The sequence below is a fragment of the Spodoptera frugiperda genome, chromosome 29 (genome assembly GCF_023101765.2).
Source record: "Spodoptera frugiperda isolate SF20-4 chromosome 29, AGI-APGP_CSIRO_Sfru_2.0, whole genome shotgun sequence".
Taxonomy (NCBI): Eukaryota; Metazoa; Arthropoda; class Insecta; order Lepidoptera; family Noctuidae; genus Spodoptera; species Spodoptera frugiperda.
Window position 1 is genome coordinate 8,787,723 of NC_064240.1, and position 72,089 is coordinate 8,859,811.

At 33.6% G+C, this 72,089-nt stretch overlaps 2 protein-coding genes across 3 annotated transcripts; one reads left to right on the forward strand and one right to left on the reverse strand.

Moving 5' to 3' along the window:
• Window positions 1-25,221: 25,221 nt before the first annotated feature.
• On the reverse strand, window positions 25,222-39,278 carry LOC118268368 (serine protease nudel). 2 transcript variants are annotated; one of them, XM_035582828.2, is made up of 26 exons: window positions 39,117-39,278; window positions 37,685-37,763; window positions 37,444-37,569; window positions 36,958-37,365; window positions 36,590-36,659; window positions 36,382-36,495; window positions 35,684-35,928; window positions 35,253-35,410; window positions 34,470-34,597; window positions 34,206-34,386; window positions 33,578-33,906; window positions 33,003-33,301; window positions 32,628-32,743; window positions 32,257-32,416; window positions 30,771-32,175; window positions 30,525-30,694; window positions 30,208-30,321; window positions 29,896-30,076; window positions 29,349-29,786; window positions 29,078-29,266; window positions 28,751-28,898; window positions 28,469-28,637; window positions 28,040-28,240; window positions 26,637-26,868; window positions 26,145-26,270; window positions 25,222-25,635 (listed from the first exon to the last, which is right to left on the reverse strand). In XM_035582828.2, the coding sequence occupies exons 2-26, from the start codon at window positions 37,761-37,763 to the stop codon at window positions 25,317-25,319; spliced, it is 6,105 nt and encodes a 2,034-aa protein (XP_035438721.2). In that variant the 5' UTR covers window positions 39,117-39,278; the 3' UTR covers window positions 25,222-25,316. The 2 variants fall into 2 exon arrangements, with proteins under 2 accessions (XP_035438721.2, XP_035438720.2); XM_035582827.2 differs by having other exon boundaries at window positions 36,733-37,365.
• A 7,397-nt stretch (window positions 39,279-46,675) lies between these two features.
• Window positions 46,676-58,547, forward strand: LOC118268369 (uncharacterized). The gene is made up of 6 exons (XM_035582831.2): window positions 46,676-46,774; window positions 48,249-48,482; window positions 51,649-51,842; window positions 55,922-56,046; window positions 56,418-56,593; window positions 57,942-58,547. The coding sequence occupies exons 2-6, from the start codon at window positions 48,294-48,296 to the stop codon at window positions 58,392-58,394; spliced, it is 1,137 nt and encodes a 378-aa protein (XP_035438724.2). The 5' UTR covers window positions 46,676-46,774; window positions 48,249-48,293; the 3' UTR covers window positions 58,395-58,547.
• The last annotated feature ends 13,542 nt before the right edge of the window (window positions 58,548-72,089 follow it).

The following is a 72,089-nucleotide window of genomic DNA, read 5'->3' on the forward strand; positions in this document are numbered from 1 at the left end:
TTGCATTCGTAATTGCAAAATATAAATAGCGTAGCTCTTTCCGTATTAAAGAACTTCGGTCATTTTATGGATTGTTATTTGTAACGTAACAAAACTATTATTTTCTAATACCAACTGCAATGAAACGTCAATTTTATAATAGTTAATTGTTAATAGATATTCAACATTATTTTTTCTTAAAGATATAAAATTCAAACAGTTAAAAATACATACAAAGATAAACAGACACGGTTCTTCATCCGGCAATGCGGTGAAGCTGTGAACAAAGTGCTTAAATAACAAGCGACGCGAAGAATACCTATAATTTGAATTCTTCAAGCTTTTATAATTAGTCTTATCAAACATAGCGATTAAACAAAAATATGTGGTCGTTAAACACTTAGGAATGAACTATTAGAACAATATTATGTTAGTAAACCACTTTTATCTATTTGATCGTCTTCACTAACAAGTCTAAAGTACCTACTTGTGTTACTAAGGTGATTTCCATGGCTTGGTAACATCCACCGCTCATTTAGACGGTTTATAAGCTTGTAAATTAAAATTAATTGATTTGAGAGGAAGTGTGATGTAAAAGTTCTTACCTTCATCATTTATTTCGTAAAACTAGTTTATATTTTGAATTAGACTATTTCTTTGAGTTTGTCATTCATGGCTATCAATCGTGGTGTTTCATGTTAGATTTTTGAGTCGACTGATAATATCATATCACTGTGTTCGGGCAAGGCTCATACTCTGTGGGACTTCTAACTATCTAACTACGTTTTCTGCAAGAATAACGCTATAAAACAAATAAACTAGGGTGCTTTTCCACCAGAGATGTGCTGTGTAGCTATGCTACGAAGATGTTATAGCTAAGCTGTGAAACTATGTGACCATTTTCACCGATACTAAGCTATGTAGCTGTGTATTGTTACACGAGTTGTAACAATATTAGTATAAACAAAAAATACGAGCTGTTCTGAGATGTAGCACCACGTGGCTTTGCTAATTGAACCTCCATGCTTGCGTAGTTTATTTGTTTTTCAATTTTGCAGCGTGTAAACACAAACAGTACACGCCTTCGTAGAAAATCATTATTTGTTCAAACGTAAAGATACTGTCACTGGTTTTATCTACAAGCTCAAAAAACAGGAAAATTAGTATTTACTTAGTACAAAAATATAGGATGGGATACTAATGTTTATTTGTTTTATAACGCTATGTACGTCAATCTCAGGAATCTTACGACGAATTTGGTTTGTTGTTGAAATGTTCAAATATTTTGATCTGAGTGAGTGCGCATTTGACACTGAATAGAAATGTGCTGTGACGTACTTAGAACATTGAATGAGTGTGTAATAATAATATTTGCTTGTCACAAATAAAATTTGTATTCGCGTCACTTGTATGTGCGTCTATTTCGCATAGAATTTGTAATCAGTTATCAGAGTAAATATTTTGTTTTCAGTGGGCGTTTCTTGCTCGTTCTTCTCGAAGAAGCTACACTTTGGAACGAGCCCCTAGCTTCACTGACGGACAGACTGACAGAATATTATTTATTTTTTTATTGTTGACGTTTCAAAATTATCGAATTATTTATGGTTTAATTGGAGTAAATGATTTGACTTTGACTTTGGGTGAAAATGATATTTTTAAATGTTAATATTTTACATGGATTTTGAACTTCACTTTTTTTATTCTGTGTTTTGTTGTTAACAGAAATTGAGTTTATTTTAAAGAATTTTCAACATAAAGGATTGAACTTAAATTCAATGGTCTACTTTATCTAAAACAGTCCAATAGTATTATTTGTTTAAGTCCTACTACATAAGTACTTTATCACCGTAGCTTCATGATAGAAACATAGAGCCTGTATTGTGAAACTTAGTTAATATTTTTATTTGCTAATCTATAGATAAGTTTTATTCATTCATGACACACCAATCTTTGTATTTTATTGAATTAGCAGTAAAACTAACAATACCATTTTCGTTTAGTTAGGCATACAGGAACTAGTATTCCTAAGACCTACGCCTATTTGATATTACTAATGGCATTACATCAGAAATCTCACTTTAGTAACGTATTATCAACAGATACCTAAAGCGGGTGACCTTATGTGAACAAATAATAACATTACCAAAAGAATCGTTTATATATTTAAGTAATTATCTAATTGGTAGGTCAAGGTTTAGAGGAACTAATAGTTTCCTTGGAAAACAAATATGTCATTTGTTCTTAAATTTCAAGAATTAAACTTGTTTACATAATTCTCACGTTACTTTGATGTGAAATATTGTAATCTGACCATCTTCTCCTTTGTTGGTATAGGTTTCGCTGTTTGCAGAGCGGTCGTGATCACGTTGAGGCCGTATTTGTATTAGAGGTTTATGCTATTTCTCTTATCGTCTCTCGCCATATCTACCTGTTTGTGGACCGTCTGGCGCAGGCTGACATAGGTTTTCCTGTCAAATCGGCTGATTTGACTTGAACAGTCCAGCACATAGGTGATCTTGTTCCCTTTACTTTTCCCTACGCGACCGGCTTTCTAACCATAACCTAACACATTCTTTATTAAGTCGTACATGGCAGGAACTTAAAGTTTTAACAGTACTTAATTTTCAATAATACTAGTACGCAATGACGTATTGTTACTACGAAGCGAAATAGAATATGTTGTACCAAGTCATACTCTCAGATATTATTATATCAGTCATAAGATGACAACTACTGAACATAGGCCTCCCTAATTTGACTTTCAGATCGACCAAATGAAAGCGATCTGCAGTGCAGCAGTCTTCAGTGGCTTTTTGCTACTTGTAACAAGTTCGTATGTCCAGATATCCACATTGTGACTATGACTGTGATATCTATCGGTTGTACTTGCCAGTACCATCAAATAGAGGTTTCGCAAATCAATATATAATAATATCTAATGAGATTTTTGTGATTGATGGGTAACTTGTATCTGCTGTTTTAATAGTGATGCACTAAAATAATGAAAAATGCTGTATGTGTAATATGTTGCTATTGCCATTTTTGAAAGCATTAATCATATAATTTGTATACTAGACAATATTATTATTTTTATTTTACATTAAAATGGGTGTCATAAATAGTCAAAATATACCTACATACACGTGTCTGTATCATCAATGCCTATCTAAATTAGATTTAGTTATGTTTGAGAACAGTGTGTAGGAGTTAACAGTTTTATACTATGCTCGAATTATTAAAATTAATCTGGCATTATGTTACACCTGTTGTTTTTTGGGCACGTGGGCAGAGTTATATTTACAGTCTGGATTTATGTTTATTTATTTTTTATACTTCGGTGCTGGATTATGGGTCTCATCTACATTAGAGGGTTCGCCACGCTTAGGTTAAAGGATTTGTCAAAGAAAGCTGCTGTTTAGTCTTAGTGGGCTCTTACGACGCCCATGAAAAAAGGTGGTGGTGAAACAACGAATGTATTCTAAATTACTAAACATAATGGTTTAAACACGTAAATATATTTAAAAAAGCTCTACTAGTTTCGAGTCACAGAAGGACTGACTCTTTATCATGAGCAGCTTTCGCAGACGCGGCGACGTCGCGCAGCCCATTAAATGTATTCTAGACATACTTTCGAATCAGATAAAGACCATACAAGACTAAAGAAATAGGCCTAGTGTCTCCATAGCTACTAAACATTATAAATTTATACAAAAACTAGAAACGGCAAACAAATGTTCTGCCTTGCCGCCATAACCGTTAGCTAAACTGTGACAAAGCCATAAATTCAGAGATTTGCTTAATTTAGAAGGTCTTTCACCGTTCTCTCTGTAGCTAAAACTAGATAATTTGAATTCAGATTTTATTTTATATCGCGGATTATTATATGTCTATTGTATTTAATAGAAATTTCACCTTGAGCTTACATTGTAAAATTGGTTATTTCTCTTTCTATTTCTCCATTGATGTGTTGTAAGTATCACTAATCCGATATGAATGATGTTTTTCCTATTTTAGGTATGTTATTGTAGATTTCAACGGCAAATTAGAGGTTTATATAGTTGAAGATGATTGAAGCTTATGTTATTTTTCAAATAAAATGTATTATTGTATTTCATTTTACAAAATGTTGGAGCTCATTGGATTTTATTGCTTATGCCCAAGATAGTAGTAGTGACGGGGGAATAGTTTCGGGAATGCTTTATATAGAAAAAAAGTATTAAGGTAACACCTTCAGTTCATCTATTTCTAAAGGATCAGGCATTCGTTCATTATCTTTTATATTTAAAGGCGTAAGTAAACCTTTTTTTTGAGGGAGAAAATTATCTTTTCCCCCTTAGCGAAGCTAGAGGGAGTGTCAGACTCTTACTGATTAATAACAACCCCGTTCTCTACTTCTACTTCTCCTGCTTTTCGAGCCGCAGCCCCGATAACGCGCTAGGCAGTCCGCAGACATATTATGTAAACCTTAAGAATACCTGATCTAGTTCTTTATGTGATTAATAAAGTAATTTAAAACTTTATCTAAACGACTATAAAGTTCCAATTTCTTGCCAATCATTACCATAAAATTGTCATAGTTACTTTTTAATTCTTTGTGAACAGTTTATTGACCTTAACTCTATTAGAGCAAAATTTAGAAGTGGTCTCATTAATAACTTTTGAATAATAAATTAATAATGATCTTAAACTTTTTTCTTGATAACGAAAATCATAAAAGACACCTGAGACTCGCTTGATATACAATTTCCGGCGGATTTCTTCAATGGACCATTGATTTACTATTACATATTATGAATGAGTTAATTTATCTTCGTCTAAGATTAGCTTGACCTTTGGAAAGTTCATGTTCACTTAATTTTGTCTCCTAGTTTTCCTCGTGTGTATTATTACTCAGGGTCATAAACCTTTACATTTCGATACAATAAAAAATAATAATTAACCTTATCTAAATGGTAAACCAAATGTTTAATTAATTCAACTAAAAGTTTAGTTAATTTCTGTTGTTAAGCAGAAACCGACATTGGTTATTTTTAGATATGTGAAGTACCTACTTACTACTGTGTACCATGTGAAGAAGGACAAAATATATCACAAGTGACAAACGTCTCATTCATTTAAATGTGTTATGCTAAATAAAGGACATATGTCCTTTTGATTAAAATTCTTGCCCGCTACTTTGTCCGCGTAGAATAATGACAGAATTTAGGATTTTTTTACTTAAATAATGGTACATAAGCCAATAAAAGTTCCGTTAAAATCGGTCCAGCCATTTCAGAGATTAGTCAGAATAAACAGACAGACAGGCAGACAGAAAAAAATGGTAAAAAATGTGATGTGGATGTATGTACCGTACGTTTATTCATATGCATGTATTAAATAGCGGTTATTTAAATATTACAAACAGACACTCCAATTTTATTTATTAGTCTAGATATTAATCAAGTAAGCATTTCTGCTTCCAACTTGAACACTAACAAAGATTATCAATATTAAAATATAGCGAATCTTAATACAAATCGCCATTTCTACCCAATTTACAAGTTTTATACTAATTTCTATCCAATAATCTTACAATTTTATTAGTGACTTAGAAACCTGAGACAGTTTTTGTCATAAAATATTTTTATTAATTAGTAAACTATATCTTTAATTTTATTCAGAGAAATGTCTATGTATATAGTCTTTATGATAATTTCTGTGGTGCAGATGCACGGAGAGGTCATGTTGGGGTCATATACTCGTATTATTTGAATATAAACAGAAAACTTATAAAAATTAATGTCGTCAAATAAGGATGTGGTTTCGGTTAATTATTTGTATACGATTACGTAATGAACATTAAGCTTTGGGATCGTTCTCACGTTGTTTTTGACGTCTATATTAATGTAGAGTACATATTATAATAATAACAAGTGTTCTATTTATTTATTTATTCATTTATTGCATACATGGACGCATTACATACTACTAGTAAAATGAAAGTGTTTTAGGATGCAATTGCAGTATTTAGATTTTCCATAATTATATGTATAAACATTTAAGATAATTCGGCAATAATTCTGGAAATACTTTGAAGCTCATCTAAAGTATAACAGTATAAAACTTTTTCATAGGCTGCGTGTCTGTCAGTATATAATTGAATTAAACGCACCTACCTATAGGTAAGTACGGGTACATTGACAAAAACTAGTCTTACGTGCTTCCGTATCAATTATTTCCATTTTTCCTCATCGCTGCCAAAAATAATTCCTACTAAAAGGTAAATAAACTAAATTAGTATGTACATAAGACATACTATATGTAAACAGTCACGTAGACTCGGATTAAGTAATAAATTCACGAATAATAAAAACATTGTAAATGCTAAAAAGATGACATTAAACCGTTTTCGGTTTTGTTCGTGAGAGTGATATGGCTAATAAAAATAAGTTTATTTTTCTAAAAAACTATTAAGTATATAACATCGTCGGTCTAATTCTAAGAAATAGGTATGTTTTTGTGATAAAAAACGATACCGATTCCAAGATTTTTCTTTTATTTTCCGTCTACGTGACCAACAATGAGTTGTCAGTAAAATAAAACATTGATAAGATTAATCCAATTTTAGCTTTTAAAGCTCCGATTATAAGTTTTATGATCTTTTTATTAATGCTATATATATATATTTATAATTGATATATTTTTAGAATAACTATATAGATAAGTAATGTGTTGGGGGCCCGGAGGTTTAAGATACCAGTTTCTCAGGCTTGAGAGTGCGGTTTAATGTCACTTTTTCAGAGTTCTAAGACTATTTAGACACCACTGACAAACGGTGAAGGCAAACATCATGAGGAAGCCTTATAATTTCTAATTATAAATTTGATATCGTCAACCCGCATTGAGCAAACGTGGTGATTAATGCTCAAACCTTCTCTGCGTGACGGGAAGAGATAAGGCCTTTGGCAAGCAGTGACCCATTTATAAGCCGTTGATGTGGTGATGTAGATATGAAAGAATGGGATTATTACCGTTAGCCTGTAAGGGCCCACTATTGAAAAAGGGTCATTCCTCATCGTTCTAATTAAATAATCATAGTAAGATTTCATTGTAACTAGTACTTAGCAATGTGTGAATTCCATACCAACTAATTGTCAGTCAAGAAATTTCTAGAATTCAGTTTATCGTTCTCGGGCTTCCTGAATGTTTGACGTACTTGACGTCATAATTATGAGTGGGTAGACATTTTATTTTCTCAGAATGAGTAATTCCTTCTTGTAGACATAATTAACACAAATGTTTTGTTTTTCATCAAGTTTGTTTGGCTTATAGCCGGTAAACAAACAGACAGATTACCTGCTGGTGAGCAATTGCCGCCGCCCATGGACACTCGAAACACCAGAGGCGATACAAGGGCGTTGCTGGACTTTTGGGGGTTAGAAATTTAAATGGTTGTTGGGGAATCGGGGTTTGGGAAGATTAACTTCACTTACACAACGAAACACAACGCAAGCATTGTTTCATGTCGATTTTTTGGGAGGTATCACCCCGGTCGAGCCCACTCATTCCTGCCGAACCATAGCTCTGCCACACTTAAAATACCTGGTATAAAAACAATGTATTTTTTAAATCTTTTTACCATTCAGGTATCTCACGTACCGCAAGTGCTAAAGAAAGTCTTGCAAATAGATTAAAGCTTCTGATAAACTTGAAGTGAATAGGTAAGAATGCAGTTTCCATTGTGTGTAAATAAATTCCAGTAAAACATTATGACACATGATGTTTTATACAACACCAGCCTTTGTTCCCATTCTGATGGGCAACCGTGAAGTATGAATAACAAAATACATGTTAATTTAATGGTATATCAGTGCCAGGTTTTGGCTTCAGAATACGGGTGTATTTAGGTCGCCTAACATTTCCTATAGTGAGTCATATAATAATATTCTACTAAATTAATTAGTGCATTGGACAGATGACTGCTTGAGTATGAGGAAAAATGACCGTCTTTTACTCGATTAGTTCTAAGTAGTGAATCACTGTCAAATTAATTAGAATCTGCCGCTAGACGTGTTCTTGTAAACTGTAGGCACCTAAATAGGTCTGGCAGTGGTGTTAAGTCGACTCGTACTGTTTACTTTGTACTCTAGTTTGCCCCTTATTTTAACACATTATTTTTTCGAGATTATAAACAAATGCACAGAGTATTAAATATCTTGTGTCCTGTGTGAAAATTAACTAACAATGTTTTAATTCTGATAACATAAAACCAACGCGACTTAATAGTTATTTATTTTCCTGTACAAATGTTCATACAAAATTTCGACTTATAAATGAATCGACAGGTCAAAATGCATATAAGCTTGCTACCTCCCATATACCGTTCGATAAAGAAGTCAGAAGTCACTGGGTCGCTGTATAATGTGCACTGTAACAAATAGAAGCTAGCTAAAAAAGCTAGTCAGATCGTTTTTATACTGTGGTCAGATTTATATAATTAAACCATATTTCAACTTTATCTTTTATGACTATAATTTAGTGCATTGACATTTGCCTTTATAATATTTTAGGTAACTAATGAATCTATTTGTTTATGTTTTAGAACTCTAAGTTTAGATATATATATAAATTTGAGTAGATTTTTTACTGTTGCCATAATACCTAATGAGTTTTTGAGAGCTAATATTAATTAACTACTTTATTTAAACAAGGTGATCTATATTATGGTAAAGAAACTAAGTAGGTTAACATTATTTATTTAATTAATTGCAACAACAACAAAAATACAAATTGGGTTTAACATTCATCAGTTTCTTTGTTTAATTAGTAATTGTCTATAGAATTACTAAATAATTAATTCAGTATAAGTCATTCTGGAGCTGCGGACTGCCTAGCAGTTTACCGGGGCTCCGGCTCGAAAACCGGGAGTAAGAACGGGGTGGTCTTTAGTCAGTAACATTCTGACACTCCCTCTCGCCTCGCCCGAGGCGGAAGAAGTCATGATGATTTTCCCCCTGTAAAAAATGACATTCATTATGAATTAATGTTTTAGTTTATCAGGAATTGGCAACTAGTATCTTCTTAATAAAAAAAAGGTATATCCCCAAACTATTTCAAAGAAAATAATGATTTTAGAACACATTTTCCTATCACGTTCAGTCTTTCTAGAGCGGTATTTCCCAGCAAAACCACATCATCGTAGAATGGTTTGGTAATTATGTAATTTATAGTCTCAATTAAAACCCGATAACCTATGTTCTAATCAAGAATTAATAATTAGGATAAAAAATTGATTTACATTTTTATCTAAAAATCGGAAGGAGAAACTAGGGTCACGATTAGAACTTGTCTCTAATGTGAAATGATTTGAAAAATCTTTGTCGTTTAGTGAACTATTAGTTTGCTAATGAGCTGGTGTATGAGGATTGCCGTGGATAACGGTGCTACATTAAATTTGAGCTTTTTATCATTTCTTTTGAAGTATTATTTCTTGATTGTAAATCTAAATGTCTCAACTATATTGTGAGGAGTGAACTAGAAATTGTTGTATTCCAAAAAAGTGACATGGATATTGAATTGTAATTTGTTTTCTTGCCCTCAGGACGAATAGGTAGGTGGTCTTTTGGGTTTATAGATGAAACATTAAATTAAAATGTTTTTGTGAATTTATATTATATTTTTTGTAGATTGTATAAAACTTGTGATATAATATAGGTATCAAACTTTTTATTAATTAAGTTCGCTACAGTCAGCAACAAAACTTGATAAACAGGTTTGACTATATCAGCAGAATCATCTTTCTTTCATGACGCATGCCTAAAAAAACGCAGTATTTTCTAGAAAGGCCTTGAATGGGCTTATTATATGGCTTTATCTCGCAAGTTTGTCGACATTTAACACTACCTTTGACCCTTTAAGTAATAAAACGGCTATAATTCCATTGGTTTACGTTTTGATATTTATGTACAATGTAGGATTGATCATTATCAAGCCCGATAAGATCATTAATTAAACTCACTCAAATTAGGCCACATAACAGAGTAACTTAGCGAATATTATTTGTTAAAAAAACAATTAGTTTAATGGTACTTTCACCACTGTTTTATTTATTTGAGTTAATAAACAGATTGTTGACCTCTGAACGGGGCTAATTAATATTTCACGATTAATCGCGAAGATGGCGTGAAATAAATCTCTTTGGTGATTTTTATCTCACGATCTCGAGTTATAATGGTCAGGTGGCCATAGCGTTATGTTTCCTTTTTATTTTGTCATTGGAAATTTACGATTAATGTTAATGTGTCGGCGATCACGTTGTGGACACGGCACTTATGCAAATTTTTCGCCGAAGCTGTAGACAGAGTGGCAACATCGGGACTGTCTACACCACTCGTCACGTGCGCTTTTAGTATTTTTGGAGCTAATCTAATGTCTACTGTAGTTTTGGTTGTGTCTTGATGTAGGTGTTATTTTCATTATTATAAGTTTTGTGTTATTTTGCGCAGACATTTGGTATAATATTATACTTTATAATATTAGATTATCGTATAAGAGCACACTCCCTTTTTCATTTTATTTTTCCTTTCAAGACCTAACTCCCTGGTGAAGACCAGAAAGTAGGCTTTCCGCTAGTAAGCTGAAAGGTTGATCTATAGTATGATTTTCAGATACAATCTTAAGATTATAATAATATGACAACAAATCAACTATAAAGTTAACTGTAGTCCTAATTTACTTAGATATCTTAATGTTGTTTCTTCTGGTCTCGAAGTGACTAGATTGAACTTATTTAGATCTTGATAATAATATATTTGAGTGATCAAATTTGAGAGCCATTTCATCAACTATATTATTGGCCGTTTCGATGTCATCGATGAAGATATCATATTACATAGCAGTACATTAAAGAAGCTAAGCGTTGGTAACAAGATTCCTAATATGTGATAACAGTTTTTTTATTTAATTTTAAGAATGTAATTAATTATAACACTTATTCTTTTTCATTTTGTCCCGTATAAATAATTTAATTTTTTTCACAGTTGTGATGAAGATAATTCGTCTACAGAAAAATATATTGATTAATTTTTGATAATGATTTTATCTCATTAAAATTTTATCTAACTTGTATATTGCAGAAAGATTACGTAGTAGTTATTTTAAATACAAGTCTGATGTGAGTCTAGAATTTTATAGTATAGAAACGGTACACTTTCGAGAACTCAGAAGCAGAAAAAGTTCGACATTGGGTTCTTCATATTTTTTTAAAAACTCAACATAATTATAAAAAAACCTGTGTGAAATCTTTAGTATTTAAGTGATTTTTCCTCCAGATGGTAATGTCACAGGACACTCGATAAAGTCAATACCTAATTCTATATCTCATTCAAAATCGACGATCGATTTAAGCGGTTACACCCATAGAAATAAAGTACAAAATTGATAAACCATACCCAACTCATACATACTCATATAAACTTAAATACAAATTGTTTACCCATCAACCTTTCCATATTTTTCATTGCATTTGACAAGTTTAAAATTTTCGATCGTTAATTTTTTATGAGTGTTCGGAATAGCGTTTACTTTAGCACCTTGTTAGCCTTCGACATTTCTTGTCCAGTTATCTGTCGGACGGCACCTACCGCAGACATGCTTACGAATTATATACATATAAGAATATCTGTTTGGGTTGTATGTTTTATTTTATTGCTTTTTTTGGCAGGAGCACATTACAATTTTGTGATATCTGACTGTAAGTTAGGATATAGAGGAAATGTATTGAGATAATTAAGTTTCAAGTGTCTCAGAGACGTGAACAAACTCTTTTGAATTCTACTACGATATTTATCAGATATCATTTTAGTAGTAGAAAAAGCAGGATAATAATATGAATGAACACGTGAGTAGAAGTAGAAGGAAGTCTTTGTTTTGGATGTTTGGACATTTTTAAGTTGATTTGTGGTGTGCGATGGTACTTTTCCACCAGAGATGTGCTATGTAGCTATGCTACGAAGATGTCATAGCTAAACTGTGAAACTATGTGACCGTTTCCACTGATACTAAGCTATGTAGTTGTGTAAGTAAGATATGCTATGAAGATGCGCCGCCACAAAGTAGCTGTGTGCGGAAGATACGCAGCTCAAGTATGCGATGTATAGATAGTAGGCAATCTATAGCACGCATCTTTACATGCAAAAAAATCATAGCTTAGCTCGTTCGGTTTCCACCAGTGCTGAGCTATGTGTATCAACAGTAACGGAGCATAGCACACCTCTGGAGTCTGGTGGTAAAGCACTCTTACGGTATCTCATATCAAGAGGACTACAGATGTGTATGTATACATTATATCCAATGGGATAATAGGTACAAACATAACAATCAAAAAACTATTAAAGGCTTGCATAATTAAATCTTTACAGGTAGGTAATTAGAGTCTTACATGTCTCATTATGTGTATAAGAGAGTAAGATTACAATTATAACAAAGTGGGATTTATCATTTTATCTTTATTGAATATTACTTGCATTTTTAGTCATTTGTTAAATATTTTGGAACGTGCAAGATAATATTTAGCGCCATATTTGGCAGTTAGATGTTAATCTTTTGTTTTTTACACGTAATGTTATTATGACATTTTGCAATTGTGTGGATTATGATATTCAGCAATTGTTTAGGTTAACGTGTTTTGATGTTATAATATGAACATGATTATTTTTGGGGTGTTTTTCCAACAGAGATGTGCTACGCTATGTTGCTGTGGATGTTTGGCTTCCACCAATCATAATACTCATTGATGCACATGACTTAGTACTGGTGGAAAGGGACTCAGCTAAGCTGTGTTTTTATATGGAAAGATGAGTGTTATGAATAGCCTTCTCTGGACATATGCGATAAATGGGATCTCTGGTGGAAAAATACCCTCAGACTATGATAGTAAAATATGATAATGATACGAATATGTCTATCATAATCACATCTGCTACAAGAAGTCCATTGCTAAAGGTAGGCCTGTCCTTTTACTTTCAGACCTGCTTGATTGACCTACTTTTGGTACAGTAAACTCACGACTAATTAATTTGTAAATTACCATAATTCAAAGCAAAATTCAGGAATTCATTAGAGGCAGGAAAACGCAAAGAAATACTTTATACGATAAAAATGCAAGTAAAACTGCGTGTCACCGTTAAATTCCCTTGTAATATTCGGACATGACTTTACAAAATATCCCTACAGCGAAGTTACCGTGGAGGTAAATTAACTGTCCAGTTTTAACAGGTAAATTGGTGACCAAGCAAATTGCATTCATTTAGATATTGGGTGGCTTCATGAATCCCGCGGGACTTTGTTAATGAATCATTGTACAAAATGTGGGTTTTGTAGGAAATAATAGTTTAGTGCAACTTCCACAAACAATTAAATAGTAATTAATAAAATATATACTAGCTTTCCATCTGTGCTTTGCTTGTATGGTGGACAGAAAAAAAGTAGTTTATTAACAATGTCTAGCTTCCTGACTATCTTTAAATATCTCATTTAAACCAATGTGTAACACAGCCAGTCACAATTTAAATTAAATAAACATAATTATGGTGGTAACCAAGTTTTAGTAAAGTAATTTAGTCTCATCTCGATAAATATATAGAAACGATCGGATTAAGTTATCTGTTTCTTATACGGTACCCTAACAAATAAATATTAGTTTTACCAAAATTCAAACATAGAGTCATAAATATGTATACATCTACAAATATAACAATAAAACCGAGGTATATATAGGTGATGAGTAAAATAGGAGGCATATGTGTGACATACATAATTTTGTCTGAGTTCGTCTGTATTGTCAGATGATGAGTAATTTTAAGTGGTATAAATATGCATATTGTTCAGATCTTATCATTCTAGACCATGTTATTCTCCTAAAGTATTTTTTAAAGGTTTCAAATTGTACTATGAAGTTAAGAATACACCATTGCTATTGGACACAACTTCAAAAATTCCTACTATCTCTTTGTCAGACCCGGACATCGAACAATTCTCGTTCGGGTGCCTCACTTGTAACCTCTTCACCAAAAAGTCAAAAGATCTATATATAACTCTTTTAATCACTTATGGTGATAAAAAGGCAACACAAACATAATAACTATCAATCATAGTTTGATGATTTAAATGTCAGTATGTTTTTATACAAAACAAGATGAAAAAAGTTCAAGACTAATTGAATTGAGACTAAATATTTTTTCTAAGATTATCTACATATGTAATTATAATTTGCAATAATTGTGTTGTTTGTATCGCAAAAACTCTTTTGAGGTTTTTCGTTTTTAAATTAGTGTGCGTTGCTATGGAATCTTTGAAGTCGGATTTGTGATTACTGTAGAAGATTTTTTTTTAATTTAATATAGTCACAAATGTACCTATACCATAACCAAAAGGAAGGAAAAATTCAATTTACTCTAAAATATTTACAACTTAAAGAAATAAAAACTAACTTAAAGCGTCGAAAATATCCTCATCGGGGTCGTTATCTCTTGTTTATCAAAACTTTGTTCTTATTTCCTATTTTAAAAACAACCTAGATTATAGGAAGACGTATTAACTTTACCTTAACTTAACACCTTTAGCGAAGGAAGTAGGAAAAAGGTTTGTTTTTGATCTGACTCACTGGCATTGAATATTTTTTTATATAAAAGAAAATATCATAGTGACTCATATAACAGTGTCGTTCGATTTAATAAAGTATTCAATAAACGACATACCTAGTATCGGGTCAGCGGTTCAAACGCAGTATCAATATTTCTTCCACATTTTAACATTATGTGGACATTAAGTAAAACAGTAAATGATGTCACGACCGTGACTCATATCGTCTTTTTTAAGATATTATTCACAAAATTTTACAATAAAATCGGTTATCTATACGTATTCTCTAAATGTGGTGTGTGGAGGCACAAGATATTACTCTATTTCGTCCTTAACAGTCATGTTGAAAAGCAGGCGTGGTCCTAATAATATTTCGCATATGAATGAGTCTCGAGTAGGACGATCTAAACCACTTTGATAATGTTATTTTTATTTTTATATATAGAGCGTGTAAAATTTTATTGCCAGCTTAACGCGGTGACTTTGGATGGCGGAAAATAAAAAAGCAGAGCGGTGTCGTAACTTTGTCAAAAAGCTCAAAATATAATTGATGTTGTTATGAAACTCAATAATCAGTCAATTTATTGAGGCTTTAGTTCTTGAGTTATCAAAGTTAATTGATTTATACATAGATACCTATGGTCACGTTGACGTCAGCCGCATTATACAATTTTTCTTTCTGTGAGTTATTTGACGGCCAATATTTTTTTTTACATTTTTCTTAACTGACACCCGGCTATGTAACATCCAAAAATAAAATACGTCGTGTAAGACGTTTTGTCAGAGATCTACAATAAAAGAAACGGTGAACATGGTAGGTTCTTGATTCGCAATAACTTTTGCCGATACTTTGTAAACACAATGCTCTTACGAAGAAGTTATCCTCACAAATATTCCACGGCAGTTCTTTGTGTTTATTTCGCATGCGGCGGCTGTAAGCACGTGTAGGAGCCTGCACATGTATAGTATGGTGGTTATGTTTACACGGAATAAGGAGGCATGCCGTAAGAATCTTAATAAAACGCCACATAAGGAACGATGAGACCGTGCGTAATTGTACAAAGCGAGCCAATCATACGGATTTTTTTGCATTTTCATGCTACTTTGACATTTATCGCCACCTACCTACGTAAAGACGTAAACAAACACTCTTCATGAATAAGACGTTGGGACTTTATAGGAAACGCTCACACGAATAGATAACAAGACATTTGCAAAAACCTGTAAATAGCGATGTTTGATTGATTGAAAATGATAAATAGATAGGTAGGCGTTCGTTTTTATTTTGATACAAAAAGTCGAGTCCAAAGTTTTGACGCAATTTTTTTTAATGTTTCAAAAGTAAATAAATACTGATGTCGGAAGTGTTGAAGCGGCTTTTTTATGTTTGAACAATCATTAATTAGATGCGTTTTATTGGCTCTTTATCGATGAAGATCCTCTGATATGTGCCGAGAGACAGATTTATTACTCGTACAAGGTAATGTTTTGTCGACTCTTCCGTGTTCGGGATATTTTGTGCATCATTGTATTGCGCCTAATTTCGCACACACCTTATTATAATGTTATACATTATCATTAAAGTCCATATACAGCTAAAATAAATTTATAATAAATCAATCAACGTCATGATAGTGGTAATGTCAATAAATAATGTGGGCGTTGCCAGTGCTTCTGATTATATTAGTCAATATACTTGGATCAGATGTCGGAGGTGTTAAAAGTTTGGGTTGACTTTACAAATTTAATAGAATTTATAAGGATATTGTTATAAACATAGTGTAGCTAATGAATCAGGCAAAAGGTGTAAAAATGTATATATTGATTATGTTAAAAGTGAAAGGTGTAAACATATGATATGACAATGAGATATAGTAAGTAATGCTTGTCATCCAGTAAGTGGCAGCCAGTTCAAAGGCGACCGCCACTGAATTGATACGGTGTTCCGTTTTGTAATCGATGTGTCGCATAATTCATGAACTGACCGCATGTAGTCTTATATCTCTTATAGATTCGACATTATGTGACAGATTTATTGGTTATTTTTGATGGATTTGAAACACAAACATATTTTAATTGACTACGGCTTTGTTTAATTTACACTCACTCAAAAAATTACAATAGTTAAATAAAGCAGAATTATCTTTCAAAATCATTATTACAAAATTAACATTATCGTTATTTAAAAAATAAATATTAAACAGAAATTAGTACTAAAATAGGGGCAGTGATGATTCTGTTCATAATGAACTCTTTGTCCTAAGAACGAAGGGCTTGTCGAGTCTAACTCGTACATATAGCTACATAAGGAGGCAGTGACTGCAAGTGTCTGTGTGAAAGGTCAGGGTAGCTCAAACTACATGGTAATTAAAGGTTATTTTTGGCGATAACCATCAGTAAAACAGTTACCTACGTGCGTGAAATAAAAACCCACTGGTTCCACTTCAACAAACCTTGGGAACCGAAAAAGCCTTGGAACGTAAAAAGTCAACGCTTTCGTATACTATAGTACAGAGTTGAGGGCTGAAGGGATTTTTTTCATCGTAAACTGTACTATTATGAGCTTATACCTGCATTCTATCTTCTATGGACCTAAGACCCCTTTATTTTATGTTACTTATTCAATAAATACAGTCCAATGTACAGATTCCGAAGCCTTTCAAATATTTTCCGCGTGAACTTTCAACTTTCGTCTCGGAAGAGAGCGCTCGTGATACATCGCCCAATAAATTGCATATCCAAGAACCAACCTCTCGAGTCAAGGCAACTTAGTGAGTGACTCTTTTAAACGAGTAATGAGAACGGTTGATCGATACCCAAATAAATTCTCCAAAGTAAATGACACCACAACAAATGATCAATTTTATACTGTTCCTGCTGAATCATTTATACGCAGTGACCATACAGTTATACCGACACAACTGATTGTAACTTCTGATCGGACTTGTGATTATTCCGTGATGTTTATAACACTGATAAAGGATGTAAAATCGGTCTTAAATGTGCCAGGAATTGATAAAATCTGTAATAATAAAAACCCACATGAAAAGGTCAATTAAGATATTGTTCTGCATACAGATTTTAGACTCTATACACCACATCTGTGGAAAAAACTAAAACAAAAAAAGGGGAATAAGGTTTGCATGTGTCAAGGCAGTAAATACGAAGGCTGTCAAAGCTGTCCACGGAACGCTAGTGCAAAAATAAATCGGTCGGCGCAAATTAAAGAAACGCATTAAAAATTCTGATTTACAACCAAAATTATAATACAATGGACATTGTTAAATTTATATCTCCTTATTCAATGATCCTGCAATACATGTAAGCTTACGTTTTATTGTGAATCTCTTATACATTTATCATATTTACGGTCTGTGTATAATATTATGTTAAATATTTGAATCTGTTCGAAATTTTTCTTAAAAGTAATTTAAATTTGCATAATGTCTTATCATTAATGTATGCGGAGTTAAATGGCCCAAATTGAAATAGTGGTGTCATCATCGCGAGCAGACTCTATGGCGTCGAGTCGTTGTATCTACAGTTTTATTATATACCTACCATGTTATTTATGGTTTCATTTATACTTGTAACACTACGTGACCAAGTGGTCTGTCCAAATTAATATAATATTCATGGACCATAAATATTGTAAGATCATTAATGAAAATAGACATCGAGAACTGATACACTTACAAGCGGTATGGTACCTATTGTTAAAACGTTATGAAGTCGATTCCCTGTTCATTATATTATTAATAGTTTATTTTATTGCTTAGTATTTAAATATCTGCAAGCTTTTTGTATACTATTAATAGGACACTATATTATTTTATTATGCTCTAGTTAGCATTATTATCAGTGCTTAGCTTAATTAGAATCTTTGGAGCGATCGTTCTAGATACAAAATATTCGAATTAATTCAAAATGTCACTAAAAAAGCAAAATTATACCAATTCTATTTAATCCGGCATGCCAGGAATTTCTTTTTCTTATTCTTATATTAAGCAAATTGCAATAATTTGAATTAATCGAACACACGTTATGGTAATTTCTAAGACGTTTTTTCTAGAGCTGTTTCTTTTTTTAAATATGAAGTCCTAAGTAAATGATTCACAATCATTTAATGGCCGTCTTGAAGTAAATTAATATTTTTAAGGTGACATACTTGACCCTGGAGTTTGTTTAATAAATTGATCTATTCTTTTATTTGCCACCGTGGATATCGAGAGGCTATTAATTTAAAAACTATAATGTCTTTAGAATTACTTAACTTTGATTGGTTTATTTTTGTCAGAACATATTTGATAGATATTGTTTAAGTTGAACTTTTAAATTTTGTGTTTCTTATCCACTTCCTTAATCATTAAAGGGCGGAAGGATATTTTAGTTTCCGATATGATAACATTAAAAAGATATTGAGGCAATATATTTTTATATGTCTAATTAAAGAAATCTATTTGTTAGTGATTTATAATTGTTTTCCAAAGTTATACTTAATTATAATAGTTAATTTGTCTCTGTACCGTCCATATTAATTGCGACAATTCACAACTTTGTCAACATAGTACATGATGTTAGGATGACAAGTCCAACAAGTTGTCACTCTTTTAAGTAATTCAAATCGCTTTGTACATTATTTCTTATACTTTTTACATCTGCTATTTCTTGTAATAATATTTACTATTTTGTATATTTTAACCCGTCGTGTTAAGAAACGTGGATCCATACGAGACACAATGTTTTTTCTACTGCGTCTTATATACCGACATACAAGAGGTTAATGTTCTGTAACATAATATGTTTTTAATTAAATAATAATTTGGTCATTAAAATATTTCTGATCCACGTGCATGCAAAATTAAATGCAGAAAAAATAGATTTATTTGTTTAACGTTTATAAAAAGGTGATAAAAATATGTTTAAATTTACAAACATGTGTTTACTATTATTAGGGCATAAATGATCACGCAAGTTTTAATCACTTTAAATATTATTTATTTAGATAATTGTACACAACAGTTTATACGCGGCTAACGACACCGGTTGTAACTTTGCAACACTCACACATATACATCCACCTAACACCGATACAATACATCTGTATGCGCAGACACAAGCTCACAGATCTTCGTACACCTCAATACCTCCCCTCGAAGTTGTGAGCTAATCTGATTTATCTATCATACCCAGGTTACCTAAGCATTCATGATGTTTTGTTGCACCTAAACCCTTCGTCAAAACATCTGCTGGCATTCTTTCCGTACATAAATATTTCAGATTAATAACACCTTTTTCGCACATATCTCGAATAAAGTGGTGCCTAACGTCCACATGTTTTGTTCTAGAGTGATAGTTCCTTGACTGAGCTAGTTTCAAAGCACTTTGGTTGTCATTGAATAATGTTACAATCTCACACTCCATCCTCACATTCCTCAACACATCTTGCAAATACACAGCTTCCTTCGCAGCTTCAGCAATAGCCATGTACTCGGCCTCAGTGCTGGACAGGGCCACTGTTCTTTGCTTACGAGCTTCCCAGCTTATTGGAGCACCAGCTAAAATAAATGCATACCCAGAATAAGATCTACGGTCGATAGCATTCGTACCCCAATCAGCATCAACCACGCCAAACAATGGTAAACCAGTCCTCTCATACATTAAACCATAATTAGAGGTTCCTCTTAAGTATCTCAGCACACGTTTAGCTGCCTGCCAGTGCTGAACATCAAAATTTGTATTAAATTGACTGAGATAATTTACAGTATAAGTAATATCAGGCCTTGTGGACACTGATAAATACATTAATGCACCAATTAAATTTTGATAAGGTAGCTTCTTCATAACATCTATCTTAATCTCTTTAGGCTTTTCTAATTTAACCAGACCATCCATAGGAGTTTTCACAGGCTTACATTCACTCATACCATACCTCTCTAACAGTTTTTCAACATACATTTTCTGATTCAAATACACTCTGTTTTCTTCATCTCTTTCAAACTCAATGCCTAAACAAGTATTAATCCTACCTAAATCTTTCATTTCAAAAGCTTTCATTAATTCCTTCTTCACATTCATCATCCATGCAAGATCATTCGTAGCTAAAATTATGTCATCTACATAAATAGCGACTAACATTATGTTATGATTATTTTGTGACATAAATACACAAGGATCTTGAGGCATTGACTCGAGACCTATCAACTTTAATTTACTAACTAACTTTTTATGCCATTGTAAACCTGACTGGCGTAAACCATATAACGACTTCTTTAATAAGCATACTGCATCATCACATTCATTCATCTTTTTCATCCATAATTTTGCTGTTTCGATAACTTTCTCATCGTGAACAACTTGACCACGCGAACCAATCTGCTTCTTGGTAATTATTTTATCTAGTACATTATCTATCTCATCAGGCATCTCCATATAAACTTCTTCATCTAAAGTACCATTCAAATAAGCTGTCACCACGTCCATTTGATGAATCTCTAATCCTAACTCTGATGATAGTGCGGCTATCAATCTTATTGATGATGATCGAACTACCGGAGATGATGCCTCATGGAAATCCTCCCCTGGCCGTTGAGAACAGCCTTTGGCAACCAAACGGATTTTCTTTCCTGTTACTTTGCTGGTAAATACCAATCTATTGCCAATCACTTTTCGATCATTTGGTCGTGGCACTATATTCCACGTCTCATTTTTGATTTGGGCTAGATATTCATCTTCTAATGCGTTTTTCCAATTTATAGAATCGCTTGTTCTTTCAGCTTCTTGCCAGGTCATTGGATCTATCGTTACCATGCTTGCTGACATTTGTCCTTCAGATTCTTCATCCTCTGTTTCACCTTCTGTCACTTTCTCATTACTCTCCTGGTACTGATATTCCTTCCTGGGTCTTCCTACTAGACCTGTACGTATCAGCCTTGGTCTCCCTCTTCCTCTTTTAGCAGGTTCTATTAGTCTTTCCCATAGTACAGTTGAATGTCTTTTTCTTGTTAATCTATCTGTTGAATCAGTTTCCAAATTATCTTGTATATTTTCCAATGATCTTCTCATTCTACTTTCAGTTTTTATAGCTTTTATATATGGTCTGTCCTCCTTTGCTTTCTCCTTACTTTGATGTTCTTTATTTAGATCTATATTTATGCTTTCCTTTTCTTCGTTATCACTCTCAAGAATTTCTTCATATTGATTATTAAATGCACTTGCTTTCATAAAATTAACATCTCTTGCTATGATAATTTTCTTAATTTTAGGGTCATGAATTCTATAAGCTTTAGATTTGTCGTCATACCCCATAAAGATTCCAACTTCTGAATTAGCGTCGAATTTACCTTTCTTTGAGCCTTTTTCTTTGTAATATAGTTTTGCTCCGAATGTATTCATATAAATTACTGTTGGCTTTTTCCCTTTCCACACAGTGTAAGGTATTTCACCTTTCAATGCAACAGTAGGACATCTATTTCTTATAAAGTTAGCTGTATTTATGGCTTCTGCCCAAAAACCTGGAGGGCATCCGGCTTGATGCATCATACATCGAGCCATCTCAATCAAAGTTCTGTTTTTCCTTTCAGCTACACCGTTTTGTTGAGGTGTGTAAGGTACAGTTAATCTTCTTCTTATTCCTTCTTTCTTCAAGAATTCATCAAATTCTGTATTTATATATTCTCTTCCGTTATCTGACTGTAAATTCTTTATCTTCAAACCTGTCATCTTCTCTACATATGCTTTGTACTCTTTAAATACTTTGAAAACATCGTTCTTATTAGCGATAAAATAAACTTCACACCAGCGTGATTTATCATCGATAAATGTGACAAAATACTTCTTCTTGCCATATGACTCGTGTCTCATCGGGCCACAGACGTCGGTATGAACTATCTCTAATAAAGAGTTCGTCCGCCCTTCACTGCTCTTAGGAAATGGTTTACAAGTCATTTTTTGACTTAAACATGTTTCACAATCTGACAATTTTTCACTGTCATCGAACTTTAGACCATGCACTAAGTTGTTCTTGACCATAGCTTTGAGATCACGCTCATTAATGTGTCCCAAACGCTCATGCCACATGTCAATTGGCTTTTTCACCACTTGTACATTATTGGAATACTGCTGACCCAATCTGACATGGTATAAGTTCCCGACACGGTCTGCCCTTATATGAACCTTTTTGTTCTTATCAGTCACGACGGCATCTTGCTTTGTAAAATGAACTTCGTATCCATGATCAGTCATTTTCGATACTGATAAAAGACTAGTACGTAAATCTGGTACATAAAACACTTTTTGAATATCAACTAGGCGTTTTTCACAACCTGTATCAACTGAAATACTGACTTGACCCATACCGGTTATTTGTGTACTCTCATGGTTTGCTAAGTTTAGTTCATTGTCCAGTCGCGTAAATCCTTTTATCATGTGCTTGTCGTTACACATATGTCCAGTGCACCCACTATCGATGCACCAAACAGAATTATTTTGTTCACTAATGCGAGCCTCTTCGGTCGTACTAAACATCGTCGTATATTCTTGCCGCTCAGAACTACTACGTTCTGCTTGCTTTGCGCTGTGCTTAGATTTGTGTACAATTTTAGTTCTACATTCTCTTGCAATATGCCCACGGCGACCACAACGATAACACTCCACTTGTGTCTTATTGTTATGTAAAGTGTGATCACGTGTAATACTCTTCTGATGCGGTTTATTTGTGCGTTTGACAAACAAAGCCCCTTGGTCTTGCACTGTGGTGTGTTGTACTTTTCTTCCTTCGTAATCTTCGACAATCTTGACCTTGAGTATTTCAGTAGAAGGTAGATCATCACGCGATTCCATTGCAGTACGAAACATATTAAAGGAATCTGGGAGGCTATACAACAGTAGAATTGCCAATAATTCGTCGATCACCACTAAACCGATTTCTTTCAGTTTCTTAACCGCGTCGAAAAAATCAGCGATATGCTTTCTTAGATCGTCTCCTTCATTCATGCGTGTCAGTACAAGCCTCTTCAATAATGACGCCTTACGAGCGGGTCCACTTGATTCATACATCGATTTCAATTTGTCCCATACCTGTTTCGAGGTATCTAAACCATCTAATGCTGCGAGCTCACTAGGACTGACGGCTAACAATATATCGGATTCAGCTTTTCCGTCCATTTTCACCCAATCTGAGTACTTAGGGTCGGTACGTGCCGGTTGTGGCATCGCACCCGATACGATTTCCCACAAGTCATTTTTCTTCAAAATAGCCCTCATGTGAATTTTCCACGTATCATAATTATTTGCCTTCAACGGTTCAATTTTAATAGTAGCAGCCATAATGATGAATTAAAGATAACACAATTTATAAAATCGACGTAAAGAATGTTAAGTTGTAAACAACTTGGGCGAGTCCACTTTTTATACGTGCGCCGTGCACTCGGTGCACTGTGACCGCATGGAACGGGGCGAGTCTATTATTTCACTATAATTGTTCATCACAACTTTTCACTATATTTATTGTCCAAAACTCACAAAATTAATTGTTTATAGTCTCCTGGGCCCATAACCTATTAGGGCATAAATGAACACGCAAGTTTTAATCACTTTAAATATTATTTATTTAGATAATTGTACACAACAATTTATACGCGGCTAACGACACCGGTTGTAACATTGCAAAACTCACACATATACCTCCACCTAACACCGATACAATACATCTGTATGCGCAGACACAAGCTCACAGATCTTCGTACACCTCAATAACTATTAGTGTAGAACACATTTTTTCCAATTTAAAATCATGTAGAATGAAAATTAATAATTGTTGTGACAGAAATTAAATTTAAAAATGTTTATTTTGTCACTCTAATAGTTTATATTATGTAAATTATTTTATGACGTGAATATTGATTCGGGTTCATGCCCTGATAAATTTTGGTGTCAGATTATGCGTGAGCGCATGATCATATCACTAATTTATTAGCGGCTTAACGTTTTAAAACTGAATGTTGTTAATTTAAATTATTCAATAGTGGTACCTTTAGGTCAAATCAATTCATTGACACTTGTAAATCGTCATTTATTATAATAAAAAGTTACTCATTGACAGTCCTAGATATTAAATAACAAAAATATAGTTACTGTTCTATGTATTAAGAAATACATTATTATTAACTTTATTACTTTTAAATTCATGATATCAATGGATACCAAGAATTTAAATAGAAACCAATTTAATATTTATCGAAATTGTATAATAGTGCCATCTATGAAGCGCTTGTACAACTAAGTTAGGTTTAAGTTGTCCTCGTAGTATGGAGTATAACTTGAAACAAGTTTTCCACTTTGAGATAAGGCAGTGTTTATTTCGCACGCCATCTTTTGGCACATCAAGTAAAGTTAAGATTTTCTCTGTTACATTTTTATCCGCTAGAGTGCGCTAGCTTTTCTTATTGTATTGCTACGCTGAATTTCAGACGAAAAGTCTAAAAATAAAAATGATAACATTATTTTTAAGCTATATAGATTTGTTTAGTTGTGTATTTACAGACAGTATCTAACTAAATATTGATAGGATAGTAACAGTAGCTACTTAGTTTGGGAATAAGACAAAAGAAAAATCAGTTTAAAGAACATAAAAAAATACATTTATTCCATAGAAAAACTGAAATCCAACTTAAGGTCTAAATATCAATAAATAAAATAAATAACATCTATAGGACATCCTAACGACATTCTATAAAAACTGGGTAACACTCCTTCAGATTCTCATCGAACACGGGCTTGGCTATCGGTTCGTGTGAATTTCTCATTTTTATCACTGTGTTATTATTGAGCGTAATTTCGTTGAAAGGGTCGACCACTAAGTTATTATACGGGTGAACTACGAAATTTTCGATTTGTTTGATTTGCTTCGCATGTCCGCTCCTGAAACCTAATTCGGCGCAGATTGCTTCTAACTCGGTTTTGGTGTGGTTCGGTGAGGAGTAGCACTTGGAGTGCCAGACGCCATGACGACGGACTGTCACTTGACCGGTTCCGTATCTGGAATAGATAAAAGAAAAGTAAGAATTTGCAAAGGTCCACTATTATTGTCATACCAATATTATCTAGTAGGAAAAAACATATTTTTAAAAAAGAGTATTGATGGAGTTTCTTGCTTGTTCTTCTCCATTCGAAGCTACACTTTGGAACGAGCAGCTTCACTGACAGACAGACTGACGGACAATTCAATTTGACATTTCAAAAGTGCCTAATTTAGGATTAATTGAAATAAATGCTTTGACTTTGACTTTGAGTAAGTAGTACACTTCGCATTGTGCATCAATTTAAACGGTTGTGCTATAGGTCTTATTGAAATACTTAAAAGGGGATCTAGTTCCTCAAATTAAATATATCCAATTTCAGACTCTGTGCTATTATGGAGAATTTTAGAAACACATCACTTATGAATATTTTCGTCTCCAGCAAAAGCCGGTGCAGTCACGTCAAAACCTTGCGATCATTGTTTTCATTAAAAAGGTAAGTAGATAAAAAGATGTGCAAAAACTTACGGTGTTCCATGTGGAGCGTTGAGACCTATGCAGACCTGCTCATCTTCTCCATTAGGGCAATCCCGAACACCGTCGCACACCATATCAGGAGCCACGCAGTGATCAACGCCTAACTTAGAACCGCATCTGGGAAGAAAGAATATCGAATTAAAATAATGCCTTGAAATGGAATACTATAAGTTATTTTTCACCAACAATGAAAAACGGTAATGGTGTTACCATTACCGTTTTTCAAATTTGATTTCACAAAAAATATTATAGAAAAGGCTTATTGCTTACTCCAATGTAGTAAGTAAAATACACACAAGAAATAAATGTACCTAACTTTCATCCCTTTTTACAAGAATGTAATTTTCTACTATGCATTGCAGTTGAAACATTAATCTAAGAGTAAAAGCTTGTATTCATAATGCTTGAAAGTAAAGAACAACTGGCAAGTAAACTAAAAAATGTTGTCTAACATGTATACAAAAGAAAAAAATAAACACTCACTTATAACTCTTCTTCGCGAAACATTTGCAGAACATAGGATCTTCGTCGCTTCTATCATGACAGTTGAGAATTCCATCACACAGCTTTGAAGGCATCACTCTGGCCAAGTAGACTGCACAGACTGAGCGACCAGGCTCATCAGTACCGTCTCCACAATCATCGTTTCCATCTTGGAAGAGTTCCTTCGATATACATTTGCCGTTGTGGCATTTCATTTGGCCAACCGTACATTCTGAAAGAAAATTAAAATTATTGGCATAATCTTTAAGTACTTTGTGGGAGACTGTAGCTATGTGATTAAAAAACGTGCTTATTTGACCAATACCTACTAATATTTTGCAGCTAAAATTAGTGTCCATCACGTTATTACATACCAAATTAATAACTCATACCACGTTGCTATTATGAAATACCTAACTTAAGCCAGGCAACCAGTCATTTATGACATAATCTACAACTCAAACATAAAAAGGTTTCTCCTTTATTAAATTGCCATCAAGGACCCTCAAAATGATATTATGAAATTCTTTGGGTTAGAAGAATGAACTGGTACTTTAATTTTTATCGACCAAATAATTAAGCGCAAAGTACAAAATTAAATAAAGTTCATATAATTATAAGACAAACACTATACTTTTATGTCAAAATAGTTAAACGTTTACTTTATTTTAAGTAAAACATAGTTAAAAAAAAATCTAGAACTATTCTGTGAGCAAATAGCTACACATTACATTCTGTTAGTTCGATCGTTCGATTCGGTTCGACATTGACATTCGACAAATTAATTCAAAGCTTATACGGCAATCTATTGAAATGTATATTTTTCAATTGATTCGACTTACGTCATGTTATTTTCCAAGAAGGCTGGTTAGTCAAATAACGAATAATATAATACTTCTATGTAGAAAAAACCTAATCTATTGCCGCGATTTGACCCTTAGGAACAGAGTACGTGGGTGAAACATCGGAGAAAACCGACTTTCATTATAATTGAAAATTCGGTGCCAAAGTGACGAGAAATTCGATACACCTATTTTTAACGGCGAAAAATGAGATTATGTCATCACGTGCGGTTGATGTATGGACTTGAAATATAATAAAAAATATACGGATAGGTAGTATTTATGTTCGTCGTCAGTACTTATGTAGTTGATGTTCAAAAGTAATAGGTTATAATGAATTCTGTACGTAACTTATACCAGGCTAGAGAATTAGACTTTTTTCTTTTATTATATAAAGCGTAATATTAATCAATGCAACCTAACTAAGATTTGGTAATTTTGTCTTAACCATGATTTTAAACGTAGAAATTGTGTTCACAACATGAAGTGCAACATTATTCTCCAAGCAACTAGTAAACGATATACTTAAAAGTAATTATTATGAAACATTTTTGAACTTACCACATCCTCTATGGTACGGGTCCTTCTCGCACATTGTATTCTTCTTTTCACAAGCTTGTTCAGATTCATCATTACCATCTTCACAATCTCTGATACCGTTGCAGACTTGCATTAATCCCACACACCGACCTCGCCCACATCGCGTTCCTTCGCAATCGTCACCAAATTCCGTCTCGATTAAAGATGGTAATTTCTTCTTACCTACGGATACCAAACGAAATTGAAAGATATTGTCATTTCCTTGAAAATGTATCGTTCAGTTAATATTTCGAAGATAATTTCCTGGAGGTGTACAATTGATAAAATCATTTAATTTTTTGGTATTTTTAACGCTGCGTCAGTTCAAGTTTGTATGTTAGTAAGTATAATAATCTTTTTAACTTTAGTATTCACTACGTCAGTTTAAAAACTTATATCTTTTTGACTTACCGTAATGTCTGTGTATTTCGTGTTTAAGGTGGTCTATAGCTGTAGCATTAATATGGTCCTGTAATCCGCATTCTCCTCTGCCATCAACGAATGTAGCAGCTGGGTACCATCCTTCGTCATTATGACAACTTATGATACCAGCCCAGTGTTGGGTCGATTTCACCTCAACCTAAAAGATTACATTGATATTTTTCACGTCATTAAATTTCTGCCATTTGACGTCCAAGTAAAAATAAATAAATAAAATATAGCAACTAACTTTGTATATCAATTTGAACTCACCGGGCAAATATTTTCGGTTGATTTTCGTTTGAAACAACGATTGCTGGGGTGACAGTTTTCATGAGTTTCTTCCAAAAATACGCTTATTGTATTGTTTTTATAGTCTTGACCAACAGCTACGCAAGTCGATTTCTCGTCTGGGGTGTAGCTAAAATAGAGGTATAGAACGAAAATTAAAAAAATATAAAGTAGGTAGGTACTTGTATAATGTAGTTACAAGTGGCACTTTGTTGTACCGTGTAGCAGTGTAAGGAAAACAATATTTATAGTTAAAGAACTGGTCCAAAGGTATGTCATAAAAATAAAGTTGAGTTCAAAAATACTTACGCAGAAGCAACAATCATAGGCTTTACGACATTTGAGTAATGAGCTGGTTCTTTCAGATGCAACAACATAGCTTTGTTGCGATAAATGTCCTTCTTGTAATCCACTTGATAAACTTGTTCGTGCATGCTGGTCAAACCTTCTAAAGTTCTATGAGATCCTAGTACAACTGTTATGAAGTGATGAGATAGTCTAAAACAAAGTTTTATATTAAAATGTTGTTCAACTTATTTTAAAAATAAACAAATATTTAGACATATTTTATGAAACTTACGTGGCATCCCAGAGGCAAGACTCACTAACTAAAACCCAAGACAGATTGACTAAAACACCAGTGCATTTGTAGTCTCCTTCAACAAAGACTTTAGCAATCCAAGGCCATTCACGGTTACTAACCGATGAGTCTCGTTTGAACACACTGTTTACTGAATCATCTTCATCATCAAAGTTGGTGAAGAGAGTATTGTCACAAGCAACGTACAAAGCTTTGCAGGTTTTTGTTACGTTTGGTACACATTCTTCTTTAAGTACTTGGGGTCCTTTTATGATGGTATGTCGGCTTGTATCATTCTCTGAACCTTCCATTCTGTAGACGAAGTGGACAGGAACACGTTGGTTTGTTTCTCTTCGATGCCTGTTGTTGTGTGATTCGATTCCCATTACATCGTTCTTGTTGATATTTATGTATTTCACTGGATATCTATTTGCACCGCTGTAAAAGAATTTACTTTTATTCTAATGCACGTACATATGTACCAAATTTATTACTATGAATATGTGGAGAATCATCAAATTTTTAGGTTTAAGTAAGTTTGTATTACCTAAATCCTAAGTAGCGACAAATGTGCGTAGCTGCTTGTTCTTGCTCCTCAGTAGATAGTTCATCATAACAGAGTACATGCCACTCATTGTTGAAATGTTTCTTTGTTAAATAGCCCTCTAGGTTTACTAGTGGCCTTTCATCTAAGTCAAATTCCATTTCTTGACCGTTGGATAATGCGTCTGAAACCATTAAATCATGTATCATTTTATCGTCTGTTATTGCTACTTTTTGGTCAACTTTTTTGAGTAGGATATCTTTAGCATGAGTATTGGGTAAAGGTATGGAATACAATTGAAACAATAATACTTACAGCAATTCATTTCATCTTCGCCTAGTGGACATTCTCGTTTTCCATCACAGACATGTTTTTCTGGTAGGCAAACCTGGCTCTTACTACACAAGAAATGGTCGTCTGGACAGCTGACTGAAAGTTTATTTAGTTGATTAGTTTTATTTTTACAGTTTTAAGTAAAATTGACCATGGAGTGGTCATAAATGCAATAGCCAATACCTTACGTTGAATTTAATGTTGAAATTGTTAGTAATTATAAATTGGAGTCGGAAAAGGTACTCAGTGAGTGAATGTAAGTTCACTTTCTAGTCTAGATAACATAAAAGTATACTCACAACAGTCCTGTTCATCTTGTCCATCAGCACAATCAGGTCTTCCATCACATATAAGCTTGTCGTCAAAAGTTATCAAATAATCGGTACATGTGCAGTCGAGTTCATCAGTGCCATCCTCACAATCCGCTTTTCTGTCACACCGCATGTGATAAGGTATTGTTTGGTCAATTCTAAAAATAAATAATCAATTTAATTTCTGTTTTTACTTTAGTAGTATAAAAATAAAATAATGTTATATAAGTTTACCGTCTGCATTCAAATGTGGGAGGGTTACGATGCTTCCTCCTTGATTTAGGTGGTTCTAGTTCAGACGTCACTATATCTTCGAGGTGATTCAAATCTTCTGTAACTGGGAGAGATTTGGAACCTTTGTTTTCCTTATTAATGTTTGCAGTGATTTGCTGAAGATCCTCGTGAATAAGTTTTGAGTCTTCTTCTTGGTCAGGTGATAATGTTTGTGATTCTGGCAGCAGTTTTACAATTAAGCCCGTATCGTTGTCACTCCGGCCATTTACATTTTCTTTCAGATTTTCTTTGCTTGATGAAGACGTTGCTTCCTTTACCTGGTCCATAGCATCTTTCACGATTAAACCAGAAGTAGATGTTTCTACCTGACTAACGGTGTTTTGATCGAAAACGTTGTTCGTTACATTTTCTTCAATGTTTTGATCAAAAACGTTGTTTGTTACATTATCTTCAATGTTTTGATCATAAACGTTGTTTGTTACATTTTCTTCAATGTTCTGATCAAAAACTTTGCTTGTGACATTTTCTTCAACGTTTTGATCTAAAACGTTGCTTGTAACATTATCTTCAATATTTTCATCAAATACATTATTTGTTACATTATCTTCACCATTCAAATAATCACCAGGTGGTATGTAATTCACTGTCGTTTCTAATACTGATGATCCTGATTCGAGAGATGCTGGATCGAAACCCATTGTTATAAGTTCTACATCTCCACGACTGACAGTGGTCATCTTTACTACTGACTCAGTTACTGCGTTATCCTTAGAAGAAACAACACCCTCTGAGCTTCTATCATTGTTTTCAAACATAGTCTGTGAAGAATCTGGTGTTTCATCTACAGTCTTAGACTGATCATCTGCGTTTTCTTTGCTGATAATGTCCTCCTGTTTTATTATCTTTTTGCTTTCCCATCCGTGTTTATGTAAGTGAAGTTCTGCTGAAGAGAGATCGTCATCAAGTTGAGGTTTTGGAGTTTCTTCATCGAAAGCCATCATTGTAGACACTGTATTTCCTCGATTCCCATTAGTCGACATTCCTAGAATATTTTCTGTTGAAGATAGAGGATTTTCATTATCAAGTTGAGGTTTTGGAGTTTCTTTGTCCATTGGCATCCTAGTTGACATCATATTTTCTTGATTCGAAGCGGTAGACATCAAGGGGGCTTCTGTTTCGGCTTCTTTTCTTTCCATTAGTTCTTCTAGTGTATTTTTTGTTTCCATAAGTAAGCTATCAGTGAAGGAAGCTTTTGTGAAATCACATCTCGTTTCATCTTCTCCATTAAGACAATCAACTATTTTGTCACATCGTCTTTTAAGTGGAAGACATTTTGAAATTCCTGTGTCACATTTGAATCCTGGACATTCTTGTATGGGTTGAATAGTAGGTAATGTATTGGATGCTGAAATAAAATATAAGTATTAAGTAAAAATAAGGTTATGATGGAAAATGCTTGTAGTAATAAAGATCTAATCTTACTCACATATATAATATTTAATCCATTTTACGAAGAGGCTGACTCGAGTATAAACACCGGGCTCATCTTTACGACCGCACCCGTCTCCGTGACTCACGATGCCTGCCATGTACCATTGTTGTGAATTCAATGGATTCCTGCATAAAAGCGGGCCACCACTATCACCCTGGAACAATTCAATGCGTAGTAAATTAGCTTATAAGGTATATGAATATTTATTTTATGTATAAATTACGGGTGTAAATCATTTCATTTAAATTTATCAGATTTTATTCCAAGTTTAAGATACATTGTCTTTATAGTGAAGAACCGTAACTTGGTTTATGAAAAGTATTATGTTTAGTAATCTATACCTTCAAAATAAGGAAATTATTTACCTGGCATGCATCCTTTCCACCTTCAACGAATCCAGCACATATTTCTTTACCAGTTTGATCTTCTCGGTGTTTACAGTTTTCCCAAATAGGAACCTCTACTTCACGCATGTGATCAGCTAAAATAAGCAAAAATATTATAAATATATTCTCGTAATGAAAACATGATAACAATATATTTGTTGATACTTGATCACTGCGATGTTTTTTCTCTATGTAGATGTTATAAAAGGTTTTATGAAAGGTTAGCTGTATTTTATTTTCCCAGAAGTCAGTTTAACCATACCAAGCTGTTATAGGTTATTACTTTGAAAATGTCTGTTTGTGATATTATATACTTTATTTTAGAAATATTTATGTGTGTATGTCATTACTCACGATCGGGTCCGTGTTCCGTAGTAGCTCCCCAACCAACAGCAGTACATATAGTGCCGGGAGCAGGTCCCCAAAGCCAATCAGGACCGGCCGTATCGGGACCCGGCAAACAAATCGGTCGCACCCATCGGCTAAACTGAATAGCGGGCTCAACTCTCAATAGAGACATATCGTTTTTCATGTCAGTTTGGCTATAAAATTGATTGACTATAACGTGAGTCACTCTGTGACTTTGTTCCTGTGGCGAGAATGAAAAACGACGCAGCATACCAACTTGTACTTCGTAATAATATTTCCAAAATCTGTGGATTGAAAAGATTCTTTAGTAACAAGAATACTAAATATATTTTGAAAGTACAATTTTATACATTATTTATTTCTATAGGTATTTATGTATGTAGTATTGTAGTATACATATATTTTTATCAATTCTGAAATTTTGTGATTATGTTCTGGCTTCGCACTAACCGGTACATTTCTTTGCATTACCCTATGTTTGACAGTCAGAGAATGCCTTAAGTGTTTAAGTCCGCCACTCACTGTTATTTGTGTAAATAAAATATATGTGTGACACTTACTTGCTGACACAATGAGCAGCAGATATCACCCAGCTATGGTTAATTACGACTCCACCGCAATGGAACATGCCGTTTCTGTACACAGCCACCATCCAAGGCCAGGCTGCCGGCTGACTAGGTCTTCCACCCACCACCCTGCTCTCAGTTCTTTTGTTCCTCATCGTATCAAAGGCCCCGAATCTATTGATTCCCATTCCGTAATTTGTCTTAGTGCTATCTTGGTCCACATCTCTTTTAAAGCGGTTACCATAAAACAATGGTGGATAGGCATGCCTTGCTGGGAAATTTCTTTTGTTTCGTCCAAACAAGCGATTTTCCATAACGTTGCTCTGAAAATTGAAAATTACGCTAGTAAGTTTATATTGATTCAAATCATTTGTAAGTTGAACTAAAAAATGATATGAATGAGTTCACTGAATCGATGGACTTTAATATGAAAGATAAAAATATATTTTTACTATTTGAAAAACATAAAAGTATTTGTAATTTGTATTCTGCGAACTTCCAGAAATTAGTCCAGGTTTTTGTTGAAGACAGAATCTATTTTAGACAGCAAATTTAATTCTGAAGATAGGTCGTGAGCGCAATCTATTTTCTTCGAAAATTCAATTGCTTTCGACTACGTTACCTGTTTAAGCAGTTGTGATGTGGACTGCACTCGTGTTCCACATATTAAGTCAGGACAGGTGACGTAAACAGCTGATGAGTTCATGCATGTGTCACTTGTTTGTATTAGGCCTCCAGGACCAGTATTCAGATAGTCGATCTTCACCATAGGGTCAATTGGAACGGTGCTGATAAATGGAGGCCTAAAATATAAAATGGAAATTTTAAATCTTGCCTATAGAAATGGGACTGCTTTTTTTTGGACATAAGAATTTGTAATTCATACCTTATTATGACACCGGTCTCCCGACGACAAGCATCATGAGCCCACATATACGGGTTTTTACATACAGCATACCAGTCACCTTTGAAGTTTCTATGCAGGAATCCCTCAGTATTTGAGATGGCAAACAACTGAAAATGAATAAAATCCATCTATAGCAAATGTTACAATAGCCCACGGATCTCTGTTCTCTATCTAGAAATTAATGGTAGTAAAAGATCATTGTTTTCATAAAAAATATTGGAAACATCGACCGAATTTTTACAACTTTATTATTTAAATCCAAAGATAATAGACGAAAAAGTACAGTAACTAATTTATTATTTTCGAATGTTGCGGTTAATGCTATAATATTGTTCTGTATTATAAAAAAAGTACTTTGTACTGTACACAATAAAGTCTATTTTAAATTCATCGTGGTTATTTTTAGATTGATACTGAAGTTACTTCCAGTTGTCACCGATTGACAGTAGTCGATCAGTGTGATGCAAAATTGCGTCCAAAAAAAGCTCAGAAATGAAAATGGTATGTCCGTCATCCGTCACCTTCACTTTGATGTATGAGCTACGTGCAAATGAAAAAGTTTCGATTTTGCAAAGTATTGAAGATTATCTGCTCTATATCGGGTGTTGAAATCTTTAGAAATTCTTATGAGGATATTTATAGCTCAAGAACTTTATGGATAAGAATGGTTCAGTAAAAAAATAATTAAAAAATGTGGAGAATATAGCAACGTTACAAATAGTCTTTTTTTTTGTATCAAAGTAATTAAAATGTTGTTCTTACTGGTTTTTTGAGTAGACTCGGAGCTAACATGTTGCATTCTAGTTCATCTTTGTGGTTTGGACAGTCTACAACGTTATTGCATCTCTGTTCTTTTGAGAAGCAGGTGCTTTGAGCACTGATGTCTAAGTCTTCGCAGCTGAACATAGTTTCACTACAACCTGAAATGAGCAAAAAAATTTTGGTAAGTTGTTAAGTTCTTTGTTTTTGAGATAAATAGAGTGTTCTGTGAGATTTAATAGTTGGTACAAAACAGTTTTATAATAGTTATTTATAAATTGGTGTAGAATAACTGCAATTTTCTGTTCGTGCATATACATAAATTGATTATAATTATTTTAGTTCTGTTTCTTCATTATCGCTTTTTTACTTTTAAACTTTTGAAGTACCGTAGTTCATTCAGCTAACAACAACTTAAGAAACGTCGTAATTACCATAGCAACCCATTTCATCTTCTCCAAAAGGACAGTCAAAGTATCCGTCGCAGAGGCGAGACTTGTCGACTCTGTCTTTGCAAGCACAGCTGGCTTCATCACTGACGTCTAGACAGTCGACGTTGCCATCACACCACTGCTTCTCATCGATGCAAGTGTCTCCACTAAGACAGGACACAGTACCTCGCGGGCACATCGCTTCCCGAGATGCTTTTGTTTGATTACTCTCCCTTGGTGTTGCTGCTCTGTGAATTTAAATTTATAGGTGTTATAAAAATTTTGTTTCTTTACAGCTTTCTGAAATATGATTGTATTTTTAGGTCTGTAACAGACGGGTTGTTCGCGTTCTGTGATAAAGTACGTGATTGTTTTAATGGCGATTTCGGGTACAGTAACTGCTTCATAACTAACTGGCATGTATCACGGCTCTCATGTAGCTGGAAAATCCGCTGTTGATTATGAATATTCTTTCATAGAGTAGACACGTGAAAGTACCATTAACATTACTGTTTAAATAACGAAAAATATAACTATATTATTTTACCTATATTAATACTGACTGCTCATTAGCACTGATTGCAATTTGTTAAGAAAAATTGTACTTTACATATCTAAAAATAGTTAAAGTGAAAAACAAATATAAAACGAAGCCTTTGCAAAATAGAGGATGAATTAGTAAATAAACATTCAACACTCACTTTGGCGTCAGCATGCTCATGAATATATCAACATCTTGAGGATGGATTTTACGCCTTTGCATGTCCATATCCCGCTCTTGTATATATGGAGTGTGCACAGAGGGCGAGAAAAACCTTTAACAATAAGAAAAAGTAAGTAAACATCCCAGTGCAAAAATAAACTTAGCAAATATTATGATAATATATTTAGCAAACATATTTTGCATACCTGGCTTTAGACATTACTGGATGCTCGTGATGTTGTGTGTGTAAGTAGTCAGAAGAGGGCTCATAAATTTCTGTAAAATAATAAAAGTCAATAAGATATTTATAGTAAGATAATGTAGTACAAAATTCTTTGATCAGACCAACCTTTTGCTCGCGGATAATTCTGTTTTATTAGACGCGCCAATAAACATGTATCACTAAGATGCTGAGGTGTTACCGAGTGTGAATGTGGCACCATATGGGCACTTGGCAACGGATCATGGTTTCTAGCGTTCATCGGCATAGGGACATTGTCCATAAAATGCTCAAGGTTCATCAACGTATCCCGTTTTGTCAAGTCATTAAAATCAACACTATTTTTTGCTTTACCTTCAGTAGCAACTCTTTGCACGTTATTGTTGACATCTAAATTCATTTTAGGTTGATCTTCTTTAATTTTCATTTCATCATCGTTTTGTAGCTCCCTCAGTTTCGTAACTAGGTCTTTACAGATTTCGTTCTTATTTTCGTTTTTGCAGTGAGCATCGTATTCCATCATCAGTTCCCTAGATTTTTGTAACAGTTCGTCACTGTATAAGATAGGTTCTTCCATGTTTTCTGCTGTTTTTTCTAAGGTATCTCTTTTCTTTCTTTCAATAATAAGAGGATCTAATGACGATTCTTCGGACGTTTCATTTTTTGCTTCCTTATCCAAATGAATAGAATATAATTCCATGTTGCGGAGCGTTACATTCGGAAGGTCATTATTACCAGTGACAATTATTATTTTCGTAGAATCTGTAAGTGAAACAAATATTAGATATTATTAAAGTAATAATATAATTATATAATTTCTAGCATCTTAGTTTCACTTACCAGTGTTTTCAGATATTCTTAGCAGTAAGATGTAAGTTCCTACTGCGAAAAATGTTAGTAGTAGCAATAATATCAGTTTTTGTAGTGAAGGGAATAAACATCTGTTCCCCCCATTGTTATCGCGACCTGAAATTAGACAAATATTTGTATTAAATCATGAGAAAAGAGAGTACAATCGCTTATTATAAGGCATTTCGGTTATAGATAGTTAGTTCGAAAAGTTGTAATAAAAATATCATACTATTTCCCGATGACTCGGCCAACTCCATTGGTGGAAGGCCCAACTGATCCCAACGTTCCTTCATATTTTCACTGGTCATCTAGAAAAAAATAAAATAAAATGAAAGATACGTAGAATTCAGAAGTATGTAGTTAAATACATCGAGTTATTCAAAATCTCTCGATTCCAATTATCGCAATAGATTACACTTACTAATTAAGAATGAATAAAATATCATAGAAGAGATATATTAAATGTCAATAGGATCATCGAACTGCTATCGTCGTAGGACATTGCTATAATAAAATGAATATTATCTTCGAGTAGGACGCGCCTATATTGATATTGCCACATAAATTAATGTTATTATTTTGCTCCGAATAAGAACAGAAGGTGCTGGAATGAGATGCTAAAATATATCTTTTTTTTATAGGAAAACAGTAATGTAATAAGAAACTTTTAGTTACGTTGTAATGAGTAAATCAATCACTCTTTGATGTTTATTGAATTAGTCATTGTCTTAATTGTCTCAATAATTAAGCTGACAATTGAAATTGTTAATACCTCAAATCTCCAGGACCTGTATTGCCGAGCAAGCAAAATTATTGGTCGCGGATAAGACAATGAAGTATACTTATCCTGTCAGAAGTTCACTGACTTTTCCATCAGATATTTCCCAATTAACTGGGGATAGTAAATCAAGTTCCGGAGCTGCGGACTACCCAGCGGGTTTACCGGTGCTTTGGCTCGAAAAGCAGGAGCATAATTTTTATTTCCTTCAAATTACGTTTACAAATCACAGATAGATAAATACGAACTTTAAACCCGTTTTGAAAAGTAAATTAACGTAAATATAGCTAAAAAGTGACTCCGGCCTCAAACTACACATTTCTACAACAGCGTAAACAGGATATTCATTTAACTGAACGTGGTTCATAGAATATTATGCACTCGAAACTTCCACGACATGGGGATCGAATTTCCGTATACGAGAACAACAGAACAATTTAATTATTATTATAACTTATAAGTGATATACAAACGGAATGCCATTTATGTTAAAAAATGAAATAAAATTATGATTTTTAAATGAAGAAACTATACTAACAATACAATAGATTTTTAGTTTTAATTCCGCTTATACATGTATTCTTCATGGATTTCCGCAAAGTAACGTCTGATTCTATTCTATATGAAAAAACTATTTTCCATGATTACAAAAGTTTGTTTGTTTGTTTGTTACGCTTTTAAATCTAAGCCACTGATCCTATTTTGATGAATTTGAATGCATAAAAATAGAAAGACGCCGACCCGAGCTTATCGTGATAACAAGGCTTGATTATAGACGCATCGTTTATAAAATATAAAAATTGACATTTAATCGGGACGTGATACTTGAATTGAATTTGCTTTAAGTTCAATGAAAATTCTTCAATGAAGTATTCATACTTACAATTTCCTACAGCTAATGTAATATTCACTCACAAATCACGACAACACATTATTTTCTTAGTAAAATAACAATTAATTTGTTACTTCACAGTTCCGAGCGACCGCTGGCGGCTCACTGGCTCGGTACATCAGGGAGTACACTCCTGTGGTCAGCAGATTTCGGGTACAAGTACATTTTTATTTAGTTGACACTTTTCGTTGAACGTAAACTGATACGTTTCGGGTATGATTCATTTTTAATTTAATGTAAATAAATTATATATAGCATCAAGAATTTAATTTTAGATTGGGTAAGTAGGAATTAATCCGTAGATGTGTAAATCTGTGGGTTGGTGGTGATTGGTTGGTACCTAGTGGTTTTACTGGGGCTCTGGTCCGAAAAGCAGGGGTAGGAACGGGGTGGTTTTTAATCAGTAAAAGTCTGATACTCCTTCTTGCCTCGCCCAAGGTGAGAGAAGGCATTAGATAATTTTTCTCCTCAAAAAAAACTTGTGTTTTTGTGTAAAACTGTCCATTTTGGTTAATACGTGGCAGGAGATAGTTTGGAGTCAGGAAAGTGATACATTTATGCTACTTTTTCCTTTCCGCCACGTTGCAGAAGCCACAGCTTAGGTGTTGTCCATGTCCTACAGGAATAATAAAAAGATACCTATAAGAAAGTAGTGCACTTATTCAATTCTATAGATCTGACGTTTTACGTTTGAATTTCAAAAATAGTTTACATTCTATATCCGTTCAATAAGTGCGCAGTGTCAACAAAACATTGTGACCTTAAATCGACGACCTGATTATTACGAAATATTAATATGCACTAACATTTTTAAAACACTAAGCAAATGCTTGCACTGGCAAATAATTACGGAATTTAACAATTAAATCTGTGCTAAACCATTTTGATGATGTCTTAAAATATTTGTGCTTTATATTTTTATGTATTAGGTACTTTTTTTAATAAGTAAATACATAGCACAATTCAATTTTACTGAAAAATGTTTAATCACGATCAAACAATTTTAGATTTTCACAGTTTTATCTCATTAATTTCAACTGTTTCGTTCGTAAGGTGGTCTTATAGTGGCTATCGAGCAACTGATATTGGGTTTAATTCTCGGTTCGAGAAAATACCTAATACATATTAATATCTTTCAGTATTCCTATAATTGTTCTTAACTGTATGGTGCCTAGCGTAGGTATAACATTAAGCTTACTTATTGCATACTCGAGCTGCGCATCTTCCTCGCACAATTACTTTTACGGCGGTGCATCTTCATAATACATCTTACTCGCACAACTACATAGCTTAGTATTAGTAGAAACGGTCACTCAGTTTCACAGCTTAGTTATTACAATATCGCGATCTCATGGCGGAATGGCAGCAGCGACTGTCGCAACCAAGGGCTGGGCTCGCTGTCATTGCAGCGGTAAGTCCCCTCTTTGAGGAGTGGCTAGAGAGGCGCCACGGCGTCCTCACCTACCGCCTGACGCAGGTGCTTACCGGACATGGAAGCTTCGGTAGGTTCCTGTTTCTGATTGGGCGGGAGGAAACGCCCGGGTGTCATCACTGCGAAGACCGCCCGGAGGACACGGTGGAACATACGCTTGCGGTCTGCCCTGCGTGGGCTGAGCACCGCCGTGTCCTCAGGGATGTGGTCGGCGACGGCGCCCTCTCGCGTCCGGCACTGATACAAGCCATGGTGCGGAGCGAGGGGGACTGGGATGCCGTCTCCTCCTTCTGCGAAGCAGTCATGCTAGCTAAGGAGGAGGCGGGGCGCGTGAGAGAACGAACCTCCTCACGCCCCAGCCGTCGCGAGAGACACTTCGGGCGTCGGGGATCGCGCGACGATCTCCGGCCACCGTAAGTGCGGGTCTGCGGACGGTGAGCAAGGGTAGCTCGCCGCCCGACCAGAACCAGACCCGTGCGTGCGGCGCGTCGCGTTCTGCGCGCGCCTCAAAGAGCCATCAGACCACCACAGATGGGGCCCAGTAGGGCTGATGTCTAATCCGGAGCTGCGGACTACCTAGCGGGTTTACCGGGGCTCCGGCTCGACGGGCAGGAGTAGGAACGGGGTGGTTTTTAGTCAGTAAGAGTCTGACACTCCCTCTCGCCTCGCCCAAGGCGGGAGAAGTCATTGGATGATTTTCCACCCTAAAAAAAAAAAAAAAAAGCTATTATAATATCTTCGTAGCATAGCTACATAGCACATATCTTGTGGAAAAGCACCCTCATTATTACATACCACTATACAATACCATTAATCTTAGACACTTTTAATAAAAAAAATTTAAAACATGCGAACGAAAAATGTTATGACGTAGTACATTACATCTACGAGTACTTTACTAACATTAAAACAATGTTTCATACAGACAAGACCACATCTGGTATTCATGCGCACATTACCGCTCATATTACCAACATCACACAAAGTTATATTTCCATTCAAACTTCACCGTTTCCTTCACTTTTTACAAGGAAATAAGAAATTGTACCAGTACTGCGAACATAACTTTCGAATAATGAACAGAGTTTTGTGGACTTTCAATAAAAGAAAGAAAATAGATATGTACTTACTTGTCTATTCTAAAGAATTACTATTCTCTTATGTTTTGAGTTTTTTATAAAATAGGATTTGCCTAGGAGCTTAAAACGTTAAGCTTTCGTCGGCAAGTATATGAGACACAATACACATTGTGCCTATCTATCTCACGTAGATGTGAATACCACTAGTAAAGATCAGATTAATACACAATTAAAAGCAAATCAAATTCAAATTCTATAAATTAAATTCCATTCTTTGTTACAAAGAATTCCAAAAATGTTTGTTTTTAAAATCGTAGTTAAATAGGTATTCAAAGCTGCGGACAACCTAAGGGGCTACCGGGGCTCCGGATCAAAGCAGGAATAAGCACGGGGTGGTTTTTAGTCAGCAAGAGTCTGACACTGTTTTTCACCTCACCCTGGGCAGGAGAAGTCATTGGATGATGCCGTCAAAAAAAAATTAGGCTGGTATACTAATGGCAGCTCTCTCTTTAGATTAGAAACCACGCTAAGTTTACAAGAACAACAATAATAAAAGATACACCATGTTTTATAAGAACATGTCTATAATGCTGACATTTAGTTTGCACAAAAATACGAATTCATAGCTTCGATTGGAAGTGACCCAAGTTGGTGATTCTTTACACATCGCAAACCCTTTACGCTTGAGAGAACACGTTATTCCAGCAAACGTCGCCTCGATTCAAGTCGTCATAAAAATATTTGTGGACTTGGACATGAAAATTTCTATTGCATTCCATTCAGATTTTATATTTCAAAAATTTTCAATAAGTATATTTGCTTTGTTGGTATAGGGCCAAGCATGACTGTCGAGCAGTTTTGTATTGTATTCCTAGGTCGGGTTAAGTTTTGAATTGTGGTTTGCGCGATTTATTATAATAATAAGTACAATCGGATAATTACTCCCATCCACATTGAATTATTGAAAAATAATGACTTTGAATGCATAGTTGACGCAATGCCTAGGCAACCGGCTGCTGTACAACGGGTAGCGGGTTTGATTCACGCACGGAGCAACTCTTTGTACGATTTACGATCTAGGTGTCATAATGTACCCACAATACAGGAAAAAATACTAGTGTCGGGCGTACAACGTTAAAAAATAAATTCTCAAGTTCACATTTCTATAATACTTACCTGTAATCGCTTTTGACCAGTTTTAAGACAAATTTCATTGTAAAGACAGGAATAATTTCAGAGTACGTGCTTTTACTAAGATTTCTAAGTTGGAAAATTCTCAATTCTAAAAGTTTCTCTCTCAGATCGAAACAGTTATCTTTTTAATCGTTAAAACAAAATTGTATCATTTATAAAATCGTGTTCTGGTATTGTGGTAGACGTGTAGGTACATAGGTGAAAAAGTGTTTGTAGTGGCACAAACGCATCAGAAAAAGGTCTGTAAGATATTTTTTACATAAAGAAGAAAATAGGTACCTATATAAACTGGTACGATAATGTAAACAAATGTCTTTTTATTAATAGAATGTCTAGGTTTGTCATCAATTAGTTCATTTTATAATTAGACTTGCTAAGATACGTGGTCAATGTGTGTCTTACGAAGAGGTGTGGTCATAAAACAAATCAATTAGCTGATCCCATGTCCGATCCATTAGTTTAATTGATCTTTATCCCTTTGAAGCTTAAACTCAATTTGGATTATTAAGAGATTGTTATCAGTTATCTGTACTGATGTCGCTTTAATTACTTTGTCGCAATATTTTTCATTTAAAACACCTCTCAAATTTTATTATTTATTGGCCAAAAATGTAAGCAATTGTCGCCGCTCAACAACACCCGAAACACCAAAGGCGTTACAAGGCTTTTTGGGGGTTAAGAATTTACACAAAACACAAGCTTTGTTTTACGTCGGTTTTCTGTGAGGCTATCACACCGGTCAATCCGGCCCATTCGTGCCGAAGCATGGCTCTCCCACACTTAAACGATTAACTTAAAGAATTGCTAAATCGTCATTCAGTTATAACATGCGTAAATGAGATTAATCAGAAAATTTAACTTTGACACATTCTTCAACAGAACTTTGATTACATTCTAGTAACTGTGCACTAAATTATTTTTACTTTATTAGATAAGCAAATAACTTGAACATTGCGACGCAAGTTAGTCTACATAACCTGCTTACTGAGCAAGTTTTACTCACTCGGATTTTTGTCTATTAAGCTTGCTTGAGTTCTTTATTTCATTTGTATTTTGTACATTTATTTTTTATCATTAATTTATGATATTATGTTTTTTATACCGCTGCAATTTAACTTAAACAGAGAGCATTGTATTCTTTAATTCTTATAGAAATAGGATAAAATATTGCTTGCAGTTTAAAAATAAACCTAAACTGAAAGTTTGGCAAGAATGATAAAAATACTTTTTTGCCTTTGGCATAGCGATCTCAGTTGAATAACAATAAAATAACAGAACACACGAAGGTTACATACATAATATCGTATCGAAAACTATTAATCATAACTTATGTAGGTATTATGATATGTAGGTAGGTGGGTAGCCATAATCGAACTATAATCAGTCATAAGACCACTGATAAACGTAGCACTCCCAAATAACTTCCAAGACAATGTCTTGCATGAAACCGTTATTAATATTTGCAATATCAATTCGATACAGTTTTTAATATTTGTATAACAAAGCGAACCTGGACTGTTGGCAGGTGTATTATGAAACAAAAAAAAAAAAAATTTGACTTGAAAACATGCAACATCACGCCTTGTATCCCCAAAGGGGTAGGCAGAGATGCACATTATGGCACGTAATGCCGCTATACAATGCACACCCACTTTTCACCATTTGACTTGAAAACACTTCACTTCACACACTAAATAATAATCACCTTTTATAATACCAGTATAAAAATACCACTTCCTTTCTTAGTCTAAAATTAAATAAAGTTATAATTTATAAAATTAGCATCGAAAATTTTAATTAGATTAAATATGAAATTCGTTTTCCTAAAGAAGAATTAAATTAATACTAAGTAATTCAAGACACGTTTATGGAAATCTTGATCCAACAATTCTTATCTTTAATAAATGAAATGGAAAAATCTTTAATACAAATACTAGATTTCAAGAATTTTTTTCTTGTCTTTGACGTAGACTTATGAAAACTTTAGGAATTACATTACAACATTATTATTCTCCAAGGAATTTTCATTTAAAACTCATTATTAAACAAAATACTCTTTACTAGACTTTTCTCTTATGACAAACAATTCAACTCCATATTCAGACTGTTAATTATTATTTTTGTAAAAATATGGCTATATTTAATGTTACTTACATAAAAAATCCTTCCTAATATTATACACCCGAAAGTTTCATCAGTTGCTTGTCATCTTTCACATTGCAACGGGTGATTTGACTGTGACTATCTTAGTAGTCTATTTCAATCTGTTTACTCTTGACTAAAAGTTAAAGGATTAAAATAAGCTACTCTTTTCCTTCCAAAACATTATACATAAACGGCGTATCATACAAAATTTTTAATATACATAATAGATACTCAAAAAATCTTTGAAATGACGTCGTTGTCATCTAATATCTAATCTTCTCTGGAGGTTAAATACTTCAAAGAAAAAGGTTAAAAATAAATATGATGAGGAGGTAAACCGACCTTTACATCGAGAGGCACTCCTTATGTAGATGGGTCAAGGGTTCGATGCAGAAAGTGATTAAGTCCTGCATCGTGTGTAAGGTATTCTATTATGTTCCTTTTTGTAGTTAAATAAAGTTGATTTTAAATTGGAGTTCCGTGTAAATCAGTTGTACGCTTCAAAATTAATAAGGGCTAATTTGATGACTAATTTTTAAATAACATCCGCATAATGTCCGTCTTGTAGATTATTTAAAAGTATTAGACGCGTCTTTTTTATTTTTTTTTTCGGATAAAGATTCTAAAGTTTCGCGATACGTCATTTTTAGGTAGGTACATTTAATACATAGAAATCACGTATTTGCTCCCACTTCCAAACTTTGATTCATTTTATCTAAGTGTTGTTATCTTATAAGAATTTTAAAAAAAGTGACTAATATTTCTCCATTACTTAACTGACGGACTAAATAGATTTTTAAATTTCATATCTCGTCAACCCTATTCTGTTCAGTTCTCAGAAACATTTTCATTAAAGTTGCTCTAAGAAATAATTATAATTAATTATATAGTGAATTTATATAATTCAAAAAGTAACAAGCTGTGTAAAAAGCGAACATAATACAGTTTCATGCCAATTATTATAACATAATTGGCGTAAAACAACAACATCTTCAAAATAATGATCGAAACAATAAAAGTGTTATTTTCTTGGAATTCCTTGAAATAAAAGAGATCTAACGTTTCCTTCGATGCTTCGCTAGCAATTTTATTGGAAAACTATTATCATATAAACAGCAATTTAAACTAAAAATATATTATACAAAGAAAATATTTGATTGTTTGTTTGCTTGTGTGGACCCGAAACTACTGGATATTTGGAAAACTTATACACACTCTTATATTACAATATTCTTACAGAGTAAGAACTCCCTCCAGAGAAACCTTTTTTTTATTCGATATAAACTAATGCTTGACTACAATCCCACCTGATGGTAAGTGGTGATGTAATCGTTGATGGTGAGGTGCACTAGTTTCTTAAGACCCTATTCACTCTAGACTTAAAGACACCCACATTGTAATCGGATGGAAAAACCGCAGCAGGCAGATTGTTCCAGTCTCTCGATGTACGCGGAATAAACCTAAATTATACACAGGCAAAGCTGCGCATAGAAAGCTAGTTTACAATAAAAATAGTTTAGAATTTTCCAGAAGAAAATATTTAATAAGAACCTGTATACATATTGTCATGGTTTTGCACATACTGATGTATGGCCATGGTCATTCATTAGCATGCTTTGGTCAGTGACCACGAAGAAAATCGTTCGCTTTCCATTGTTCATGGGCATATAAGGTAAGGGGGTTACTCGGTGTTTGCATTTATTGTTTGACCTTGACCAAGGAAGGGTAACGTTAGCGTGCTTGTGTATATTGTTCAAAGTGATTCTTGTTGCCGTATTCTTCTTTTAAACGGTCACAAAGTGAGTATTATTTTTTGAGAATTTTAATACCCTTATGATTTAGCCCAGCAAAAATTATTGACGGGAAAGGGGAAAAGGAAAAGGTATGTAAGATTCGTAGCAATTGGCGTTCCATTATTTCTGCCTGGGAGACAGGTGTAAAGTTATGTAATGTATTATTTTAAGATAAATACATAATTATGTCCTTTTATGGTAGTTCAACTGCACTTCAAAATAGATAGTATATCTTTATTTATTTATATAGAGTTGTCTTACTGGTTAAAAACAACGCTGAATCAAAGTCGTGGTCACTCATCACCAATATTTGGTCAAGATTCCCTCTTTCCATTCACGAATCTTTCGAAAACATATATATTTTAACATAAATGTTGTCCCTATTTACATAAACAAGAAGAGTTCAAAAGCTGCTTGAATTTCCATTTTTACTTACCTTGTGAAATTATACGTCTGGCTTCCTTTAGTTCTGCTTCTGTTAATCTAAAGTCAGACAGTTTGACTTTTGATGTGATGAATAGCACTCATATCCTTAAGATAATTTTGAATAAAAGGGAGAAATGATTCATTCATCAACGCCTACTGAGTTTGTTTGGGAATCTCAGAAACTGATGTTTGTGAAAGCTAAAGCTCAAATTATTATATTACTGTGAACAAGCTCCTAGAAATAACTTGTTTCATGTAATATTTATATTAAATGATTCTGTTATATTACCTATATTCATAATTATATAATTTTAGCAATGTGAAGAATCAATGTCTTACGGAGAGATAACGTCATATCTTTATTTAAAATTAAGTCAACCACTAACTTACAAATTATAAAGGAATATGGGAAGAAAAGCCAGGACTTAAAATTATAGGCATTTAGCAGAAAATGTTAGAACCTATTTCCTAAGATTTTGTAATACGGTCACGGAGTAACATTTAAAAGTTTCGTACCGTCTTTTGTCTGCCCATTCTACCCCTTTATAACTCATAATTGTATTATTAAAAGTTTCTCAAGCAACATTTTTCTCGTACATTAGGCAATAACATAATTGGAAGTATCTGTTTAGTCTTTTGAATGAGTTTCATTTATTTTGATAGTCCTTTGATTCAAAGAAATCAGTAATTTCCAAATAAATATTACTCTTTTCAAATACAGCTTTCATTAATTTATTTGCGATCTAATATTTGAGGTTATTTACATCTATCAAATTATATTGTATACCTATACATATTTAGTCACAGATAGGTATATATACATTCTAATAAAATGTTAATGTTTTTGTATATAGGTCCCAGTGTCACGTCATTTTATTCAGCAGATACAAATTTTATCACCGCACAATTTATTCGTTGAATTATTAACGAGAATAGCCACAATTATCATCCAATATCTAAGGTATTGGATGATATTATCATACACGAGTATTTACTGATGCATATTACAAGGAATGTCTTTTACGAACGTATCTATATATAACTTTCTTTGCAGAAACGAAGCTCTTTCTATCGTTCAAGAAATGGCAAAAGTGAGGATATGAAGTACGTGACAATGCGTTCTCTTCAGTTCATAGTTATATCTACGTTAGCTATTTCTCTATTCGAGGGGTGTCATGCCGAACAGAAACAACCTGATCCAGACTCGTATGTAAGTCAACTGATCGCCGATTTGTGGTTGGAAGGAGCTGAAGTCATCAGGATTATATGGCGAGATTGCTCGAAGAAAGTAAGTATTTTAGAATATACTGTTTTTTTTTTTAATAGAGACTTAGTCTGTTCATATTTAGTCGATTTAATGAATAATGTAATAAGACGTTCACAATACCGACGCAATCATTGTTCACTGACAACGTTTGACGAGGATTTATCTTACAAATGCGATGATTTTTGTTTATCAACAACGTCTAATTATATCTAAATATGTTTATATGGGGTGACTTGTAAAAAAGTACGATCACTAATCACCAGTCACCCTATAGAAGTGCATCCTATATATAAATAGCACAATATAGGATCCGTTCGTTATATTAAACTAACTCGGCAGCTTCTTCCTTTAGCAAAACTATTTTGAGATAATAAGCCGTTTCCTTCACGAGGCGCTGTGTAACAATAACCGTCAAGGAATATCGTTCTTCGTATAATGATATCCTTATGAAGCATACAGGCTTTGCAAGAACACATCAATGGTCAACATGTTAGATTTTTCTTTCCTTAGTGGTCTTATTAGCTTCTGGTATTACATATGTTTGTTATTTTGTTTCTTCTCTTGCTTTTGAAGTGTGAAGCTAACAAAATGTTCAATCTTAAATCTTACACGAAGTTAAAAGGAATTTATAAGTACAATGGTTTCATTGTAACTTTCGTGAGACATACTAAATTATTTATTATGTTATAACATAATAATTCATTTACAATGGTTTCATTTTGGAATCATGAAATATAGCAAAATCATCACAGAAACTTAATGATTATAAGAAATGTAATATGTAGATAATTATTAACTAATAAAGGGCATAAATTCGCTAGAAGTATATAAGATTCGTAGGAATGGACATTCCATTCGTAGGAATGGATACATTTTATTCATAGAACTGTCTTTAACCTTATCACAGTAAACATTTGAATATAAGAAATGATTGAATTTACGAAATGTTTTATTTTTATGCTTTACAAATTTCATTAGAATACTCAAATATCCTGTCTTTAAATTATTTCGGGGATATTTTTCCCAAGATCTTTTCTCATTGATATTCATTTCTGAAGTAAATTTAAGTACGTTCATGCTTAAGTAGATGTTTCCATTATTAAGTTTATTTGTGGACATTAAACAAAATCCTTAGTCCGTCCACGATGATACCTCGCATAAGCCCACAGTAGCCGTTCGAAATCGCTTTAATCGGCTTTACTGGCTGGTTTTATAAAATTATATAGAGATGTATACTTTAATTTAATGATATTAAAAAACTGTTTTGTTGTGATAAAGCTAGGTATCATGTTTTTTGATAATAATTACATACATAGATACATGTCGTCACGCCTTTAATCCCCGAAGGGGTAGGCAGAGGCACATTATGGTATGTAATGCCACTGTACAATGTTCACCCACTTTTCACAATTTATGTTGTAAGTCCCATGTGTTGGTGGTGGTGATGAGACTATTGCCATATACCGGGCAATTGTCCAGACTCCGTGCTACTACTGAGAAATTTTCGAAAAACCGAAAAAAGCCCAGTAATACTTCGACCGACCCGGCCCGACCGAAAAATTAAAATAATTGTAGTGTTATTTCTTTTAAAAAATATGTGTTTTTTCAAACACGAATGGGCGAAGGAGTATTAATTTCACATCTGACTAATTACGAATATATGGATTACGAAATCTTTGCACTAGATAAAATTAGATAACGTTACCTACTATTAAAAGTCCTTTCCACAGCTTTGTCTAAGTAAGTCTAGTGCGTACTTAGTAAGTTGAGTACTAAGTACGCACTAGATTTACTTACTAAGCTTGCGGTATGTATTTTAGCTTATAAACTTGAGAAGTAACTTAACGTACCTATATGTATAATACCCGTGAGATTACTGTTTCTATTACAAAGAAATGAATCGCTAATTTGAGAATAAATATTTTATGCGAACAGGAGATTGTAAGATGCCTTGCTTATGCTACAAGTTCATAAGGACCTGTGTAGACGAGAGACTTTTGTATGTAATAAATATTTCAGGACTGTGAAATACATTGAAAACATACTTTTTGTTCATATATTTTTTGTGTTGATTTTTTCTGACTGAATTGGCTGGACCGGTTCTGAAGAGACTTTTATTCGCATGCAACTGATGGACTAAGGACTAATTTAGGCTGCTTATATTAGTCATAAAACCCGTAATTCACGCGAGCGAAGCCGTGGACATTAGCTAATTTATAATAAAAGTGGGATATCCAATACCTCACAAAGAGGGCTAAGAGTACCTCACAGTTGTTGTTGAGTCAGACGTATCTCTGGTCTGCGCAGGTCGCAAACGTAGGCTTAATAAGATCCAAAAGTTTAAAAGTCGAAAACACGATACACGTTTTCAAAGTTAACGTTCCTTTAAATATTCTCATTAGGCACTCGTGTAGGTAGTCCATAATTAGAATGTTGTTTATGTGATAAGTTAGCAGACAGTTTTTTAACAATAATGTGTAGGTGAGAAGTTAAAGTTATCTAGACTTTCTCTAACTTTTAAATAAAGAATGTTTAAAATTTAAGAAACTCATGTTTAGCGCGTTTTTAATAAAATATACCTGAAGGGTATGTCAATGTCATGGTGGCCCGAAGGTTTAATAAGCCCACTTCTCATGTATGAGAGTGTTGGTTATGGCAAGTACCAATGTGACTTTTTCTGAGTTATGTACTTTATAAAATAATTGAGATACTACTGAAAAAATGGTGAAAAAAACATCGTGAAAAATCTGGGCTTATTATTTGTAATAAATATAAGGTATAAATTATAAGTATAAAATCGTTAATCCGCATGAGTAAGCGTGGTGATTAATGCTCAAACCTTCTCTGTGTAAGAAGAGGCCTTTGGTCAGTACTGGCCACTTATAGGTTGTTGATGTAATGTTAAGGTTATTTTCTAACTTTTTATCATTAACTGTAGAAGTTATTTTTGTTCATCTTCATATATCATCACAGTGTGGTGACCACATTCATGCTCATCATAGAAATTATCATTTAAGCCATGTCTTACTGTGTATTGTATTATGTAAGTTCTACCACAGTCACTATCACTGTAATTCATTCAATACCATTTCATTCTACCACAGTCACTATCACTGTAATTCTTCCAATACCAATTCAGATTCAGTATCATTTTACACCCCAATTAATACAAACAAATATTCAACAGCTGGTGGACGTGAAGGACGTGATAGATCACAAGGAGTACTTCCCGAAGTTCGTTAGATGTATGAAGAGGAAAACTCTGAGGGCTCTCGACCGGTCGTTGACCCCAGACGTGGTGCCTGTAGCCGATGGTATCAACTTGGTACGGTTCGAGCTCGTCGACCGATCCGGCAATGTTATGCCTGAGAATGAAACTAGGTAAGTTTGTAAGCCGTAAAATATATTTCTTTAGTTATGTATGTCTGTGTTTTTGTAATGATTATTTTTGATGTGAAGTCTGATATATTTGTTTTAAAAACCGTCAGAAACCTGGCTCTATAGACTCCATCTATTTTTGTAACTTGTAAAACCCAAAGCACTTTATTCACCGTTCTAGTGACTTTACCAATCCAACAAAATGTTCGTGCCCAGAGAATGCAACCTCATTATTTTAATCTACTAGGCAGACTACAGTTACTCAAAACTTATCATGATAACACATTCCCCAAGACTTTTGCTTATACGCAGAAACCCCAAGATACCCGAACCCGTTTTGTGAAAACTTATTCCCCAGTAATTGGATTGGAGATCTGATAACCGTGCCTTCGCGTGAAATAATTGTATTCAGGCACATTTCCTTAGAATTTATAGGGATAACGTAATGAGAAATATTCATGTAAGAAATGTAGGTGACCAAGGTGTTTGACCATAGGAATAGATGCCGATCAAAAAGAGTTTATGGATATTTACCTTGTTTATATATATGTCCAATTATTGATTGGAAAAATGTATAAGAGAAATTGTAAACATGTATTTTTAAAAGAGTAACGAATGGAGTTTCTTGCTCGTTCTTCTCCATTCAAAGCTACACTTTGGAACGAGCACCTAAGTTATTTGTTGGACTGACAGATTATTATTTGTTTTTTTTTTTTATTTATTGATATTTCAAACTTACCTATTTATGGTTAAATTGCAATGAAAACATAACTGGTAAAAATCCTAGAGTAGAATAAACAGTTAAACATTTTCGCGCGTAATCTTTAAGGCAAAAACTAATTATAAGTTAGTCATATGCTTAGTGTCTAAGTCAAAAAATTAATTACGTTCAGAATTTGACGCCTGTAATTACATGTCATTAGATTAATTATGTAAATACATGGGTGGGTAATTAAATAATGTTTCCAAATTCAAATATTTAGATTAACCAATGGCATCGTGTCATTGAAATTATTAAATAACATCATGTTCGTTAGTCCCTGACGTGATAGGTTGGGCAGTATTCAGGTAGTACTTTTTGATGGTACTAATAACTTAACTGGTTAATAGGAAAAAGTATTTCTGCTTATTATACTCTTACAAAAATAAAGGTAAATAACTCCTAATTACTTTATGTTTATCCTATCTATTTTTTTTACATAAACGTTATCCTATATTATGATTTTCACCTGTGTCGTGGATACATTTACAAACATACAAAGTCACATAGAGAACCGAATCAACAATTTGTGGATCACACAAGTGTTGCTCTGTGCGGAATCTAACCCGCTACACGTTGCGCGGCAGCCAGTTGCCCAGCTACCGTGCAGTCAACTATGTATTACCTATGTAATGTAAATAATCCAGTCATCACAATATTTTTATGTTAGTATACTTATAACAACGTACTAAGGTGCAATTTAAGCTTGAAATGTCGAACAAAATCTTCGATCGTCAATCGTTTGTAGCACACAAGTCAGGGTAATGACCCCGCGACGATTCCTCAACGTCATTCAGTCCGTGTGTCGCATAAAATTGCGCAACAAACTCCTATTTCGTTGTTGTGGCGAAATTCTACACTCAATTATAATAACAAAAACGTTATTACCCATAATGTGGACGTACTTTAATGAGTAATTGTCTACGTATGTTTTATAATAAAACCAATAGTCCAATGGTTCATTGGCTAATTGGTTGCTATTGCCACAGCCAAATCAAGGGGTTTCTGGTTCGATCGCTGTGCTATCTCGTTGAAAGTATTATTGGCTTTTCAGTAATATGAAGTCTGAAATACTGCTAACTAAGAAATATGTAAACAAAATCGAAATAGAATTTCGATACAATTGTCCTCACTAATCATCAAGCTTTCATGGACTTAGAACTAATGCACACTTTGCAATTGTAATTACACAGGACTTGCATACGCATGCTAACTGTGCATGTAACCGAAATAATTGCTCACCTAGTGTGGGACTTGCTGGTTGAATACAGACATGTGTGTAATTAAGCAAACTGCCTACTGTTGCTGGAGTAGGTGTGATAATTGGAATTTCTCTTGAACTTGACTGCCTCGTTGATCAAATGATTGTTAGTACTGGGGTGAAGGTCCCGGGAAATCCAAGTGAGGCAAAGTATGGTTATGGTTTTATTGGTTTATTGAAAAATGTTCAGTTAAAGCATGTTATTGAAATTGAAATATTAATAAGAACATTAATATTTATTATTCTTAATATGTCATTAATTATTATTTTGCCTAACAGTCGACTGAAGAGGACCATTTAAAAAACCAGCCAACAATACAAATCAAAAACAGGAAAACAATAGTTGCCATAAAACTAGACTTTTGAAATATAAAACTTTTCATTCACGTTTACCGCAACAAACGAAACACGGTAATTAGTGTTTGTCAAAACTTGACCGCTGCGCCGCGCCGTTAGCAAAAAAAAGAAAAATCTGTCAAAAACAGTTCACTATTTCGCAACATGCATCAGAAAATCTGTTAGCGTCCGCCATTTTGGATTTTATATGACATCATTCGCAATTCAAAAAAGCAACCGAAACGTTTTTACTTTTTGCTGACTTTATAAAACTGACGAGTTATTTATTATGTTTTGAAAGTTAAAAAATATAAAATTATTTAGGTTTGTAGATTTGCTAACTTTTGGCTTCCTATATTTAGTAAAATGGAGTTTAGAAATACTATTAAACACTTTTAGAATAGAATTATAAAATCCCTTCACTAAACTAAATTGTTTCCATTAAATTGTTTAAGTGCTTTCATTTGTTGTTAGATATTCATGGTAAGGAACTTTGTAATTTATTTCAGATTAAATTGCTACAGAAAATAGTGTTTACTGTTTACTCCTGACATTTCAATTCCAGAAGTAATTTTAGGTTATACGGAAAATTTACTGTTCTTAATCTGGTAGAGAAACCCTTTTATTTTACTTAGTAGATATTTTTTTATGAATCAGATGTAAATGTAGTATTTGTGATGGTCGGAAACTGGTTTAATCTCATATAGTAAAAGCCAATTAAGGAATAACATATTTAACAGAGACGAGCAAACTATCTTACTCTTACTATCTTCTCATCCAGTCAGCCAGTTTTATACAGCATTATAATAAAAATACGACCAAGCTATTTTGCATTGTGTGGGCAGCTATTACAATAATACCTACTGAAACCAAAGTCTTCGCATATTTTCATGATGCCCCTTAGTAAATAATACGGTACATTAAATATTAGGGATATATATCATGATTCGGTTTCCCGGAAAATTTATACGAAAAGCTTCACGCAAGCGTAGGATGATGTGTATGACCGAAAATTATGCTACCGTCAACTCTGCCGGTTGGACGTATCTTGTATTAAATCAGAGAATTTCTATACATAGCCTTTGTATATTTCAGTTATATTTAGATACAGGAAAACTTTGTTCTTTTTGTACATTTATAAGATAGAGAGATGATATTTTCGATTGTAATCTGTAACAGATGGAAAGTCAAAAAGATTTGCTTTTGTAATTCGATTTGGGAATAAAGAGACGTCAAATTCGTTATGAATAATTTTTCACCAAATCAAAAAGTTTTCTTTGATCTTAAAAAATGATGATAAATAATTTTACTAAAGTCGACCCACACTACTTTTTGTTAATATTTTTATTATAATGAACAAGCATTTTTGGACTCCAAATTAATTTCACCAACGAGTTCCATGCTTCTGCGAGCTTCAATATTTTATTTTATTCTGACATAATTCTGTCATATTTTAAGCCATCAAAGGACTGCGAAACCCAGTGCATGTGTCTGGCTTCCATTCTCTTTAATAAGGACCTTTGGCCTAGAGTTATTAAAAGAGAGGTAACCGAATACTAAAATGTTTGAAAGTAAAATAATTATACTATGTAATAAAATTCCGAAAAGTAACTGGGGGATGGCATATTCTTTATTCAGTAAATAAAAATCTTTAGGCTATATAGACTCTGTGACACCGACCGTTAATACTTTTAAACATTGTATTAATTGTGTCCCCTTTCACAGTACCTGGACAGAAAAGGAATTAGAAGAAGGTGAATGGCGTACACTCGCAGTTCAAAGAATGGCCAAAGTTCTCAGAACACACGTTATCAAGTTCGATTTTGACGACGGAAAAAGTATTGACAAAGGTTTGCATTTATTGTTATTTAAATTAATTCATTCAGTTGGCTTTGCGACGTTTGATTGTAATAGATCGTTTGCACACGATCAATTACAATTAAATAATAGTTGATTATACAGTTAGATGTAGCTCTGATCTAGATGCGAGGAGCTTTGTAGTCGATTTTCAGAATAATTTAAATATCGAATAACATTTTGGGATCGAATCTTGTTTAAATGAAATTCATAATACAACAATTTGACCTCAGTTCGATCGACGAACGAGACCTTTTGGAAATATGACACGCCTGTCTAGCCCTTAGGATAAAACATTAATTAACGTATATTTTCATAGTAGTAAAACAATCACGATATACAACAAATAATAAATCTTTCACAGTTGAATACCGAGGTCGACGTCGTCATCAGATGATGACGATGATGATGTTCGGCATCGTGTCCATCGGCATGGTCCTGGTTCCTATGGGCTTCCAATTCCTTGCAGTCTTGGGAGGAAAAGCGCTTTTACTTGCTAAAATGGCGCTCATTCTTGCTTCCATACAAGGACTTAAAAAGGTAAGCATCTGCATTGTTCGATAACATAAGATAATTAATTATAGGTGTGTAGGTGTTTTTTATAGTAATTATATTAACAAGCTTAGCATGGAAAATTGAATAAAAACTCCTATTAAATTAATCCTAATTATAAAAATATTAACAAGAATATCTAAAAATCTTTATATGGCGTGATTTAATATCGCCGGTTAGCTAGTTTTACACATAAAAAAATAAGGGAATTTACTACAAAATTTACGAGCTTCATAAACTAACGTAAGACTTTAATAAGGTTCTATTTTTATATCAAGAAGCACATGGGTATAACTCTTCATAACATTCTGTTAGGGTGAAATTCTTGTAAGTAAGCTCACATAACTTAATTAACTCCTAACAACATAATGATATCACAGGAACAAGGAACTAGTATTAACACAATCATACAATAGGGATGATGACACGGTACGAGTATGAAAGTTAAATATCGTCTATCAGTTACATATTGGGAAAATGTTAGACACATATTTCTTTTTCGAAATCAGAAAAGATTGAAATGTTTAAATCAACATCGTTGAGTATAAAAACATACTCAAACGTGAAGTGACAAACATAATACATTTCACGGCTGAACCGTGGGGTTTTTCTAAACTCGACACACTCGAGGGGTTTTCCATATTATCTACACTTAGCATATGGTGATATTTTTGACCGATATACTGTTGAAAAGTTTTGATTTCAATTGAAGATGAAATCGATTGCTATTGGTTAGTCTCGCTAAAACTCGAGAATAGTTGAACTGATTTGGCAAATTTTAGTCTTGAATTATTTGTAGAAGTCCAGGAAAGGTTTAAAAGGTTAGAAAATAATGTTTGAGGCGGTACAAAGTTTGCTGGGTCAGCTAGTCTATATAGGTGTATAAATCAATTGCTGTTCTTTAGTCTCGCTTAAACTCGACAACAGCTGAATCGATTTGGCAAATTTTGGGTTTGAATTATTTTTGGATACCCAAGGAAGATTTAAAAGGTGAGAAAAATATGTTTGATTCCGTACGAAACGTCATTTTTATTCTTCTACTTTTTATTCCAATATAAACGTGTCCAATAACACCACTTTAGTCATCATCCCTATTAATAACTAACATGAATATACCTACATAAAAGTATTCTCTTTTAGGTAGACAATCATTATGATGGGTATCATGACCGGGGGAAGGTATGAATTCCAATAATCCAATCTTACTTCTTTCTTAACCTAACAGATAATAATAACATAGTAGATAATATTAATAATATTAAAAATCACGTGTAGGCTTTAACGCACATTTACTAAAATCACCCGGGGTAACCCGTTAACAGATGTTCTGTTCCAGATCGCTTCAAGTCCGGTGAACTACGGGTTTTACCACTCCTACCCTTATGACTATTACGAGAAGAGGAGTCGAGACGACTGGCCCCCTCCTGGGATCATGCCTGGGACACCCCCACCTGCTTTATCCGTGCACAACCCTTGGACTGACACAGAGATCATAAAACGTGATAGAATTCACATAGCTACTGATAAAGAACTTAAGTCTAAAAGTCCAGAAATAGTGACGTGGAAACCTGAAGTATCGAAGACTGTCAAGCAAGAAGCAGAACCGCGATTGCATCCAATTTACGCTGGACCCTCAGATGTGCCAGGACCTATATTCACCGCTATCGACGCACCAACTCCTTTGGCCGATTTGACAACGCAACCTGGAGATGTGCAAGCCGACTACGCAATCGATCTGCCGTTCAATCGATTTCATTTTCAAAGTCCCACTACTGTCGTTTCAGCTTGATGTGTTTGTACAACTGTTTTATGCCTTGTATCACGTTGTTAGAGGGATATTCTCTTATATAGCTCAAGTGCTGTATCCCAATAGACATGTATTTTATGCTAATTACTAGTGAAAGTTAATTGTATGTAGTAGACAATAAAGTCGATGAATGTTTGTTGCGATTTTTTTTATTAAAACCTAACACAGCAATCTGACCACAGTCAATAAGGCCACACTCCTCATCCTTCAAGTTTCTCAAAACTTATTAGAAAAGGCTACACTTTACACATTTCAATTTGCAATTTCACTATAGAAAGTAAAATATGTAATTCGATCTGAAAGTAATGACACACCATGTGTACACTGATCTTCAACGCTCTCACAATCTAAGTACACAAACCTAAAATAGGTTTCAAACCCCAAATTAAATTATGTTTGACTATGGTAAAAAGCCAATTGGAAAAGCAAACCATTCCTCTTTCACGACGACCGCAAACTATCTGAACCTTCATACATATTCATTGAAGTACCTATATGTCAACAGAGAAACGCTAGCTGAGTCACGTAACTGGCAATCAATGTAATCACAAGCTATTTCCTTGTCAAAGGAAGCAACGGCCGCGCCTTGAATACAAGCTGGGTGGAGCTCATCTATAATTGGTAGTCAGACTCCTAAGCAAACTGAATATGAACTCATACGTCATACGTGTGCATAAACACCAGCGCAAGCTGAGACCTGATGCGTTAAAAGTAATGGTATTACCATGTCTATCTCATTGATAGTGCTATAAAACTTTAATATTTGTAAAATGAGATACTTCATCGTATGAATAGAGATATTTGTATTCAATTGTCAGAGTGACTCTAGGCTATGATCTCTAGACGAATAAATAGCATTTACTACTGCATTGGCTACTGCTTATTGTGGATTTTTCATTTCATTTTTTTATAATGTAGTAATATTCTCCAGTTACCTTTTAATATTATCATCGTAAGAAACAAGACAATTGCTCAAAATTTTTACATAATTATAAATGTTAGTATGATATTCTACAGGTTACCGGGGCTCCGGCTCAAAGCAGCAGAAGGAACGGGGTGGTTTATAGACAGTAAGAGTCTGTCACTACCTTTCGCCTCACCAAAGGTTGAAAAGGAGAAGTAATTCTTGATCATCATCACCATCAGCCGAAAGACGTCCACTTCTGAAAAAATTATGATATTCTGGATCATTGTCAGTCAATCATGGCCAGTAGGTTGTAAAAGTTCTACTAATCTTCTAAACGCCTACAACTTACAAGAAAAAAATAGGTTCAAGATTGGAAGGAAGCAATACAAAATATAAGTAATAGATAAAAGTTAGCATCCAATAAATCATGATTGAACGTCAAACTTTAACATAACAAAGCATTTAATATTTTACGTAAAAATCTGATCTGATGAATCTTTTAAATGATTTATTATAAGTATTAACGGAGACTTTTCTTAAGTACCAAAGTCATTAATAAGATTATTTTTATCTGGAAACCAATATAACTTAGTTTATATCCTAGGGAATATTATACTAAAACTTGTTGGAGACAGAGAAATCAGCGATAGATACTGTCTGAATATTACTTATGTTTTTTTATTGTACTTATAAGGCGGCAAACGAGCAGACGGATCACCTGATAGTAAGCAATCGCCGCCGCCCATGGACACCCGAAACACCAAGTGTGTTGTCAGCCTTTTGAGGGATAGGAATTTAAGGGTTGTTGGGGAATTGGGGATTGGGATATGATAGAATCAATCAAATATATGAAGTTGATAATAATTCTTACATCGCCTCCACACCGAAGACAGTAATTGTGGATCAAACAACTAGTTATTCCGGTCGAACCGAACCACCCACAAATCGAACCCAATCATTTAAACTTTACTTTAACAAGTTTAAAGTTTAAATTATTGGCTTTGGTAACTCAAAGCTGTAAAAACAATAAGACCTAAAGTTAAATCAATTTCAGTTTTGTTAATAAATTCATCAGTCGTGTAGAGATTCAGTCAGACTGTTCAGATTTAGTTTGTTTCCAAATTAGTCTGTTACTAGATCTCAGATACCTATTTATACCTCATATAAATATTACTTTGTGCCGTAGGTAGATAACAAATCCAAATTTAATTTTACATATGATTCAAATTCTAGAAAGTATGTAGGTTTTAAGAATAATACAAAATAGCCTCGGGTAAGTGTCAACCAAATATTATATCTAGAAGTTGCGGAGATATTTATAAGTAACCGAATAATAAATTGTCTATCTAAATATATAAGGTGGTCTAAAATTATCTGCCACGGCTTTGATGGGAGGTAGTGTTGTGTTTGAAGATTACTGACTGACTGACATAGTGATCTATCAACGCACAGACCAAACCACAGGACGGCTCGGGCTGATATTTGGCATGCGGGTAGATGTTATGACGTCGCCATCCGCTGAAAAAGATTTTGATCAATCCTAGACCTAAGGGGATAAAATAGGGGACGAAAGTTTGTATGAAACTTTATCAATTTTAAACCGATCAGACTGAGACTTTGCATGCATAAAGCTACTATGACGTAGGTTTCCTCTAAGAAAGGATTTTGATAAATTGCATTAATGATAATATTTCTTAAAGCGAGGGAAGCCACGGGCTAAGCCAAAAGCTACTTCTTAGAATAAAATTAACGTCACTACATACAATACACATTCTACAATTGAAATGGAATATTTTTCTCTGATGCCCACAACTTTCTATTTGCGCTACAAAATGTTTTAGTTACATATCTTTAGAATACAAGATTTTTTTGGGAGAAAGACTAGAATTTTTACCTCATTAATCACATCCCGTAATCCATCCTCAGAACTTTGACAACAATGCCTGTTATGACAGATCCCTAGTGAGATGGACTTCTACCTAGTAGATAGGGAGCTAAGAAACAGCCTATAACGTGTTGGTACAGACAATTAACGCTATCAGTGGCAACCCACAACACCATACTATTTACAAGCGCGTCGGCGACCTTTGAAAGGAGTGCACTCCATTTCTTGAGATTTCAACAATTGAGCCGCACGAAAATTTGTATACATTTAAAACTATTGTGGTTAACGCATTAAGTCTTTGTATCATAGAATCTAAATCAATTTATTTTACCCTAAAGCCTACAATTGTTTATTGTGAAAGACATCTAAAGCAATTCCAACTCGATCAAGGAATGAAATTAAAACAAAACAGTTGATTTTAATTTGTCGTGAAATTGAGGCTGTATTTATAAATAGACAAAGGTTTGACTAGTTCAGCTGTATCAGTTTAACATACTATACATACGCATATACATTTCAGAATGGGCGAGCAGAGAAGCACATAATATTATTATCTAAAAGTAAGACTCTATTTTGCCAGTAATGTTATGGAGTTTTCTATGGGATGTTATCATGCAAAACATAGCATACAATTTCAACTCTGCGTGTATGTAACACTTTAGCCAAACTAGTAATCAATACCAAGATTTTTTACTGTCACACTTGTTAGTCGGCCAAATATACTCATACATTCAAAGTTTAATTCAAATTCATATCAAACTATTTTTATTTTCTTCTTGAATGGCAATCGAGTTTATCAAACTAATTTTATTAAATAACTATCTTAGTGTCAAAAGCCTGACGGTCCTGTCTGATATGCAAAACAATGTTTATTTAGTCTCTACTAAAGTTTACTGACGCCCTCTTCATTACGTGGGTGTGAAATACAATTTACCCGTTATAAAGAAGAAATAGGGAACACTTTGTATCTATTTATAGAACAACAGCTGAAGTGTGGTGCAATTTTTTTTTTTGCTATAAGTAATACAAAAGACTGTGAATTAAATTATGTTGTTTTATAAGAATGATAGGGGCACCTAGGTATTTTTGATATTTTGGCGTTTTTTCTAAGTTTCCAAGTTTTTTCAAGTCTTATTAAGTAACTAAATATAATTTTGGAGGCCTCTTACCAAACATTAAACGCGTTATTCTAGATATTCAGATCTGATTGAGGCTGTATTTATTTTATTTTTTTCATTTATACTGTATCCTATGCACATAATTTAATTCGAAAACAAATAATCAAAATTAATAGTTTTTAATAAACTAAGAACGCTATTTCAAGACAGCTATAATAACCAAGGGGCTTATGATAGGACATCATTAATCTAAGATGTTAAAAGGGTAAGCTTAGGAACTATTCATGATGTCATAAGACATCTTGTAAGGGTCCTTACTACCCTCATGAAGCGGTTAACCCGATCATTACAATAACAGTTTGATGTGGTTACCCTTTGTACTGTGACCGTAACCGAACCGATCACGAACCAAGTTTACCTCAATTATTGCAATGAATTATGTAACTGCGCATTTAATAAAGACCCGTATACAAATACAAAAAAAAATATATGAAACATTTTCAATGCATCAATGAAGGTCCTTTGGTATATAACTGACAGAAAATTAAGACTCAATAATATAAAAAAAAATGTATCTGCCTAGCTTAAGATCTTGTGATCAATACATAAAAATAAACACTAAATCTAAAAATGTGATTAAAAAAATGTTAACTGTTGAAATTCAGTTGTGCGTATTTAAATTCTTTTCTTTTAATGCTATAAATATTTCAAGTTAATGTACCATACACCTTAAGAAAGTTACAAGAGCAAAGTTGTAACTTTTGAAAAGCAGAAATTCACAGCAAAACAAACGTAATTCGACAATTACATTGTAAAGTGTAATTGAAGCGTCACAAAGACTTTAAAGGTGTAGCGTCTTGAAATTAAGTGGGTTATAAGTATTAGGGGTGAATTCTGTTTGAAATTTGTTCGTATCTTCTTCCACATGTTTCAAGTCAAGTTCTGGAGTCATTTTGCAGACGACTTCAAAATACCTCCTTGGCGTAGGCGTAGCACTTAACTTTGAACGCTTACTCAAGTATTAAATTACTAAAACGTTAAACTGCAAGTTTGCTAGACTTAATATGTAATTGTTTTAATGTTGGATCATGGTTCTTGAGTGCTTGAAAATTTCTGCTCTTATAATGTTAAAGCTAACTAGACTAACCTCAAATTTAAATATTGCTCTTATCTCGCAGTTAACAATAACTACATTTTAAAGTATTATAACTATAACATTCAATTGACATTACGGTCATTACATTCCTTGAATAACAATCTTTTTGATGTCGCTTATAAACATGTTCCAGACAAGACATCAAATATACTCAATTCATTAAAATATTGCGTAATAAATCATACATAAAACAAATACAAGTAATTACTTTGTCAAAACAAACTAGAGTTATGTGGGCCAATGCAATGATTACGAACACAGCAATAATAAATAATTACACCGATAACTAATGCTATTATTTTGTACTAACTATGTTAACTGTCATCAATTCTTCGTGCTAAGAGTGCATTGACCTGTTCACAGTAACAATGTTAGTTAATTTTGCATTCACAGTTATAACTATGCGATATAGAACATGTATTGTGATGAAATACCTATATTTATGTATTTTGGTCCCAATATCCAACCCTGTGGAACACCTATTTATAGAAAAGATTTGAAAAACTCTTAGTTAGTCGTTTTATAATAGGTTTTCCAATTCGACATTAAAATAATTTGTTTCTTGACAGATCAACTACATGAATAAATAAATGAAGTACTGTCACATGGTACGTTTGCCCTCACCATGCCATTGCTCTCATGATCCAATAATGGGACAGCAATTCGCAACGATCAGAGTGAATTGAGCAAAGGATCATTACGTCCTCTCCGAGCTGAAACGATGCACGATGGTAAATTATTGTCAGACTTCTGTCGATGGCAATTTTATGAGAAAAACTCTCTTAAACATTGCTGTGTGATATAAATAATGAATAAAAAGTAAATATGTAAGGCCTAACTTTTCCAGCGGGTGTCGTTAAGGCTGACTAAGAGCCTACCTACAATCTACATATTTAACAAAGATCGCAGCGCTTACTGGTAAACCTGAACCTTTTAAACTGTGATCTTCTACCAGTTTACCTTAATAGTCCGTCAAAATAGACATTTGACCTTGACATAATTCGCATCTTGACACAATCACGAATTATGTCGAGGTTGCGACTTAATTTCGTCTATTTTGACCGGGCTATTATTGATGAAACAGTATTTTGCCACAGATCAAAATCTATGTATAATGGTAAAAATGTTAATTTTGTAACCATAGATTATTTTATAAATAAGTAAAATAACTATTTCATAAAGAGGATGGCATAATAATAAAATATAACTTTCTCAGGGGATGTAGTTTCAACGAGTTGTTTGAAGGATTATACTCAAGCACTGCTCAAGGGACACTAATTGATGGAAACGCTACCAACGCGGTGCCGATCCAGAAAAAAAATATTTTTGTACTAAACCACAAGTATTCTGAGATTTAATGCATAATTAATTTGTTTAAAAGCTTTTTTGGAGTGGGAGAGGATTGATTAAGTATTGATATTATTATTAATATTTGATGTCTTTCAATTTTCAGATAAAACTTTCCACTTTTTTCGTAGGTAAATTTTTTTAGATTATCAATTAAAAAAAATGCGCAAATCAATTTACATTACTAATAATTACGATTACTATTATATTTAGTTACTGGCCAAAATCAGATACATACATTATAGTTACTGAATAGTGAATACATTTAATAACTAATTTAATACTTCAGATTACTCCTGCGATAATAGAATGTTCAACCAAATATTGATTAATTAGAAAATAGTACAATTGTTATAATTATTTAGATTGTTCTAAACTTGTTTTTCATGTAATCACCGTAACATTAATAATGAGGTAAATTACCCAAAGGTGAATGAGCAAAATTTAATGTTTCAACAACTCTGCCTGAGGCGAAAGAGTTAAAATAACAACGCGGTTATACGAGATTTTCCTGGTTTGGAACGGAGTATGGGTAGTATTTTTTGTTGCATGTTATGTTAGGTTGATGTTATAGATTTATTGTGACTCTGTTTTTGTTTTGTTGGGATAAGTTCACCAGAATCTTCCAAAACCGATGCAACTCCAGTAATCCAGGATCTGTAATACTGATTATCAAACGGCAGCGGTTTTTCAGAACTAATGCAATTTTTGATACAACTATTTTATAGTTAATGTTTCGGGTGTCCATGGGCAGCGGCGATTGCTTACCATCAGATGATCCATTTGCTCGTTTATCGGCTTATACCATAAAAAAAGAAAAAAATGTGTAAAATATATTTTCATAATAACATTTCAGTCACAATTGTAGACTATTTTTCTGAACCATCAGAGAACTCGAATGTTATGACACAAGGAGTCACTTACGACTACTCGACCTACGCAATCAGGCAGTCAGCTATTTCTTATCGAAAGTTAAAATACAAACTTATCTATCACCATTCTTATAACTTCTTAATTAAACTTCAAGTTAAGTACATCCAAAGTAAAGTACACACATAGGTAATGTGTTTAACATAATTTTATGAATATTATGCAAGTTAAGCCCGCTCCTTTCTGTTACACTAAGGTAAGCAAAACAGTGTTCCTATTAAACGGCAGCAAGCCTTCGTCGACAGAAAATTGCTTGTGTGTAGCAAGTGCACTTTGTACGGTTAAATTGATAGTGTATGTATATTTTAACAAGATACCTATAGATTTTTCTTGAACTGTTTAGTATCTTAGTATGCTTGTATAATGTTTAAATTCTTCCCCGATAACTTAATTTCGGATCGGTATGCTAATCTGTATCATCTTCATTCACAACACCATAGAGATGTTGACGGTATATGAAAATGAAAAATCTATTAAGTCTGTCAGTTTTTTAAGTAATGGAAAAATGACACGTATATTTTTATTTTGTCAAATAAGGTAACAATACTTCAAAAAATTAATCAAAGCTTAGCAGTGGGAGCGTATACGTCATCTTTCTGTCGTTGACCTTGACTACCTGGAGACCTAAGCTAGCCTGGAGACCTGAAGTCCTCGGCTTAGGTTAGGCTCCAGTTTCCCCATAAGCTAAAAAACTAAATTGTATTGTATCACACAAGTCTGAAGTATGACAAGGTTGTAAAGAAATAGTAAATAATTTTACTCCACAATACCTAATTTACTCCATTCTCACATTATTACTTCTATGCAAATAGACATAACTACATTTGGTATTTAGCTATTCCCCGACGTCATACCATATTTGCCTAATATAAATTAATCAAGTCTCTACTATTAAATTCCAGACATCTAGATTTAAATGATGTGCTTAGAATATTCAAACATCCTACACAATTATTATATTCATCTAAAAAATATTCAAGTATGAGTTGGTTTATTTGTGAGCAAGCTAAATCTTTAATTGCTTTTGTACATCACCTCTACGTCTTTATCGATATTGTTTATCGACTCGATTCGATTAATCATGCTGACACTAGTAGGAAGTCAGGCATTTCCATATTTCAGTCAGTCTCTGAATCTTTTATCAGTCACAGTTATTGTATCAGTCACCATCTAGATAACTACATTTTTATTATGGTTTAATTCTCACTTCTGATTTATATTTCAACATATTGTTTGTGTTTCCTCTACCCTTCCAATTCATTAAAATTCATCGCTCGCTGTATAAAGGTTTTCATTGAAAAAATCTGTTAGCTACTTATTATAATATTTATTTTATTCAGCTTTAACAAAACAACCCACGCGGAATATTCAACGAGTGGATAATTTGTCCGTACGTGATTACTGAATAAATTTTATTCACGTTTCATTAAGAAACTACGTTTTAAGAATAAAAAATAACATTTCCACTACACAAGATTTTCTTTTAAATGCTCTTAGCTTAGCTTGCTTCTATTTTCTTTATTGTTCACCCGTGTATTGGTTTTTTCTATGTTTAGACGCAATCCATTAGTGGTTTGTGTGTTTTAAATAAAAGGTTGTGACAGGAAATAAAAGTTAAATCGAGAAACATTTTAGTAAAGTAGTTTGAGGGAGTATAACACAATAGTGGAAATACAAAAGAATAGGTACAATGGTGGTCACATGCGCCTGACCACCACTAAGTTAATATTTGCTTGCACTTAATGAGATCCGTTCTCTAGCTCTGTCCTATGACCTTGAAATCTCGGAGCTATCAGTGGGCACAGCCAGTTTATAGCCTTTACCAAGAATAATAGTTATTTTTCGGTTTTTAGTTAATGGAAGTTGGTTTTAAAAGTAGAAGAAGCCTAACTATAAATTGATGATAATACATAGTAGAATGTTATTTTTGCATTCTAACATTCTATTGCAGCGTCTGAAATAATAACTTTATATTCGAGTTAGAAGAATTTCTTTGGAATATTTGCATATAAAATGTAAATTAGTATTAAATAAATATTATTATGGAGCATTTATTATAATGCATGAAAATCTTTGATTAAAAGTGGGTGTAGTACTTACTTACCACATCTTCAGCCTACTATATGGTGCAAGCGAGCGTGATAATGATAGTACACAAATAATACATTTTATTATTGGTGGAACGCCAATCCACGTGAGATACAATGTGTTTTCTATTTTGTCTTATACGCAAGAAATTAATGATGGAAAGCTTGATTTCTATTCAAGTAACTAAAAGGTCCTTAAAAAACTAACCACGTGTAAGTAATAAAGGCAAACATTGTTGTCCACATTGTTGTTTTAATTTTCTGTAAAATAAAACTTAAGACTACAAAATTACCTTCATTATTATGTATGTTTTTTACTAATGTTCTTCAATTCAATAAAGACATATAGGTAACAGACAATATTCCACTCTTTTTTCTTTTTGAAAACTAACGGGATTTTGTTGTAAAAATATTTTTGTAAATGACGTAGCAAGAAATAGCATGACAGCTAGGAATTTCAAACATTTTCCTTGCTTTACTAGCTGGCAGTATGATTTTGTTTCTTTTATTTAACAATGTAATGAAATCCAGCCCATCCATGAACATACTCGTACATTAATTAAGTTCCTGAAACAGGCTTTAATTAAAAACTACGTTCTTTTAGTTTATCTTTCTTCGTCCAATACTACCGATATACGAGTTTTTTCGCGTGAGTTTTCAGTTTTATTTGTTCCCACAGGAATTCTGAGAAGACCAGTCATGCAATGTGTTTGATATACTTTTTCTTCATTAAGCTATCTACGTCCCAGGATGTAGGTACTTAGTTTATTATTAACGAGAAATAGCGTGGGATGTATTCGTGTAATTGTTTTGTGAAAAGTACACTGCGGCTTATGCGTCAATATCCCATTGATTGACTTTTCTATCAAATTCAACTTTTATACTAAGTATGTGTGAGTACAGGCCTTTTTTTTTGATGACGGAGGGAGACCTTCAAAAGGCGCCTAGCTTTTTGGGGATAAAAGACTAGGGAGACTATTTCATTTCGCGATTTGCCCAAGAAAATTTTTGTTATAGCTATTCTAGTAAATTTAATCTTTATTTCTATAATAACAAATTAAGTCATTCGTCAGAGCTATTGAAATGTCTCAACAAATGTAGATGTTCATATTAAGTACCTACGTACACGCGTACTTAGGTACTCGTACACTTCATTCGCTGATTACAATTCAGTGGTTCAGAAGTCCTTTTGATTAATTCAGACTATTCGAGACTGACAGTTATCAACAATGGATTGATATATACTGAAATAACAATTTTATCTCGAAAGTTTCAATAGAAATGGAGATGGTTCCGCTAAAGTTTGAAATCGTTTTAAAACGAAACATTGGGATCGAAGAGGAGGTATTTATAAAATACTAACTTTCTGAAAGTGACTTAGCCCGTATGATTTTTTCGAATAGATTCCGATCCTGTTACAAGATTGAGGAAAAGAGTAGGCAGCCTTTGTTACTTTCTTTAAGCTATGGCCCTTCTGTAAGCTCTTTTGGAGTCAACCCACGCGACAAGAACTGAGGCATCATGCACACATAAATGTCCTACAGTCGGTGGCACTATGTGTTGGGTTGTTCCGTTTCCAACATAATGGTTGACCGGACCAAATGCTGACACACACGTCATACTCATGCTCCTTGCGCAAGGCGATATTTTGTAGCAATTCTGTAGCTTATTCACTAAAAGCGCGACAGCGCCACTACTAACGCATATTACTTTTCTGTGCACTACGTGACTGCATCGATGCAGACATGAGACATCATCGCTACAAAAGTCGCCATGCATCGGCGAGAGTCCTTAAGGCTGTTAGCGTTTAAATAAATCAAATCGGAATAAATATCGTAAAGAATTGTATCGAACTTTTTGTTAAAGCTTAACGGTAAACGAAGCGTTTTAATACCTAATACTACGAGAAAAGAAAATGAATATCAATCTCTTCTCGTCTATGATATACTCAAACTAATGAAAGTAGAAGCGCAACGAAATTTAATTTTACTTTTGATGAAATTTCAATATAGGTACACATCAGAATATTACACTAAAATTCCGAAGTCAAATCGAATACTTTGCAAGCTTTTATATTTTATTAATAACTTCTCCATTTAATGTATTAAGGACCTTACTCCTACGCATTTGAAAGGGGCTAAAAATAACGTAGAACATTGCAGGGTTAAGAAACATAAGGAATGAGTGGGCGGGAAGCCTTCATTTGTCACTTCTATTGCACTATTGTGATCTTAACGCAAAATTATGGCGACATTCGTGGGCGAAATGAGACCCAGATAAAGCGCTTATTACCCTCCTGTTTGGGTTATCCTCATAATAAAGATAAATAATAATTGACTTATCACTGCTGTCAGCAGTTTTATTATTAGTCATATTTGTCTTATCTTGATTGTATTCTGTTGTAATAATATAGTGAGTGGCAAAACTAAATACCAATATGTAAGTAAAACCTTTTGTGAATAACAATCTCTATTTTTTGTGCTATAAAAGAGAATTGAAACAAAACAAGGAGATTTATCAAGTGAAATCATTGTGGAGAAAAAAGAAACTGTTCACTGAAAGATTTTTTCTTCATTTAATCATGGTGAGTCCACCAAAGCACGTTTTCTAATTCAATCAAGAGTAAAAGGTTGGATCTTTAATTCGACTATTTCAACAAAGAGTTTAAGGACTTTAGAAAAAAGTAAAAAAACTTTGTATCAACATTTCATGAATGGCCAGTAACAAAAACAAAAAAGGTTTCATTTTAACCGTAATTTTTAAACATTCCACAAAATTAAATGGCCAATAATAATTTTATTTTTCCACAAATTCAAATATCGAAGGGTAAGCAAGAATTGAATTTTACCGCCCGCGGATAGGTAACGTTTTATCGTTTTTAAGGTTATAATATTTGTTTTTGTTTTATGTGATTTTATGATACTAAAAAATCAAATAGCTGTTTTTGACCGGAGGACTAATTGCTTCAAAATTGAGGTAAGGACATTTTAATTACATTACTCTTGTCCTTTGACATTCTTTTATTTAGCGTTTAATTTAATTTGAACGTAAAACATTTTTTGTGAGTAAATATTTTCAGTGGCGTCAAAAATAAAGATAAATTGTATGACAGTATTTTAGGAGTCTTGGTTAAAAGAAAATAACAGTGTAGCTTCTTTACGGACTAGGATACCACATCGCATTTACACTGAAAGCAAAATCTAGTTCAGTTGGTCGCATATCTTAGTAGGTAAGTATACCTCTTTTATTCAGCTCGATTTGAGTATCAGATTTAGCTTGGATTCAGGCTTGAATGATTGTAAAATCTTAGACTAAAGCTTTAAATAAATCGTCCCAATCGTATTATCTATAGTCCTTACTAGGTAGGTATCATAGAAACTATTTTCTTTTTTTTTCAATGCAATGAAGAGAAACGGCAAGGGGGCGAGACTTTCGTTAAAAGCCACAATGTTTTATACTTACATATATTTGATGCATTAATAATAATAACAATTTTTCAATTTCTGTAAAATTTTTTGACGCTGCTCCACACTACGATTTTCTCGTGTCGTGGGTTCATTTTACAAACATAAAATTTTACAGACGCATGACGCCCAGACTTGAAATAACAATTTCTGGATCACACAACAATAGTTTGTGTCCACAAAATGTTGTTTCAGGAATATGGGATTCGATTCTCCGTGCGAGAATCGAAGCCGCTACACGTTACACAGCAGCCATTTGCCCAGCCACAGCACCTACTGTGCAGTAATTATTCTACTAATTAATATTTTTATCTAATCTCTTACCTTCTCTGCTGATAAAAGTAATTTAACATAAGACAAATAATAGTACTTATTTAGTTTTAATTACTACGAAACTACCTTAACGAGCGTGTAACAAATTATCTCTAATGAAGTAGTTCGTTAGTTTTCTCAGCCGAAAAAATGGACAGGTCTAGCTCAAACGTACCTAGGTATTTTGTTTTGCAATAGTTTGCAAAGTATAGAATTATAGAAACTAGTATTAATAATATAATCTAGACAAAATTAAGTGCATTTATATCTTTTTTTTCATACTGTATTAATTATTATGTTGTCGGCTTACTGACGAGGAATTCGACAAGTTTCAAACCACGCTTGAGACTCATATTCATGAGCAGTATTCCGCGACACATGACGCGGTGATTGTCGCGAAAAAAGAATGTGACTTTTATTTTATTTTTGTAAAAATCCACTCAATCTACATAATACGTAGTTCTAACTTAT

Excerpts from the sequence above, each read along its gene's own strand:
- LOC118268368 (XM_035582827.2), bottom strand. The coding sequence starts at position 37,763 with ATGACCAGTGAAAATATGAAGGAACGTTGGGATCAGTTGGGCCTTCCA. Across the intron at positions 34,387-34,469 it reads GAGACCGGTGTCATAATAAG|GCCTCCATTTATCAGCACCG; the intron begins GTATGAATTACA and ends TTTATATTTTAG. Across the intron at positions 32,176-32,256 it reads ATGGATTAAATATTATATAT|CATCCAATACATTACCTACT; the intron begins GTGAGTAAGATT and ends ATTTTATTTCAG.
- LOC118268369 (XM_035582831.2), top strand. The coding sequence starts at position 48,294 with ATGAAGTACGTGACAATGCGTTCTCTTCAGTTCATAGTTATATCTACG. Across the intron at positions 48,483-51,648 it reads GGCGAGATTGCTCGAAGAAA|CTGGTGGACGTGAAGGACGT; the intron begins GTAAGTATTTTA and ends AATATTCAACAG. Across the intron at positions 51,843-55,921 it reads ATGCCTGAGAATGAAACTAG|TACCTGGACAGAAAAGGAAT; the intron begins GTAAGTTTGTAA and ends CCCCTTTCACAG.